Below are 72,089 nucleotides of genomic sequence, written 5' to 3'. Positions count from 1 at the left end.
GAACAATTATAAGCCAGTATGGCTGGAACACAGCAAGCAAGGGGCTCTCTCGAGACAAAAACACCCTGTGGGGTCTTGGGAAAGGCAGATTCTATACAATCTCAAAGGCAAGGAAGGGAAATTTTTTTTTTTTTTTAAGTTAGATGGAAAGCCAAAGGGAGATATGACGGATGAGTGACATGATCTGGGCTGTATCTCTAAGGGGTACTCCTGCCTGGGGCAGGGACGACCCTCCTGGCACTATTTAATTAGTCTGGGTCAGGGAAAGTGAGCCTCTCGCTGCTTCAGTGATAGGGATGCAGATGGTGATGAGCACTTGGATTGGGAAGAACATTTTTTAAAGGAAATAAAGTTTCTGAAAACCAAAAGTCAGAGCTCAATTAGGATTCTTGCTGCTCTGCTCTTCCCTGAAATGATTGTAGTATACAGACGCCTGGTGCCTGGTGCCTGTTGCCTAGGGTAGGACATTTTTGCACAGTCATGTGTTGTCCTGTTTGTTGACTGAAGGACAACTTTTTATTAATAAAAAAATTACTTTTTATGAATTTAAAAATAATCTCCCAGTGTATAAATATTTTCCGCCTATATGCTTTTATAACCTAGTCCAGCATTACGTAAAATCTTAGTGTAACTGAGATAAATTGATTTCATCTTTCAGGAGAGGGAAGTTGGATTAGTGCTTTGACGAGTCCTCTTTGAGGCACCTCTGAGAAGAGTCTAGAAAGTAAGGAATAGAGGGAGGAGGTGGTTGGAAATAGACAGTATGGTTCCTCTGATGTGTTGTGGCAGCTGTGGGGTGAGGGATGATAATTTGCAGTAAAATTGACTCAGCGAAGGACGTGGAGGAGATGGGAATCAGCACGCTGAGAGGTTTCTGGAAGTGTTGAGAGTAGGGACAGGTGTCAGGGACTGCATTCAGTCCTACGTAGTACAGAAATGTAATGCTTGATAGTGGTTCTCATCCTAGGATACCTGACTTGGTAGACTTGTGGTCAGGTTCCAGCATTTATGGTTTTAACCAGGTATTGGGTCCTTTTGGTGTGTTGGTCTCACTTGAGAACATTCTGCTGTATCAGTTTCATCATTATATGGTCATTGTGATTCTTGTAATTGGTCTAATGTACAAGTACTATTTTGCTTGGACACATTACCAGTAGTTCTGGAAGAATTTTGACAACATTCCATGAGATTGTTTACTCCTAAATTTGCTACTAAAATGTACTGGGTATTGTCAGTAAATGGCAACCTTATTATTTTAATCGTGATTACTATTTCTGTGTCCTACTGAACTTCAGACCTCAAAGATATACAAGGAAAGGGTACAGCAGTGTCAACTCACAAACACAAATTCTCTTGAAAACCTAATAAAAAAGTAATTGGACTTGAGATACAAAAAGAAGACATGCAAGATGATAAAAGTTCACAAAGGTCATAGTTCAAGTCTTCCTGACTTTCCCAATCTAGTTTGTAGATGAGCCCTGCAACCACAGTGACCTTGTTCCTCTGACCACAGGTCAGAGCAGAGCATGCAGAATGACCCTGGGTATTTCAACCCACCCTTTGGAGGCAGTCAGCAGCCCTGGTTAAACCCGATCCCTTCCTGGTGGCTGCAGGGACCTCCCAGCCTATTTCCCTTCCCTTTGTAGGGTTCGAGGTCTGGGATTTGTGTCTGAGAGCCCCTCACAGGTCTTCATCTGTCTTCTCCTTTCCCTGTGGACCCAGAACCTCTCAATGGAGAGAAAAGGCCCAGGTGGAGGAGGCGTGTCTACAGGAGGGCACAGGAAGGAAGCGGAGGGATCATCTCTCAGCTGCCCAAAAGCAGAGGAACACAGATGTCTGGTTCCTGGAAACTTTCCTGCCTCACCAGGAACAGCAATGAAAGCCATAGACCTGTGAAGGTACGAGAACCCCTGTGGGCAGTTGGCGGCCCTGGAGCTGAGTCTCCTGCTACTGGTTGGCTTTGGGGTATTCTCAATGCTGGCTGCGCATTTGAATATTCTGAGATGCTTTGAGCATACCTGTGAGGGCAATACCTTGCTTTCCAGTGCCACAGTCTTGGATTTAGTTGATCTGGGTGGGAGAAACATGGACATTTAACAAAAAAAGATAAAAACAAATTACTCCAGTGTGCAGTGGGGAACTATAGCTGGTCCCAGAAGCCTGGACCAGCAGCATCAGCCTCATGTGAGAAGTTGGTAGAAATGCAATTCTGGTCCTCACACCAGACATGCCGAGCCAAGAACTCTGGGGGCAGCAGCCAGGCAGCTGTGGTTTCAAGCTTCCCAGGTGATTCAGATGGAGAGTGGGCACAGCTGAAGACCATGGTGCTGACGTGGAGGATGCAAGGCTTCACGGAAGGAGAACATCCTGCTGCCCAAGGAGGCATTGGAACAGTAAATAGAGCCTTTGAGCAGAAACAATGATACTCTGGCACTAACCTTTCCCACTTGCCTCAAATAGTGTCTCCGTGCTTAACTCTTATTGTCAGTAGAGACAATCACGTGAAACCTAGTGGGGTTAAATAACTGGTCCAAAGTGAGGCAACTGGCCAGTCTCGGAGCTGTGATTCAAGTCCAGTCTTGTGTGATGTGTGAATCGTGTCCTTAACTTCTGCTGTGTTTCTGTTGTGCACCACCCCAACAAGATTGCAGCTCCTGGGAGAGGGGTCCCTGTCTGCTCCCTGCCACCCTGGCTTCTAGAACTTCCCTGTCCAGGAGGATGGCCACTGGGTCCTGGGGGGCTCCCAAGCATTGGGAATGTGACCAGGACAAATTGAGATGAGTCGTAGGGTAAAATATACACTGGACTTAGACTTAATATGAAATAAAGAGCATATGCTGCTGCTGCTGCTAAGTCGCTTCAGTTGTGTCTGACTCTTTGCGACCCCATGGACTGTAGTCTGCCAGGCTCCTCTGTCCTTGGGATTCTTCAGGCAAGAATGTTGGAGTGGGTTGCCATTTTCTCCTCCAGGGGATTTTCTGGACCCATGGATCAAACATGCATCTCTTAAGTCTCCTGCATTTGTTGGGGTACCACCAGTGCCAACTGGGGACTCCCAAAGAACATATATATATATATATATATATATATATATATGAAATTATAACACTTTGGACATGTTTGGCTAAAAATGTTATTAATTTTTAAATAAAAAATTTAAAATAATATTTAATTTTATTGAATAGTATAAAATTACAATATTTATAACCTGTTTCTCTTCACATTTTTAATGTGATTCTTGGAATGTCAGATATGTGATTCACTTTCCATTGGGTGGCACTTTTCCAAATAAGACTTGCTCAAAATAGGATGATTGGATAACTGCTGGGATATGACAGTCCGCTTGTACAAGGTGAGTTCTTGAGAGTCTGAGTTATGAGACTGCAAATGGGTGCAGCTGAGGGGAGCATCAGGTGGGTGAGAGGGAGGAAGAGGAGCAAGGAGACAGTGTGAGTGATAGGGCCATAGGAAGGGAGGTGCAGCTCAGACCCTGATTAGTGACCCTGAGCGGTGACCCGGCAAGTCTCAGGGAGCCAGGCAAAGTGGTAGGCAGTAATGGCGCCATGGAGACACTCTGCACATGTGCCTCTCATGGGGATGGATGCGGAGTTCCTGCCAGGTCCTGGGCACTCAAGGGCTTGCTTCCAACCCTCCTTCTCCCAGCTCACAGCTGTGCGAGTCCCCAAGGCACCGCGTTGCATCGCTGTGGTTCCAGCTTATCCTGCTGCAAGTGGCGAGGTCCAGATTTAGAAAGCCAGCTCCCTGGCAGTATTAGAAAATTGGGAACTGCACATGAATCCAATTTAGCCAGTTCTCCTGGGATAACAGTCTTGCCCACCCCACAGCCAGCTGTAGTTCTGGGAGGTTGGTGTTAGCTGATGCCCTTATGAGCAGGAGTTTACAGAAACTTCCCAGACAACTCTGAGTTCTCATAAAACCCAAGGAACCTTGAAGCTTTTTATCACAGAAATATAAAAAAATAATATTTCCACATGGCCAGGCAGCTTAGAAAAATGTTTACCAGCCCTTCAACATGTCATCTGCCTACCCTATGCTTCCCAGTGTCTAAGCAACAATATGTCAGAGGCTTTCTGCCTCAGAGCTGGAGATGGGAAGCATTCTGGGCTGAATTTTTGACTTTTGTGTATTCTGTTAGTTCAAACTCATTTTTTTTTAAATGTTGAGAATACAAGCTTGCATCAAGTTGCCTGACTAACAGTTCTCTTTAGGCACGGAGGTGTTGGTGGGGTCTGAGAAGAGACCCCAAGATGCTGAAGGCCCAGTTTGAAACATTTGGACAGTTGCTTGGGATGCTGGTGAGGGAAGGGAACCAGGGTGGTGGGCTGTTCCCCTTGTCATGCCAGCTTTGGGACAGGGCCCTGTATGCTGAGCATCATCGAGAATCTCAGAGATCCGTGGAGGGTGAAGGCTATCACCTCTGTCCTCCAAACAGGAAACCACAGTTCCCATCCTTACGTGACTCTTTGGTGGTGGTCTAGTCACTAAGTTGTGTCCGACTCTGCGACCCCATGGACTATAGCCCACCAGACTCCTCTGTCCATGGGATTCTCCAGGCAAGAATACTGGAGTGGGTTGCCATGCCCTTCCCCAGACTCTTTAGGGCCACACGTTTGCAGGGAAGTCTGCTGAGCCCAGAGATGAGGTCTTTGCAGGATGTGTGCTGGGCCCTGGGAAACAGGTGGAGAAGGTGAGGCCCATCCCAAATGCCAACCCACATACCCAGCAGGTGGCCCACCTATGGGAGGGCACCGTTAGCAGATGCTACAGGACAGTAGGACCAACATGAACCAGACAGGGCAGCACAGGGCACAGAGCAAATGCATATTTTAGACCCCCTACTCCACAAACCAACACTCCTGATGCCCAGGATGGCCCTCAGAGCTCCAACTGAGAAGCAGCTGAGAACTGAGTAACTGCACATTTAACTTGGGATCTAAAAGCATGATCTGTTCTCCAAAATGGATTAGAATTCTGCAGGTACTTCCTGTACTCTGGGCAGCTGTCAGTGAGGCTGACTAGGGTAACACTGACAATGCCTGCTTTAGAAAGATGCCACACTGGGCCATTTCAGGGTGCTTTTCCTGCTCAGTTCTCCCAGAAGTCTTTCCGGGACAGAGCAGGAAGGCAGGGCATTGGTATCAGAGGACAATGACCCTGCAGTTACTACATTCCCAGGCCTCAGTCCAACACTGCCCTGGTCCTGACCCTCACCCTGACCTGACCCTGAACTGTGTGGTGGAGGTCACTCAGTCATGTCCAGCTCTCTGTGACCCCATGGACTGGAGCCCAACAGACTCCTCTTGTCCATGGGATCCTCCAAGCAAGAATACTGGAGTGGGTAGCCATTCCCTCTTACAGGGGATTTTCCTGATCCAGAGATCGAACCCGGGTCTCCTACATTGCAGGCAGATTCTTTACCATCTGAGCCACCAGGGGAGCCCCTGACCTGACCCTAACCCCAATCCTAGCCCTGACCCTGACCTGACCCTTACCCTAATTCTAACGCTGAGCCCTGCTCTGACCCACAGACACGGGCGCGGACTCCAGGGCTACAGGAACCCTCATAGGAGGCTGTGATCTTTCGTCCCCCACACAGCCTTCCAGGAGGAGAAATGGAGACACCGCCTCAGGGAACCTGTGCTTCTGTCTGTGTCCTGACTCTGCACTGCATGAAGGGAAGAGGCTATGCAGGGGCCCCCATGAGGCGCTTGTTCACAGGGGTCCCCAGACCCTGCAGAAGCCTTGATGACAGGCCCCAAGGGGCTAGACGTGGCTGCCCATGCCTGAGCGAGATGCAGAGGTGGACAGAGACATCGGCCTTCGTGCAGACTTGGGAGTGAGCGGCCTTCCCTGGAGCTGGGATCTCTGATCGTTCTGAGTGTCAGAGAGGCCCACCAAACAGTGATGGTCGAGTTTCCCCCAGCCCTCTGCTGTAGCTCTAGAGGAAGAAGGGGGCCGAGTTACCCCCATCCCGCCCCTCCGTCCCATGCTGCAGCTCTAGAGGAAGAAGGGGGTCGAGTTTCCCCAAGCCCGTCCCTCCGTCCCATGCTGCAGCTCTAGAGGAAGAGCGGGGCCTCCCAGGCTTCACCAAGGCAGTCAGGCTGCCCGAGAGGACCCTTCTGTTGGGGGCTTTCCAGAGCCATATGATGCCCCAGAACTGCTGCGCCCAAGGAAGAGCAGCCCGGTAGAGAATGGAAAGCACATCTGCAGAGGGACTGGCTGCCTGGTCCTCGTGGCATCCACACTGGGGGCACCAGGCAGCTTTTCAGCGACTAAAACCAAAAGTATCTAAGGAACGTTGTCAAGTAACGAACGGAGTGTGAGCAGGTAGGTGAGTGCAGCCTGCGCTCTCTGATGTCAGTCACGTAAAAGTGCAAACACACACTCATCTCCATGGGCTCCTAGTGCCTCCGGCTGCCCCTGGGGAGGGGCTGGCCATGGAGCTTAGGGCGGGAAGTGAGAGCCACATTTCACGCCACATTTCAGGGCTGCACTGCCTTTTACACGATGCGCAGGTAGCGCCGATGGAAAGGCTGATCTCCCTGCTCTGCCCTCACTTTCCTCCAGCTTTCTGTCCAAGGGTGATGCTTCCTGGGAAAGCTGGGGCTGCAGGGATCGGGTAGGTGTGCATCGCTCTTGGGTGCTCAGCACGCAGCTTGCGTTACAAGGAGGAAACACACATCTTTACTCTCCTACCAATCAAAGGACAGAATTTAGAGTCATAATAAGCAGACTTGCTTGACCACATTTGAGAACGTTAAAATGCCACCATTAAAGCAGCAAGCTCTGTATTCCCAACTTTATAGGATCCCAGATTCTCTGTATCATGTGGAAGAGAATTTTCCAGGTCAGTCAGATCATTGGACAGCCCACTGCACGTATTCTCCTAGAGTGTTGGGTCATTCTTGGGTGGAACTTATTTAAATATGGGCTTATAGAGAAAAGACAGATGGAACTGAGATGCAGAATGAGTTAAGTCTAGTGAGAGCTGATTGTTCAGAGTAAAAGTGACTGAAAATGGAATGGCAGCATTTTTTCCTTTGCTAAATAAAGTTAATAAATATTTTTTTTACTTGCTCTGTGGTTAACAGAGCAAATTACATTTTCTATAACCTTTGCTCTGACTATTCCAATATCCACCTACCACTTAAAATTTTTCTTAATGTGTTAACGCATTAAAATACATCTCTACCAAACCCAGCAGGCAGACTGCAGCAGAGCTGTTTTCCAGAAGTGGCCATGGCAATATTTCTGGTCCCACATGCTCTTTTAGAGTCTTTCCCTCCCCCATCGAGACATCAGGGAAGGCTGTTCTGCTCTTCAATCAGGTGCCCTCTGCAGGGTCCACACAGGCCTCGCATGCCCCTGCCTTGATCCAGCCCATAGAGCAAGCTCAAAAGAGCATGAATCCGGTCTGGCTGCTGTAACAAAACAGGCTGGGCAGCTCACAGAGCAGAGAGTCACTGCCTCAGTCCTGGAAGCCAGAAGTCTGAGACCGCAGTGTGTGCAGGCGCTGGGGAAGGATCAGCTGCAAGGCACTCTCTCAGCTTCTGACAGTTCCCTGGCTTATGATAGCATCCAACCAGGCTTCACATGACCATCTCCCTGTGTGTGCATGTCTAAACGTCCACTTTCGAATAAGGACACCTGTCCTATTGTATTAGGACCTTCCTGGCTTTCTATGGCTCATCTTTACACTGGCATAGTCCTGTCTCCAAATACAGTCAGGGGGTTAAGGCTCTAATATGTGAATGTGGGAGGACAAAATTCAGCTCATAACAGGAGTGCCCCCCTTTCCTGTTAGGAGCTGTGGCCCCCAGTTCTGGAAACTCATCCCCATGTGGCCTCCCCCCCACCCAGTTCTCTGTACAAATGTGGAAGTGCTTAATCCTAGCAGCTTGGCCTGGTGTCTTGGTCTCTACACCTCTGCTCCATCCCCCTTTCCTCTGTATTCTTCAGATTCCCAAAAAGCTGAGTACACCTGCCTGGGTCTGAAATCTGCTCAAGATTTCTCCTCAACTCTTCCTGCTGTTTTCCCTGCCCATCATGGCCTCTGAGCTGCACCCACTGTTGAGCTCCCTGCTCCCTGATTCTGGACCACTACTGAAGGCCAAGCGCTGCTCCCGGCTGTCTGCACAGGGACCCCAGTCTCAGGCCATCCAGACTGCCAAAGCCAGGACCAACCCTGCCCAGCTCGGTCTGCCCCTGGCTGGGCCTGAAGCAGCCGGAGCTCCTGTAGATTCCAGACCGGATGATAGATTTCAGCATCTCAGAGTTGAAGGGAGCTAGGTGGCTGTGGTGGCTGTGTTCATTTTGTTGCTCTGAAACCTTTTGCATCTGTCTGCGACATAAGCCTCCCTGCATGCATACCCCTACCCCCGTCAACTGTAGGCCTTCCAGCCACTTGAAGAGCATGAAGGCATGGGTAATTTGGGTTGGAAGACCCCCGGAGGAGGACATGGCATGGCAACCCACTCCAGTATTCTTGCCTGGAGAATCCCATGGACAAAAGAGTCTGGCGGGCACAGAGTTGGACATGACTAATGCGACATAGTGCAGCACATGGTTTGCCAAGTGCTGGGTGTTCCTCCTGCCTGACCCCAACCTCCAGGGGGCACTGAGGTCGTCCGCATTCCCCTCAGTTCAGTTCAGTTCAGTCGCTCAGTCATGTCTGACTCTTTGCAACCCCATGGACTGCAGCACGCCAGGCTTCCCTATCAGTCACCAGCTTCCGGAACTTACTCAAACTCATGTCCATCGAGTCGGTGATGCCATCCAACCATCTCATCCTCTGTCGTCCCCTTCTCCTCCTGCCTTCAGTCTTTCCCAGCATCAGGGTCTTTTCCAGTGAGTCAGTTCTTCGCATCAGGTGGCCAAAGTGTTGGAGTATTCCCCTAGGAGGGAAATCAGAAGAGAGGATCATGGAGTCAGGCTCAGCTCCAGTGGGTGCAGAGCTAGGATTGTGTGGTCCCGACTCTGGTGCACTTTGGCCCTCCCTCAGCACGAGCATCTCTCTGGGCCCTGCTTCCAGCAAAGAGGCCCAGATGAGACTCTCCAAATGCTTCAGCCCTGCTCCCCTCACGCCTGCTGACAGCACCTCCCTTCTGGTGGCCCTGTTTAGCCCGAGTGGCGGGCGGTGGTGCACACAGGGCACTGCTCACCAGGCAGGGATCTGCTCTACTCCTGGGTCAGGCTGCCCATCCACAGTGTTGCCACAGTGCTCTGCCTCCCTGCCTGGACCACAGAGCAGAAGCAAATCTCCTTCCCTCACTTCCTGAAGGCTTTTCCACTGGCACGGAGACAGGACCAACTCTGAGCTCTCAGGAGCGGATGTCTGTCAGCCTGCAGCAGAAACTCATCTTCAGTTTGGGCGCCGAGCACAGCTTGAAACTCTGCAGTGGGAAGAGGGATAGTGAGAATTTGCCTTATCCTGATGCGGAAGAGGCGGATGTCAGGAGGGAAGGGAGAAAGGGGGCCCAGTGGCTGCAGTAGGGCCGTGGCTCCTGGCTCACTCGCTCTTGGGGGCAAGTGGAGGGAACTGCATCAGCCCCGCTGGCAGAGCAGGGCCACCAGGGGTCTGCCAGAAAAGGCTGTCTCGGGCTCAGGCATTATCTCATTCCATCTTCATCACGGCTCCGTGAAGTAGGCCTGTCACTACTCCAGTCCTAAGGATGAGGATACTGAATCCCAGAGATGTTCGACAGGAAACAGGAAGATGGTAAGTACAGAGAGCAACAAACACCATCCTTTGCAAGGCTGTGATGACCAAGCTTGGGTAAAGCCTGAGAGGCTCTGGACCCCTGAGGCCCAGCTCTCTGGAGACCCAGACCCCCTGCCCACAGGAGTTTCTTTCTTCCCTGGGATGCTCCCTCCCACCCCACACAGCTTTCAAGGAGTTTGAGAACATGCCCTGCCATCAACATGCCGTCAACCACCCTCAATCAGGAAACGATATTCCCATGAGGGGTTTGCAGACCAAATTGTTATCTCGTTAGACACGGCAGTGGGGAAGTAGGCTGACCTTGACTTCTATGATGAGGATGGTCTCCTGAGGATTGGGTAGGAGAGGACCAAAGGCTAAGGATAACAGAGAATCCAATGTATCTGAAATTCTGTACAAAGGTAACGACAGGTTTTCCTAGAAAATTCCTGTTTAGTTAGCGTGTGATTGGGGCATCAGGTGACTGCTGTGAACACACAGAACCCTGCTGCTGCCCCAAAGCACAGGCTTGACCGTGTCTGAAATTGCCAGCGATCAATCAGGAAGACGTCCTTTCATTCGGCCATCAGGGATGTGAACAGAAACAAAATGCATTCACTCCTTCAAATCACGTAAGGGAAGAGGGAATATTCTGGGAACCCGACCGCCAGTGGGTTTTGCTACGGAGAACCAGGAGTTAGCTTACCAGCTCTGTGCCGCTGAAGGGTCTAGTGGTCAGAGCACAAAAACCAGATGGCTTCCCTGCACACAGTGGGCACAGGGTAGTCCCAATGGGGTGTGTGGGTGGCGGGGCCCATGAGGTTGCAGCCACCAGGTCTGGCTCCAACATCTCTGAATCTCTGCGAGTGTCTGGAGGCGGCCTCCCCAAGTCCCTCTGTGCAGACATCAGCTCCCACTGTCCTGCTCTGATAAATGGGTTCTGTCACCTCCCTCCCCCTCCCTCCTCCTCCTCATTCAAGGCTGCTGAGAGCCCTAGTCCTTTTCTTTATGTTTCTGGTTATTTTCCTCAGCATCCTTGGTTGCTGGCAGTTTATTTTCCTTTGTGAGAACCTTTTGATTTTTCCGAGCCAAATGCCTGGAGATGCTGTGAGCAGTGTTTGCACTGGAAGGGCTCTGCTCTGAGCCCGTTAGCTACAGTTGCTAGGCTGGCTTCTGCTGCCTGTCACACACACACACACACACAGACTCACACACACACACAGAGACCCTGTGAAAGCTTGGGTAAACACTGTTAGCCCTAAATGGACAATGAGTGAAACCAGCCCTAAGCTGCAGGCTAATGGAATGAAACACTCATTGTGCTGGATAAGAACAAAGGAAAAACAATGGAGCCTGTGCCACATTTCATAAGCCAGTGGAGTTATGCAGAAATGACGCAATGTACCAAATGGCTTTTTGTTTTTAGAAGCTGTCTGCTTTGGCAGGGAAGGGCTCGGGTGGCGCTGTTGCTCTTCTGAGAGCTGGTACCTGCGGATGCAGGGCTGTGGGACAACTTGCCTGGGTTCCTCCTTCTGGCAGCTTCCCACACGTGCATCTGGTATTTGGAGGCTGTCAGAATGCTCATGGGAAGCTGAGGAAATTCATTTGGAAGTGAGCAAACTAGAGCCAGCACTGAGTGTCAGCAATGTCTACTTCTTCCAGTGGGGATGGCATTCCCATAAGCATCACCCCAGCTCAAGGACATCACCTGCCCTGCTGCCACCTCTGTGGTGTGGGAGGCATGGGCTGAACTTAAGATCTATTGATATTCTGATGCTTAAAAAAATAGAGAGGCATTTCAGCTGGGCACAAAAGTGAAAACTTGCCTTATCTTTCCTGAATGAGCCTGGAGAGCGTTTTAGAAAATGTTGGGGATACAGGCTGAAGAGTTATCCAAATGCACAGCCCCTCCAGGCAGACAGCAAATCAAGGTAATTGTACCTCATTCATTATAGAGAGATCTATCATTGTTCTATCATCTTTTCCATTGACAACGGAAAACCTGCTTTGTTCGATGGCCTCCATAACCCTTTATTCTGACACCCTGTTGCTCCATGCTATTCAGGAGTTGTAAACTGGTGATAAATATGAGAATAACATTGGAAACTGCAATGAAATCTTCTCAGTGGGACACAGATTCTGGAGGGCTGAACTGACACATTTCAATCTCCTTCTGGGCCACATTTCCTAGACCGTGTAATCTGGGGAGTCAGTGTCCTCCTAGCCCAGCACTGACGCCTTTCTGTGTGTGGTTCCCAGGGATGCGCACTGTAGGTAAGATTCCACACACACTGTAGCCTGAGGGGTGTGGTGCGGGGAACGCCACTGGACCTGACCCGCACAGCCGTCTGCCACAGGGCATTCTGAGGTCCTTCTTTGCTACTTGCTTTGAAGTACTCCCTTTGAGGTCCCTTCCTCAGAATTATGTGAACTCTCGGACTAATAGGCAAATCTTGTTTGCCCAGCAGGGCCACCTGAGGCCACGCACTGCCCTGGACCAGATGTCTGCTGCAGGGGTACATTGCTTTGCTTGCAGGCATCCACTGGTGAGCTTACTTCCTACTCAGATCACTCAGCCTGTGGGTCCTTCTGTGTCTTTGGCTCCTTTTTCCCAACAAGTATAACTATGTTCTGTGTCTTGTAGTCAGGATTCCTAGTTCCAGTCCTTGAGATAATAGGAATCAAACTAAGATTGTTCTTTCTTCTACATAAGAGATTTTACCCCTCAGTCCTGTGTCATATGGAGGCAAAAAAAAAGTAAGATAGAATTTGAACCATCACTGATCTTTACAGTCGGGTAGTGGTGTAGCTTCCTTTAAGTCACAGGTTATAATAATGTCAAGTCCATGGATTGACAGGGAATGGCTGAGGTCAGCTGCCTTCCTTCAGCTCTGGATCTGGTTCTGGGAGCCCCTGGATTTCAGCTGTGCTTCTCACGGGCCTGCTCCTAAGCCAGTGGCTTCTGAAACCACTGTGTGAATCAGTAATATGCTCTTACAGAACATAGACACCATGTCCTAATGGAAAATCTCTGAATATTGAATATTGGAAAATTCATCCCAGGTCATGGTCTTTGAAGGCAATGGTCATCCCTCTTGGCCCCTCAGCAGAATCCCTGTAAATGTCTCCCTTGAAGCAAACTGTGAATCTTCCTCTTCCTTTTTCTTTCCCCTAAGCTTGTTCTAGCCCTTCTAGGTATCTCCAATGTATGGAACTGAACATGAACAGAATGATAGTCCACCTGGAGGCTTCTGAGTCTGGAAGTGAGGCTCAAGCCTTCTTTCACTGGAGTATTATGGCTAAGAGACATATTAAATTTTGATACTGTCACCTTGCAAGGTCCTGAGCCTCTGAAGCTGAGATATGAAGCTAGAGACTTTACACTGGGGAACTCCAATGTGGGGCATGGTAATTAGGAGACACTCCTGAAAGTGAGCCCAACACAGGGCACCAAGGGAGGGATGGACATCCATGTCTGTGAGTCCCCAGACAGGTGCCAGCACGAGGCTGGTGCTTGATGACCCGAATGGGTTTGTGTCCACAACCGTTGGTGTGAGTGCACCTTTATCTCCATTCTACAAAGGAGGAAATGAAGTTCAGAGAGGACACTAACTGTCCCAAAGTCACAGCCCGGATTCAAACCCTACTGATTGTTGCTCTGAAAGCTTGCATGAAGATCTAAGTACTTTGAATTATTTTTGGTCCCTGGCTCATCCTGTTTATAGAATAGGGTACCATCCTTAATATTGGCCTTCTGGAGACCTCAGAAATTCCTAAGTGACTTTGTGCCCCCAAGTCCTAAACATTTCTGGAGCCATCTTCCTGTAAATGTTTCCTAGAATGAGATGTGTCTCTCCTAAAGTAAGGAGCCCAGGCTCTTTCCCCAAATCATTAAGGATCATTGGGAGGCTCGCATTTTCCCAGTCAGTTTGAGTTTTCTATGGAATTTTCCAAGGAGATTAAACTTGAAATCCTAAAAGAAATCAGCCTTAAATATTCATTGGAAGGAATACTTTGGCCACCTGATGGGAATAGTCAACTCATTGGAAAAAACCCTGATGCTGGGAAAGATTGAGGACAGGAGGAGAAGGGGGTGACAGAGGATGAGATGGTTGGATGGCATCAGTGACTCAGTGGACATGTTTGTTCAGTCTGAGCAAACTCTGGGAGATGGTGAAGGACAGGGAAGCCTGGCATGCTGCCGTACGTGGAGTCACAAAGAGTCGGATACAACTTAGCGAATAAACAACAACAGTGGAATTTTCCTCCTCTACTTTGCAACTTTGCTTCTGTGAGTGTGGAATTAATTCTACCCACTTGAACTCAACTGAAGAGTTGATTATAGTGCCTCTTTCTCTTCCCTTCCAGCCAAAATGTGACTGAGAGAAGGCATTTGCAGAGAGATTTTGCTGACGTTAGGGTGAAAATGGAACTGGTTTGGGGATGTTGCAACAGAGTCAACACCACACAACTTAGCATTGGCTCCATCACTACTAGAGGTCAGCCAGATATTCCTGTTGCCAAGAATGTCTCCCTTGCTGTATTTCTTCTCAAGCCCAATCACCAGAGATGAAGCCTGTTTTTCCTCATTATTTTTTGAACGTATACACACAGACACACACATACAAACACACACACACACACACACACACACACTTCAGAAATAAAAAAACATAAGGAAAAAAATAATAAAGTACCACTGTTACCTATCAGAGTAGTACAAATGTGGATTTCTGTCATTCTTTGAGCATCTCTGTGCTTTATAATTCTTCTGTAATGAATATTTATTGCTTTCATTGCAAGAAAAAGAGAAAAGGGAAGCATTATTTTTAGTTTAAAAAGAAGTCATGTAAAAGAGTTCTTGTTCCAAGGGACGTGAGCCAGGAAGAATCTTTCTTACCTCGCTATTCATCACGGCCTCTTCTGACCTCAAAGCATTTCGTGTTTCAATCTTCTTTCTTTTAAGGCTTGAGGAGAGTAATCTAGCAGGGGGTCTGATAAAAGAATTTGAAAAACGAGCTTTTCTATGTGAAGCCTTACATCCTCCTAGAACGAATCGTGCTCGTTCAGCTAGTAATTGCTCCAGACTCCAGGAAAGACAAGACTTTCTCGTTCAGGAAGATAAAGGGCTATGCGACTGTAGAACCCAGTTCAATTACCCATTAGTGTTTGTAACTGCTAGCTCTTTCCTCCTTTGCTTCAACCCACTCCTGGGAGGATTCAAGTCCCCTGGATGCATGCTCAGTAGCACACGACTCTGAGGACTCAAAAGTTTTTGATTTTAAGATCTGATGTACAAATTGCACATTTTTGGCCATCCAATGTGGATTCTGAGTGAGGCCCAAAGACTTCCTGGGCTGGGGCCCGAGGCTTAGAATGACATGAAGCAGGTAGCACAGACTCCTTGGCAACAGACAGCCTGAGCCTTTCTTAGCTATTTCCTCTGAACATCTATGTCCTGTGAACATCCGCGGCTTAGTCCTGTCTCTCTCTGCAAACCTGCTCTTCCCCTTCCTGTTTGGAGTTTGTGTTTGGCCTCTTCACCTCTGGATGAGAGAAGTGACATTTGCAAACTAGAAAGATCCCCAGAGTGGCCGAGAGGCTGAGATTGTTCAACCGTGGCTCAATTATCATACAACTAGTGGGTTCCAACCACTCAGAGACTCAATGTCCACATATTAAGATAATTTTATGGTTATTATGAAGACAGTACACTGCATTGGTTATACACATGATAAAAAGCAGATGGTACTTATTATCACTCCATCAAGCTTCCCTCAAGGACTTTGATACAAAATTGAACTGCCAGTTGCTCCTACTTTGGACTAACTTTGATATATTGCTCTGCTCTGGGTGTTATTGGAGACACATCCTGTGTTCTGGCTTCTGCCTCCACCAGCCTATGCAGCCTTATAAAGGGGAGATGGATAAACAACCAGTTGTTATTCCTCACGAGTGGGATGCTGAGAACATGCAAGGAAATTTCTAAGCATAATGCACTTGAGTCTGGAAATAAAAGGGCTTTTCCTTTTCTCAAGATTAAATTTAAGAAGAAATGTCATTGATTTTCTTGTGTGGAAGTCAGAAAAGTAATTTTAATTATTATAAAATGAAAAATACAACTGCCTACAGCATCCAGCCAGTGAATTATCTCCCCCATGGGTAAAACCCCACGGAAAGTCGTATCCTGGTCAGAAAGTATCATGGTAAGAATGTCATTATTTTTTAATGCATTGGCCTGGGCATTAGTTAATTTTGTCAGAAAATCATTACGAGAAAATATCTTCTTTATGAAATGAGGCTGGATTTTATACAATGTGCTTTCCTGCTTGCTTCTCTTTAATCACAGTAATAAGGTCTTCCAACATTTTTGATATGAGTTGTGATATGTGGATTATATGCAGCATTTATTTTTCATTTTAATACCTTTTCTTTGGTAGCAGCAACATTTTTAAAGTTTATTCAATCAAAGTGGTTTCAGATCTCTTCTAGGAAAGCATATGCAAAATTGAGTGAAAAAAGAATGAAAAAATTGCCTGCAGTGATTGTAGACTGCATGTATTCCCTGAGAAAATCATGTGACAAACACTGGATCAAGGTATCTGTACTTGGACAACTGGGGAGATTTTTGTAGTGTCCTTAATTATTGTTTCCTTTGCCTCTGGTATTATTTTCTTTTTTTCTGGGGTGCAGGATAAAATAAGGATAAAAGTATATAATATAAATCAAAACCACAAGAAGACTTGTCAGAATGGCCATCAGCAAAAAGACAAGAGATAAGTGTTGGCAATGATGTGGAGAAAAAGGAACTGTCCTGCACTATCAGTGAATGTAAACCGGTGCAATCAAAAAGGAAAACACTATGGTGGTTCCTCAAAAAATTAACAACAGATGTATCATCATTTCAGTTCAGTTGCTCAGTCATGTCTGACTTTGTGTAACCCCAAGAACTGCAGCACGCCAGGCTTCCCTGTGCATCACTAACTGCCGGAGCTTGCTCAAACTCATGTCCATTGACTCATTGATGCCATCCAACCATCTCATCCTCTGTCACCCCCTTCTCCTCCTGCCCTCAATCTTTCCCAGCATCAGGGTCTTTTCAAATGAGTCAGCTCTTTGTATCAGGTGGCCAAAATATTGGAGCTTCAGCTTCAGCATTAGTCCTTCCAATAAATAGTCAGGATGGATTTCCTTTAGGGTTGACTGGTTTGATATCCTTGCCATCCAAGGACTCTTAAGAGTCTTCTCCAACACAGTTCAGAAGCCTCAATTCTTTGGCGCTTAGCTTGCCTTATGGTCCAAGTCTCACATCCACACATGGCTACTGAAAAAACCATAGCTTTGACTAGACAGAACTTTGTCGGCAAAGTAATGTCTCTGCTTTTTAATAGAAGCATCATAGGATCCAGCAATCTTACTTCTGGATGTTTACCCAAATAAAATTAAAACGTTAATTTAATAAGATATATATACCCCACTGTTCATTAGCAACAGTATTGACAACAAAGATATGGAAACAACCTAAATGCCCTTTAGTAGATGAACGAGTAAAAAAGATGACTACTACTCACTCATAAAAAAGAATTAAATCTTACTATTCGTGATGAAACAAATGGACTTGGAGGACATTATACCAAGTGAAATATCAGATAGAGAAAAGCAAATACTGTGTGATTTTGCTTCTATGGGAAATGTAAATAAACAGGTGGACAAAACAAAACAGAAACAGACTCATAAATAGGGAAAACAAATTGATGGTTGCCAGAAGCAGTGGGTATGGAGTGGGAGTAATGGGTGAATGGGGTGAAAATGCACAAACTTCCAGTTATAAAATAAATAAATCATAGGGAAGTAATGTACAGCATGGTGACTATAGTTTATAGCACTACATTGCGTATTTAACAATGGTTAAGATGATAGATCTTAAAAGGACTCATCACAAGAAAAAAATTTTTTCTGATTATGTAAGGTGATAGATGTTAACTTAACTTCACAGAAAGTGTAACAACTTGTTGAATAGCGGACAAGTAAAAGACTCTTAAGCGCTTCCCCAGTGGCTCAATGGTAAAGAATTGACCCACAATGCAGGAAACAGGGGTTCGATCTCTGGGTTAAGAAGATCCCCTGGAGAAGGAAATGGCAACCTGCTCCAGTACTCTTGTCAGAATGATCCCATGGGCAGAAAAGCCTGCTGGGCTGCAGTCCATGGGGTCTCAAGGAGTCCGACACGACCGAGTGAATGAGCGCAGCACAACCACACAGAATAAAGACTCTCAGATGTGGTTTAGAATCATCTCTGCAGTCTTTATCCTAAATAAACGCACGCCATATTTACGGATATGGGCCCGAGGGATACAGACACCTTCCAGAGTCATCTAACCCTCAGCCTGCCCCACTGCTGACCCAGATGTGCCACCGCTGCTGCTACACGTCTCTAGCGCTCCACCTGACTTGGACTGGGGGAGTGGTTCCCCGTTCATTTCATAGGGTTTTCATTTAAACGTGATATACTTTTCCGCTGATATTTGTAACAGAGGATCAGTGTGAGGGTCACAGGGTTCATGGATAATTTGTTTGCCAAAAATGTAATTTCCCAGACAAGATAGGAAAATAAAAATGAAGGTGTTATGGATGCTTTCTAGGTGCTCAGAGCCACCGATGCCTCTTGGATCCTGTTGCCTCAGAGATGGTCTCCTGCCACTGATGCTGTTGCGGTTCCGCATGGTTCAGGAGATATTTTTCAGAGCGATGAACCTGTTCTAAGCTGCTGTTAGAGCATTGGGTGGTGGGAGTACCATCTCTGAAGAATGAAGAACTCTGGAGAATGGCAGGAAACCGTGCCATTATTCAAAGTCACAGCCAGAGGTTGTGAAACTTGAATCTTTTGCTTATTTAGCCTCTTTTTCATTCAATAGTGCTTGACTGATTCCGAACCACATGTCAGCTACCAACTGGTGGCACTATTGGTAAAGAACCCATCTGCTAATGCAGGAGATTTGTGAGAGACATGGGTTTGATCCCTGGGTCAGGAAGATTCTCCAAGAAGGGCATGGCAACCCATTTCAGTATTCTTGCCGGGAGAATTTCATGGACAGTGGACCAGGCAGGCTTCAGTCTACAGGGTCACACAGAGTCAGACATGAGTGAAGCGACTTAGCTGGCACTCACCTAGTCAGTCAACAGAGAAACACAACCTATTTTTTTTTTCCGTATTGAGCATAAGCAGAGCTGTCCAGGCTGGTGGGTATAAGACCAATGATGTCATCATGGTAATCAATGATGTCATAAGTAGGATCAATGGGAAATTCAGCGTCCAGTGGGAATATTAGACATTAGATACTAGGGTACATAGTGAGGGTAGGATGCAGTCACACTAAAATCTGACGTATGAATGGTGAATAGGAAGGGAAAGCTGGGGAGCAGAAAGCTCAGGAGCAGGGACTGAAATGGCCCTGCAACAGCAAGGTGAATTCAAGGAATCCCAAGATCCCGGTGTGGAGAGCTGAAGGAATGTGACACATGGTAGGTTCAGGGTTGACAGGGATCACCATCCTGGCCTCTTAAGATACAAGTTAGTGCTCACCACAGGCTTCGCTGGTGGCTCAGATGGTAAAGAATCTTCCTGCAACGCGGGAGACCTGGATTTGATCCCTGGGCTGGGAGGTTCTCCTGGAGGAGAGCACTTGACTTCAGTATTGCTGCCTGGAGAATCCCCATGGACAGAGGAACCTGGTGGGCTACAGTCCATGGGGTCGCAGAGAGTCGGACGCAGCTGAGCGACTAAGCACACACAGTGCTTTCCACGTGGCTGGTGCTCTGTGAGCACTTCCAAAGTCACTCAGACTCTTACCGGAAAGGCACGATGGCTACCCATTAAACAGACCAGCACGAGGAAAATGATATAAAATGAAGGAACAATTTTTACCAGGAACAAAATAAAGTCTAATAAGTCAGCAGGAACTTCCCTGGTAGTCCAATGGTTGAGAATCTGCTTTCCAATGCAGGGGGCATGGGTTCAATCCCTGATCTGGGAACTAAGATCCCATGTGCCGTGGGGCAACTTAGCCCACGCACCACAACTAGAGAGAGGGGTACATGCCACAACAAAGAGCCCGCTCTGCTGAGGCAACCAAAAATGAATAAATAACGAGTAATAAACATTTAAAGATAAAAAGAAGCCTGTGTAGAGAGAGTGAAACAGAGTGGCCCCTTGTAATCAGGGGGCAGTCTTGTGGATTATGCTTGGCTGCAAATGGCAGGAAAACACCACAGAATGTGGCTTGCATTTCCCCATTGAACGTGAATTCTGGAGAGAAAGGAGTTAGTGCTGATACTGGTCCCGGCTCTGGGGTGATCTATGACCTTGTTATTCCCTACCATTTCATTAGATCTTTGCTCAGAAGCAGCAGGTACACATTTTTTCTTTTCTTTTTTAAAAATTAATTTAATTTTTAATTGAAGGATAGTTGCTTTACCGAATTTTTTTATTTTCTGTCAAGCCTCAGCATGAATCAGCCATGGGGCTCTTTTGACAGCACAGCCTGAAGGACAGTGAATCCCATGGGTCTCCACTGGAGAATTACTTGGTATACTTGTTAAAAATGCCAACACCCATGCCCTGTGAAAACCCTACTAAATTAAAGGTAACAAAACTCTGGAATCCATATGTTCTAAAAGTCCCCTAATACTTCTTAGGTCCACACAGTTTGGGGAAATATTGGTAGGGGTTTTAGTGTACAGGTGCCTATATATTTACAGGATGAGGATAAAATGTTCTGTCGTAGGTCCTTGGGGGTGACCAAGGAGCATTTCAGAAGTCATGTCATGAGACACAATCCTGTCTGAGACATTAGCACTCAACACATGTTCTGAAGACGGGCTGCCTGCCAGGATCCGCTTGTTACCAGTGTGCAGTGTGAAAGAAATGTGTACCAAAATATAAATCAGTTATCCACCAGAAACCTGCTTAATGCAACTGGCTTTAAAAAAAAATTATGGCAAAACTTTGTCAATGAAGGGAGCAATATGCTTTTTGTCTTTAACTGAAGTAACATTGGCTTATAACATTAGATAAGTTATATATTATATAATAAATTATATACACATCTTATATTACATTATATATACACATTATATTATATATATATTATGCATTATATAACATACTATGTTTATAATATTATGTTCTGACTTCTGAATATACTCTAGTGTTCTCAGTACCAAAAGTTAAATTTCCATCTATTACCATTCAATTGATCACCTTAACTCATTTCACCCTTACCCCTTGCCCCTTCTCTTCAGTTGACCACTTTGTTTTGTTTGGTTTGTTCACTTATTTTGAAGTTTAAAAAAAAATTCCCATATAAGTGAAATTATACAGGTTTTTTTGTCCACCTGACATATTTCGCTTGAAATATGCATAACATACTCAAAGTCCATCCATTTTTTTTTCAAATAGCAAGATTTCATTCTTTCTGAGGCTGTGCGGTATTCCATCATATATATATATATATATATATGCACATATATGTCTATTATCTCCATATCACATCTTTCTCCACTCACCCATTGTTGGGCACACTGGTTGTTTCCATGACTTGACTTAGGTAAACAACGTTGCAGTAAATATTGGGGTGCATACATCTTTCTGAATAAGTGTTTTCATTTTCTTCAGACATATACCCAGAGTGAAATTGCTGGATCATATGGAAGTTCTAGTTTTAATTTTTTTAGGAAATTCCATACTGTTTTTCAAAATTCCTGCCCAATTTACATTCCTACCAACAGTGTGCAAGTGTTCCCTTTTCTCCACAGTCCTGCCAACATTTGCCATTTTTTGCTTTTTCAATAACAGCCGTTGAAAAAGATATGAGGTGATATCTCATTGTGATTTTTGCTTGCATTGCCCGGATGATTAGCGATGTTGAACATTTTTTCATCCTGCTGTTGGCCACCTGTATGTATTGTTTGGAAAAATGCCTATTCAGCTCCTCTCCCGATTTTCAATCAAGAAGCTTGTTTTTTCTTGGTGAGTTGTCTAAGCCTTTAATATATTTTGGGTGTGAACCCCTTATCCGATATATGAATATCTGAAAAGATCTTCTCCCATTTGGTAGGTTGTGTTTCTGTTTTGTTGATGGTTTTCTTTGCTGTGCAGAAGACTTTTAGTTTGATGTAGTTTCATCTGTTTAGTTTTGCTTTTGTTTCCCTTGCTCGAGGAGACAGATCCAGAAAGATGTTGCTAAGCTCGAGGTCAAGGTGCAAGTTGTTTATGGCAATGCAAATGGCCCAACAGACACAGTAAAAATGCACAAATGTAACAGTGGCTTACCTGCCTATAAAATGTAACAGTGGCTCAGCTTGTTAACTGTAACTCACCTCACCTCACTCTATTATCACTTATGGTTTAATATGCTTTCTACATGTTAGGTGAAGGGACTGGAGTCAGAATGCTTCCAAGGAGCTTATGATGGCCTTGTCCACACTTCCCTTCTTCTCCAGTAGTTGAAGCCTCAGATTAGGCAGCTGCTTTGTTCTGATGGGGCACCTGGCAGAAGCCTTTGTTTTGCAATAAATACTGTATTAAAAAGTAAACTTTTATGCTTAGGCTTGTGCCCATGCTTCTCAGGGAAGCAGACATTTTTAAGAGTGAAAACTTTCTGATCTGGAACAGCTGGGGTCATCACAGTGGCGAAGAGGCTCTTTGGAAAGGATCTGAGTAGCTACTGTTGGAATGGATGTGTAAACCTCTGAGACCAAAGGGAAGCGGCTGGGAAAAGTGAAACTTGTGTCATTACAGACCACAGTCCTGGGACTTGGTAGGTCCATTGCTAGGGGACTCATGGGACACAGGTGAGTCTAGGCATAGCTACTGCATATTGAGATTTTTCTTAACTTTCAGTTATTTTGCAGGCAATACCTTGTTTAATCCTTGCAACCAACAAATGCTTGTGACCAAGTATTTGTTCTTCCTATTAGCTCTTTTATTGATGAGGAGGCTGTGACTCAGAAATTAAGAAACTTGCCCAAGTTCATAGGGGAGTAAGTGATAGAGAAGAAATTAGAACCTAGACCTGTCTCCCAGGGGGAGACTTATTTTTACCAGATTTCAGTTCTAAAGAGCAGTTAAGCATTGACCTGATGGTACCATCAACACTTGTGAATATTTGCCTGCAGGTGAAGGAAGTATTTTACCAGGATGGTCTGTCCCTTCCCTTGAATACTGGACATTGGAGGGACTCCCTGGCAGTGCAGTAAATAGGACTCTGCTTTCAAATGCATGATGTGTGAGTTTGATCCTCAGGCTGGGAAGTAAAATCTCACATGCTGTGTGATCATGACAGATAAACAAAAAAATAAAATAAAGAGAACTAAAAAAAAAGATAATTTTAAATAAAGTCAGACACTGAGAGCTCCTAAGTGTCATATTTATAGATGTTTTATGCCATACTGTTCAACATTTTACCTATGTTTACAGTTTCATGGACTTCACATGTGAAATTTTTCAAGCAGAAAAGTTAAAAGAATAATTTTTAAATATTAAGATTCTGATTGAACTTGTATCTCCTTCATTGGATTTTTTTAAAGGAAGGAATAGAGAATTTCAAATGTCACCCAGAGGCAGCCGTCTCTAGATTCAGGTGAAGAAAGGCACAGAAGTGTAGGAAGACATTTACCAGTTATTGTCTCCAGGCAATGTGCTTCCTTAGAAAGCTGTTTTACAATTTGACAGATGTTCCTGACTTCTAAAACATTAATAATTGGTATCAATCTCTAGAGTTGCAAACAATTGTGTAGAAATTTAAGTTCATATCCTAATGTTCAGTTGCTAAGTTGTGTCCGACTCTGTGATCCAAGGGATTACAGCGTGCCAGGCTTCAGTATCTCCCAGAGTCCACATCCTGATAACATGAGGTTTGAAATTTAGGTTGGAAAATGCACATTTTTTTTTAAATTTTGGCAAGAATTTTCCCTCCCAGGAAGCTAAAACATATAAAATGATAAGATTTCAGCTTATGAATGCTAGCAGTGACTACCAGTGAGTTTCAAAGGTAGCAGGACATTCCACATCAATACTATTTAAAAGTTAAATTCAGAAACATGACTAAATGTAGCATTTCTCTTAGATGTTGGATAGATTTCCATTCATTTGCAGCCATTCCTCTTAAATCATGAAATGATGATATCCAAAATGTAAAATGGTCTGTCTGGTGTACACAGATGGGCCTCCCCTGCTCCACCCACCCCCCCACACAAATGTCCCTTGGGTGTGTAGACTGTGTGTAACTTTCCATCTGCATGATACATAGAAATATATTTTGTATTTGTGTGATATGTTAAAGATACTTTTACACATTTCACATACATTGTCTCATAAATGCCAAAGCTTAGTCCCGAATGAGGGGAAAAAAAAAATCTGTTCAAGCACCTCCACCTGGTGATGAATGACTTTGGGTTTGAGCCTGAAGTAGGAATAATAACGCCCATGGGCGTGCTCTCCCCCGCCCCTGCCCACACTAGTTCAGCCCCGAGTCTTCATGCTCTGGGTCTGTTGCGAGGCATTGCTGCCTTCCTGGTGAGTAAGCTTACTCACAGGCATCAAGAACAAAGGAAGGGTTACCAAAAGGGAAGGGTCGGGGGAAGGACAGATCGGGAGTTTGGGAGTAACACACACATACTACTATATGTAAAACAGATAACCAACAAGTACCTACTACACAGCACAGCAGGGAACTAGACTCAGTATTTTGTAATAATCTATAAGGGGAAAGAATCTAGAAAAGTACATATATATATATAGGCATATATCTGAATCACTTTGCTGTATACCTGGAATTAAATAACATTGTAAATCAACTATACTTCAATAAAAAGTAATTAAAAAAATAAAAATGCTTTGCTGAATAAAAAATTGGCAAGCTTAGTCAAGGAGAAAGTATCTCCTATGTGGTATTGATGTTATAAGAGCTTGAATATTAGAATAAAAATGGATCAAAAACTTTGAACAAATATAAGCAATTGCCAGTCCGAGGATTAAGACGGGAGTGAAAGTGAAAGTGAAAGTGAAGTCACTCAGTTGTGTCCGACTCTTTGCGACCCCATGGACTGTAGCCTATGAGGCTCCTCCGTCCATGGGATTTTCCAGGCAAGAGTGCCGGAGTGGATTGCCATTTCCTTCTCCAAGGGATCTTCCCGACTCTGGAATCGAACCCAGGTCTCCCACGTTGCAGGCAGACGCTTTACCTTCTGAGCCACCAGGACCGGAGAGAAAAGAACAAAAGGCTCTGTGACAATGCCCTGGGGGCAAGGGAAAGGCTTTACACCTGCTTATGTCTTAAAGCGGGGTTTCCCTGATAGCTTGGCCCTAAAGAATCCACCTACAGTGCAGGAGATGTAAGGGATGCGGGTTCGATCCCTAGGTCAGGAAGATCCCCTGGAGGAGGGCATGGCAACCCACTTCAGTATCCTTGCCTGGAGAATCCCATGGACAGAGGAGTCTGGCAGGCTACAGTCCATGGGGTCGCAAAGAGTTGGACACAACTGAAGAGGCTTAGCATGCACCCACGCAAGGACTAGGGAAGGCATTAAAAAAGAGAGAAATCCTGTTTTTGTTATAGTAAGGGATTGAAACTACGTAAATGACAGCAGTGTATTTACTTACAGAGAATGCTTTCTGAGCAAGAATGGAATATTATGGTGCAGAGAGAAGGACCCAGAACAGGGGTAGGCAGCTCCTGCCGCGGGGACAGGAGGCCTGAAAAAACAGCATAGAGAACAGGCTTCCACTAATGCAGACACAGGCTGCCTGTTCCAACTGATGTGGCCAGAAAAATGCCGTCTACTCTTATGGACCACTGTTCTTTTACAAAAAGACCTCCTCTTTGGAGGTCAGAGAGAGCTGAGCAAAGGGTGCAAATTTTGGTGCTGCTGAAGTTACTGTTGACTTGGAAGACCCAATAATATCTGGTATTACTACAATCCCTCTGATGACAAGCTTAAATATATTCTATGAAGAAAAATGGTTTCTGAATGTGCCGTGATGAAAGACTACAGACATTCGAAGCAATTTTGATTCATGACCTCTTTTAACGTTTCACTTAAGAGGAGACTTTATGCCTTCACAGTTTATGTTCCTGTTTGAGGGAAACATGTTTCACACACACAAAAAAATGTAACTGAAGAGTATCAGTAGGAAAATTCTACACTGACATTGAAATTCTTTCACAGAGGGGATTTACCAAAAAAAAAAAAAATGAGTTATATCATGAGAAAGGAGTTCTTGAACCACTTCCAGGACCAAAAGAATTAGGAATGGGACCAAAGCCCCATTTTCTTCCCACAGTTATTCAAACGTGCACCCACATTTCTGTTTGGATTTAAATGTGTTCCCCAGAACAAGGCCACGGCTTACACTGGTTTTCTTAGGACCGGACTGCTCATTACTGCTTGAAAATCAGACTTTAGAATCAGATTACATGGCTGGACCCCACCCAAGACTCCTACAAGGACCTGCAGCATGCTGCTCTCGTCTGCCCTGACCTGTGAACTCTTGGGGAAAGACAGAAATGGATTTCCTAATGGCAAAGAAATACAACAGGAAGGCTGGCAGGAGATTGAACTCTAGCTGCTGGCGATTTATGAAAGAAGCATGGTCATTTCTTCTCTATACATTTCAGTAATGGAACACACCTTAAGGTCATTTAAGAAGCAGGTAGAAAACAGTTGTCCAAGAGCAGCCCAGGCATCAGGCCTGATAGAGGCCAGGCTAGGGAGGCAGTAGAGGCCAGAGGCCAGGGTATTTACAGGGTCTGAGTTCCACTATCTCTGGGAAAATAGTCGCCAGTACAGTCAAGTGAAGCAAAGATTGGGTTTCTAGTTAAAGAAAGGCTTAGTTTGAATGGAATCAAAGACATCTCAGGCTGTGGGGCGGGTACTGAGTTCAGGGCACACAGTAGGGTCTTTCTCAGGGTTAGGACACCACAGAGTCCCTCCCGGGAGGGCACAGTCTCCTGGTAGGGGCTCCAGAGATATGGGGGCTGCTAACAGCCTGAGCAGTCCTGCAGGCCCTGGCTCCAGGCAAAGCACACAATTTAATTCTCAGAAGAAGGGTATGATGTGGGCACCGACCTGACCTCATTTTTCACACGAGGAAACTGACGCACAGAGGAGCTGACGTGTCAGTGGAGCTGGTGTGGAGGCGTTCCTGGATGCCAGTCTGTGCCCTTAATCCCTGCACTTCCCCTTCCCCCCACCCCATGGCTCCCCAGCATCCCAAGAGAGCGAGAGGAAGTCCCCAGTGTCCCAGGGGAGTACTTGGGTGGAGGGGCAGCCCCTGAGCTGGGGCCTGACTACCCTGACTCTGCGACTCTGCACACCTGTCCTTCCCCTCTCCAGGCTTTTAGTGGCACTTGCTCAAACTACCCACCTGAAGCCCTTGCGGCTGTAACTGCTACTGTTGACCCAAAACTGCTTACGGTTCACACGACGAGCAGCCTCGGGTCCCTATTCCGTTCCATGCCTTGCAGAAGAGTCTTTATTCCCAGGGTCCCATGGGGATGGGGAAATGGCCCTTAATTATTTTCCTCTTCTCCATTCATTTCCATGTACTTGAACTATTTTCTTGGGTGCCTTCTGTTATCAGAGAGTGATGCTAGGAGTGGGCATACGGATGTCAGCGAGATGGTTTAACTCACACGGGGAGGGAAAAAGAACAGTGGGCCAGTGGTTCCAAAGACCTCCCCTGGGTCTCTGGACTCACTCATCTTACTGATCTTCAGTTCCTCACATATCAAATGAGTGTGGATGTAGACTCGTAGACTTATCTTAAGAACTAGTTTTTTTCATATAATTGAAGTCTCTCAGGGAGGGATAACTTAGGAGTTTGGGATTAACATACACAGTATTGTATATAAAATAGATAACCAACAAGGACCTACTGTATGGCATGGGGAACTATATTCAATACCTTGTACGGAAAAGAATCTGGAAAAGATTTTATATATATATAATTGAACCACTTTGCTGTGCAACTTTAACACAACATTATAAACCAACTATATGTTAATAAAGTCTCTGGCATGATACTGGTGTGTAACAATTTTCTAAAGTGACAAACAGCTGGCACTTTTTGAACCTCAGAAATAATAAATGAGGGTTGAAATTGCTGTGACAGAGTAACGAGCAAGAAATACTGGAGACACAAAGTCAGAGTTTCTTCCCTACACAGAACTTGCTCTTTGAATGCAATCTGGTCCCGCCAGCTTGTCCTGGGCTGTGGGATTACATCTTTATACTCCACTGTTATTGCCGGTATCATTCTGCCCCCGGCTCCTTCCTGACGAAGCAGCAGTGGGCTTTGTGAGAATGATGATCACATAGAAAAGACAAGTGTGGCTTACACACAAGCTCTGAGAAGGAAAGAGTGAAGAGAAGAGACAGAAGGAGCCCATCTGGGCAGAGACGTCTCAGAGTACACAGACCAGGGAAGCTTTGCTCTTATTTTCCCTCTGATTCTCATGGAGCACAGCACCCCTAAGGAGATTTTTGTCAGTTTTACCTGTTTCAGGCTTTTGGACTGGATCTCAGTTAGGGTGACTGGGTTGGGTTGCAAGAGCTGCTGTAAGAAAGCACCACCCGCTGGGTGGCTTAAGCAATGAAATGTATCCTCTCACAGTTTGGAGACCAGAAGTTCAAGATCAAGGTAGGAGCAGGGTGGGTTTCTTCTCTGGCTATGAGAAAGGATCTGGTCCAGGCCCCTCTTCTTGCCTCTAGTTATCCTTCTGCTCAGGGCAGTTTCATCCCAGTCATCACCTGGAGGTCTCCCTGCGCATGACTGTCTCCCAAGTATCCCTTGCCATAAGGATACCTGTTACATTGAGTTAGGGGCCATGATGACCTCATCTTAGCTACTTATATCTGCACAAACCATCTTTAGATGAGTTCACAGTCTCGGGGACTGGGAGATGAGGCTTCGTTCATGTGAATTTACAGGGACACAACTCACCCATCACTGTGACCCATGTATCCCATTTGGCCCGAGACTCTCCTGGATTTGCACCACAAGTCTTGCCTCCTGGCAGCTCCTCAGGGTGCAGGAAGAGTCGTGTGGTTGTGTGTGCTGAAGGCAGAGAGTCCTCATGTCCCAGAGCGATTCCTCGAGGAATTGGGGGAACGAGAAGCTGCATGTGCACTTGAACAATCTATCGGGCAATGTTGCCTGATGATGTCCCTAAGGCCCCTGAGGTGACCTGGGGTTGGGAGTATAAGGGTATCCTCAGGTGCCTGGACTGTTCCTGTGTGGTAACATTCAGACTCTGTGTTGTGGACACATACTAACACTCATGCTTGTTGATTCTAGCCTAGAAATAACTTGGTAGAGAGCTGACTTCTTACGCAGCTGTGGTCATCTCTTCTGATTTTGCCCCAGAGAAGTTCGGCTTGCAGAGGAATCACACACACTCATACTGTGTGCAGAGTTCATCTGACCAGCTCTAAATACATGCTTCCTCCAAGCCCACAGCAATCCAGGACAAGGAAACCCATGGTCCCTATTTTTATTAACTTTTAAATTTTGTATTGGAGTATAGCCTATTAACAATGTTGTGACAGTTTCAAGTGGACAGCACAGGGACTCAGCCATATATATACATGTATCCATTCTCCCCCAAACTGCCCTTCCATCCAGGCTGCCACATAACATTGAACAGAATTCCCTATGCTATACAGTAGGGACTTGTTGGTTATGCGTTTTAAATGTAGCAGTGTGTGCATGTCCATCCCAGTCTCCCTAACTATCCCTTCCCCACATCCTCCCTGCCGGCAACCGTAAATTTGTTCTCTAAGTCTGTGAGTCTGTTTCTATTTTGCAGATACGTTCCTTTGTTTGATGTCTCTTTAGATTCTGCATGTAAGGAGTGTCATATGACGTTTCTGCTTCTCTCTCTTGCTTCACTTAGTATGACAATCTCTATGACCATCCATTTTGCTGCAAATGGCATTATCTCACTCTTTTTGATGGCTGAGTAATATTCCATTGCATGTATGTACCACATCTTCTTTATCCAGACCTTTGCTGATGGGCGTTTCAGTTGCTTCCATGTCTTGGCTCTTGTAAACACTTCTGCAGAGAACACTGTGGTGCATGTACCCCTTCCTAGGTCCCCGTTTTTAAGACAGGAAGTCATGGCACAGAGCAGCCGTGTCTTGCTCAGTGTTCTGACTCAGTGCTCTCTACTGTTGGATTAGTTTCCTAGGGCAGCTGTAACAAAATATGACCAGGTGGGTGGCTTCAGACCAGAGGTCTATGCTCTCACAGTTTCAGAGGCTGGAAGCCCGAGATCAAGGTGTCAGCAGGGTTTGTTCCTTCTGAGCCTCTGAGAAGCTGCCCCAGGCCTCTCTCCCAGCTGCTGGTGGTCCTCCAGCAGTCTGTGGCATCCTTCGGCTTGTAGAAGCTTCATCCTGATCTCTGTCTTCATCATTATATGGTGAGCTCCCTGTGTTTGTGACTGTCCAATTTTTCCCCTCTTCTAAGGACACTGGTCATATTAGTTCAGGGGCCCACCCTACCTCAGGATGACCTCAATTTAACTAATACCATCTGCAGCTACCAATCCTATATCTAAATAAGTTGACATTCTTAGGTACTAGGGGTTAGGACCTCATCATATGAAGTTTTGAGGATCACACATAACAACGGTTTCTACTGGGGTTAAATTGCATTAAGATTTAATTATATCAAGATTTCCACCAGATTCTCACAGAGGGATGGCAACCTCTCCCACAATGTGCTGATCTAAACCAAACTCTGAGATGCCCAAGAATTGACTGGGGTGTTCTTAAAATGTAGATCCTGACACAGTGATTCTGGGGTGGGACTGAGAGTCTGTATTTTTTTTTTAAATTTTTATTTTATTGAAATATTGTTGGTTTATAGTGTGCGAATTTCTGCTCTACACTGAAGTGATTTGGATAAATATATATTTACGTGTATATATGGGCTTCCCTGGTGGCTCAGATGGTAAAGAATCTGCCTGCAATGCAGGAGACCCAGGTTTAATCCCTGGGTAGGGAAGATCTCCTGGAGAAGGGAATGGCTACAACTCCAACATTCATGCCTGGAGAACTCCTTGGACAGGGGAGCCTGGTGGACTACAGTCCATGGGGTCACAAAGGGTCAGACACCACTGAGTGACTAACACACACACACACGTATATATATACTTCTTTTTATATTCTTTTCATTATGATTTATTATAGGATATAGAATGTAGTTCTTTGTGTTATACAGTAGGACCTTGTTGTATATCCATTCTAAATATACTAGCTTGCATCTGCCAATTCGAAACTCCCACTCCTTCCCTCCTCCACCCTCTTCCCTGTTACAACCACATTTGTTTTTTATGTCTTAATTTATATCATATTTTAGATTCCACACAGAAGTGATATCATATGAAACTTCTCATTCTCACTTCCTTCACTTAGTATGATAATCTCTTGGTCTATCCATGTTGCTGAAAATGGCATTATTTCATTCTCTTTTATTGCTAAGTAATATTTCATTGTATATCTTCCACAGCTTCCTTATCTACTCATCTGTCAATGAACATTTAAGTTGTTTCCATGCCCTGGCTGTTGTAAATAGTGCTGCTATGAAAGTTGGGGTACATGTGTCTTTTCGAAGTGGGATTGCTGGACCAAACGGTAGCTCTGTTTTTAGTTTTTAGGGAACCTTCATCCTGTCCTCAATAATGGCTGTACCAGCTTGCATTCCTGCCAGCAGCGTAGGTGAGAGCTCTTTCTTGCGCACCCTCTCCAGTATTTGTTCTTGTGTGAGGTGGTACATCATTGTAGTTCTGATTTGCATTTTTCTAATAAACAGCAATGACGAGCATCTTTTCAGGTGTCTGTTGGCCACCTGGCTTCTTTGGAGAAATGTAGGTCTTCTGTCCATCTTTTGAGCTGGATTGCTTATTTTTTGTTATTAAGCTGCATGAACTGTTCGTATGTTTGGAAATGCAGCCCTTATTGACTGCATCATTTGCAAATATTTTCCTCCATTCCATAGGTTGTCTTTTCTCTTTGTGTGAGATTCTGCTTTCTTAACAAGCTCTAGGGCAATGCTCGTGTTGCTGGTCCAGGGACTCATTGTGAGTAGCTAGGGCCTATAGTCTCTGAAGAACACCGATAGGATGAGGAGAAAGATTTGCAAAAGATGCTCAGATCAAAGGGAAATGTCATAACTGAATCCACGACACAATCTAAATGCCAGCGTGGACCCATGCAACCCTTAATGCTCAGGTAACAGAGAGAAACGCAAGCTGGTCTGTGTGCAGCCAAACCAGGTATACAGCTGCAGGTGCATATGCTAATGATCATCAGGAAGCCGGTTTCCTGACCTGATCTCTCGGTCCGTCTCTCACAGCATCATTAGTCAGGCAGATTGCGCTGGGCTTGCTTCCTCTAATTAGCACAGCCCGATGAGCTGTAGATGGAATTTTGGAGCTCGAGAGCACTTTGACTTGATGGAACCCAACCTCCTCACTTCCCGGCAAGTAACTGTGTTCTGGGGAACATTCTCTGAGGCTGCCTAAGGCTCTGATGCTCAGTAACTGGTGCTGCCCAGGGGACTGAGGTGCAAGGCCTCATCCTGTCCTAATGGGACAACCCTCACTTTGATCTTGAGCTGATAGAAAAAGAGACTGAAGGTTAATAAGGGGACTTCCGGCTGGTGAGCAGGGCTGAGGGACAGAGCGGCTGGGGTTCTGGCAACGGGCTCCATGGGGCCTCTGTCCCCCATTTCTCCTTGGTCTTCTCTTGTTGATGGCACCTGCCAGTCACATGGGGAAAGGCCCTTACATTAAAGTGGAACATCACAGTACAAGGAAGAGCAGAAAGTTAGGGTGGGGACCAGGCGCAGCAGTTATTAAGTACTTGGCATAAAGGATGAGAAAATCTTTCTCTCCATCAGGAAAATACCTGGCTGCACAGCTGAGCCAAGAGTGTCCCCTGTCTTCCAGGAGAGGAAGGGGTGCATTCGCCTAGGAGAAGAGGCCAAATAAAGGTCAAGGTCTCTTCACCTCCCACTGGTGCAGTCGGGGTTTAGACTTCAATGGCAGTGTTTTTCCGATGCTGTCTTTCCTGAGATAAAATATGGGGGAAATCATAGGGCACAGACTCCAGGGGGGTGGTGGGTTCTTCATTTGGAGGCACCCAGAGTGGTGGGTGGAGTTGCTTAGGGGATGAGGTCCCGCCTCTGACACTCACTCCTCGGCTTCCATCAGCATCTTCTCCACTTAAGTTTAAGACATGTGTCAGTGACTTTAATCCCAGTTTAGCAACTACAGGTTAGCAGGTATCACACGATGAAAATGATGGAACACAAAACTTGGAACCAGATGGTACAGAACCCTAAAACACCTAGTATCACCCTCTCGCTGTGCATCCTGGGACAAATCCCTTACTTCTCCAAGGCTTTTTGCCCATTTGCAAACAAGGACTGACATTATTTCCTGTGCAGGCTTTGTGAAAGAATGAAAGAGAATAAACTAAGTAAACAGCATAGAGAAGCATGTTCAGTTGCTGTGTGATGACCATTGAGCATTCCAGGGCAATTTAGCAAAAGTCTTAATTATTGGCTCTTAAAACTCTGGCTACTTTTGGGTGCAGTTGCTGTTCTAGATGATGTCTGCCTGAAGGGCACTGAGGCTTTCTTTACTGACTAATCAGAACGGGCTGACATGAATGGGTCAGTGGCACCCACACTTACAAAGATGCTGAGTCCAGCATTCTGTGTATTTCAGCCCTGTTATCATTGACTTGCCTTGTAGCTCAGCTGGTAAAGAAACCTCCTGCAATGCAGGAGACTCAGGCTCGATTCCTGGGTTGGAAAGATCCCGTGGAGAAAGAAATGACAACCCTCTCCACTATTCTCGCCTGGAAATCCCACAGACAGGGGAGCCTGGCAGCCTGCAGTCCATGGGGTCGCAAGACATGACTTAGTGACTAAACCACCACCATTATTCGTTTAGCTTTCTTTCTACAATACAGCAAGAAAGTGGTGGTTCTCAACTGGGTTGATTTTGCTCCCTCCCACCAGGAGACAGTTAACAATGTCTGAAGACATTTGTGAAGTCAGGGGTAGTGCTTCTGGCATCAGGTAGGTATGGACCAGATGTTGCTGCCTGTCCCACAATGGAGATGACAGACCCCATAACTAAGAATTATTGGGTTTGAACTGTGAATGGTGCCATGGTTGAGAAATTCTTCATTAAAGTGAATCAGCCAGATTCAATCAGAGTTATCCTAATTATCTTTAATTTGTAGGCTATATATTAATAAGTCATATGGAGTTTTTCCTATAAGCCTTATCAATTTTAAAGTGTACAGCAGTAAAAATTGCCACTCTGTGTTAATTTGAGCTACATGCAAAATGACAACTGCGTGTGTATTATGTCTCATACTCTTCAAAAGTAAGAAAATAACCAAAAATGCCTCTATTGTAGATTGAATAGGGCGGCAGACAATCACACACTGAAGAATGTGGTTTTTGCATCTGTTTATGTTGGAGGCAAACAGAACTAGAACCTTGACATTTTCAGACCTTCAAGAGCAAACTTGCAAATAACACTTAGTCTGCATTCTCCTTATCTGCTGTGATGATTGGATGGGGACCTGTATCAAGTACAAACAAAACCACAGTGAGACAGGAATGTTGGGCTAGCCACTAGGTTTGCTCACTGTTTCCCAGACACTGAGATTAAACCTATGCCTTAACATTATTTTCTCATTGCAAATACCATGGGTGATTAGGGTTACATCAAAATAGAATTTATAACACCAGAAACTACTGTATTGGAACAATCCTTTTAGCAAAAATAATGCAGAATCTAATGGGAAATATTCTTCTCATTAAATAGCCAATCAAAATCACTTTCTCAGCACCCAATATTATACTGCACTAATTTGGAAAAAATAAAATAAAATTATATAAGCATAACTTAGCATTGTAACCTCAAGGAAGTTGCAATCTAATCATAGGATAAAAATCAACTTGACCTTCTTCTTTATACATCTAATCAGCATTTTTTTTTTTTTCCACTTTCTTGCCTCCTGCCTGGTGCATTCCGTGGATCACACAGCAACCTGGATATTCACTGTCCTTTTCTTATCATGTTCCCACTCTGTGGGGCAGATGGATGTTGTACATGGAATTAGATTGTGTGAGTGGGGATGTACATTGTTGTTGGTCAGTCGCTCAGTCGTGTCCAACTCTTTGCGACCCCGTGGACTGCAGCACACCAGGCTTCCCTGTCCTTCACTATCTCCTGGAGTTTTCTCAAACTGCAGAGTTGTCTCATGTCCATTGAGTCAGTGATGTTATTTAACCTTCTCACCCTCTGCCACCCTCTTCTCCTTTTGACTTCAATCTTTCCCAGCATCAGGGTCTTTTCCAATGAGTCGGCTCTTTGCATCAGGTGGCCAAAGGATTGGCATTTCAGTGTCAGTCCTTCTCATGAATATTCATGGTTGACTTCCTTTAGGATTGACTGCTTTGATCTCCTTGCAGTCCAAGGAACCCTCAAGAGTCATAGGCCTGTGGGCAGTAGCACTAGTCATCACTGAGTCCTTCCAAACAAGAGGCAGAGGGAGTCCAGTGAGTGGAGACAGCCAGGCATTCTCATGGGCCAAGGGCAACAGGACATGATCAAGGAAATATGTGTCCTTGATGGCACTTGTTTGTAAAGCAGATGTAAAAATGAATAAGCAGGGAGGAACGATTATTTTGTTCTGAATCTATGTGCATATCTCCTACAGGAGAGGCCAGATTAGTTGGTGGGAATCCAGTAAGCAAAGATGAAAATGTGTCAGTCTGAGATTCACGCCCACCTTTCCCCAGGGTGATACCGACTTGCCTGGTGCCACTGGAGCTCAGATGGCCAGATCTGGTGAGCTTGGCTTCCTGTAGTGGAGAGCACAACATCTCTGGAGAAAAGCTGCTCTTGATCTGTGTATTATCGTAATTCCAGGATGTGTGAGGGCACAGGGACTCTGCCTTTCCCTGGGAATACTAGCTGTTCATACAGAGGTTAGGCGATAAGCTAAATTTATTTTCTAAATTTGGGGGCATGTCTTATTTTGCCCAAGACGCAATCAGAATTTTAAAAGAGTGTCTTTGTTCAAGGACCAGATGAAAGCAGCCGTTTGTCAGAATTTGAATTTTCCTTCACAGCAGCCAGCAGCAAGCATGTGCCATGGCCTTTTGTGAATGCAAAGTATCTTTAAAATAGAACTGGAGTATTTTCTAGGCAGCATTAAAGAAGAAAGAAGATGAAGCTAAAAGTGACCCGAACATCAAGTGACTAATTCTTCCCATTCATCATGTCCCATGATTGGCATTTGCCACCATTCATATTCCCAAAAAATAATGACCCAGTTGGAGAATTGGACACACACTGAATCTAAGCACCATCTCTGAGAGCTCCTAACAATGGATTAAAAAAAAATGATGTCTTCATGTTTTTCAGGGGCTGAGAGAGAAGAAGGCAGAGAAAAGACAGAACCTGAGGCTTCCTCCCTGCCTGCAGGTAAACAGTGGGGCCAAATGGGCTCAAACCTAGAAGCCATTTGATTCATTTTTCATTTGGATCCTTATTGTGAACTCAATGAATGGCCTGCTAAATCTGAAACCACTCGATTACATTCCCAGGCCCATTGCTAAAAACTTGAGTGGCTTTAATTAGTTTTTACTTATAAACATAAATAACATAATATTGACTCTCTTGGATTTAAATTTCAGTTATTGAAAATACTACTGCATTCAGGCACTTTCATTACTGCCTGTAAGAGTCTGGTGAAGTGCCGTGGGATGGCTTTTTAAAGATATCCTATAAAAGTTCCCTGGGCTGTTAGGCCAGGTGCCGCTCAAACCCTGCCACCCTGGTCATTGTGAGCTTAACAGTTTTAATCTGCTTCGACATAGGCCTCAGGGGGGAAAAGAAAATCGAAATTTCTATTCTCTCTTACTCTTTGACCTTGAACAACACCGTGTCTCTTGTCTCAAAATCTCTGATTCCTATGGATTCCTGTGGCTATTTTGCAGGCTGGCTGAAGGCGGAGAGCTGTCAAGGTGTCAGCTACATCGGTCCTGTGAGGGGCATTCCAGATTCCTGGCCCTCCCACTGCTCTCCTTATCAATCTGTGCTCCAGCGGGCCCTTCAGCAGGCCGCCAGCACATCCTTGGTACCAAATGTCTGGTTAGAATGTTAGAAGGAAGCTTTCTAATTCCAAATTGGAATGGGCTCCTGAGATTTCAGCCCTTATCTTTCAAAGCTGATGAATAACCATCCAAAGGCATTTTGGCATTTTATACTGCCCATCCACCAAGTACATCTGCCTTGCTGGTTTTTTCTGCATAAGACACTTAAGTAAACTCCAGAGGCATGCCCGTGGTCCATCAATATCTCCTGATGGGGGATTCCTTTCCAAATATCTTGCGCATTCCTCCTGGAAATAAATATATGATCAATTTGCAAGAATAATTTCAGCATAAAAAAAACATCTTTAGGCAATAAGTCTGTCTCTGCCATTTCAGCAGTCCAGGAATTTCAGCTAAGCTGCAAAGGGAGGCAGTGTGTGGAACTGCTTCGATAAACTAGCCCAGGCTTTCCCACATCAGTCTCTCTTTCAAAGTTGCATACACATTGCTTCTCTGAAGATGGAGACAGAGATATTTCACAAAGACAGCCGAGCTTATGAGAAAGGAGGGAGAGATTATTACTATCTTTTCTCTAAAAGAACCAATAAGTCAGGTTTTTCTTGCATTCTCGAGCTGGACATCTATAACTCAATAGTTATCCATAACTGTCATTCAAACCAACTAACTGAAAGAATTAAAGTACATCTTAAGGATACAAATAAGTTTACTTTCTCTCTTATTTTCTTTTAAACTGGCATCCTATTGGGCTGCATTCAACTACAAAGTTGCAACTCATTGTTCAAAATTTTTCTATTAATTGCATCACCATATTCTTTATTTCCCAAGATACCATCTAGTATGTTATTAGGGCTGAAAGAATGCAGCCTCTTTTTACTGAAAGCGTCTCTCTCTCTCTCTTTCCTTCCCTCTTTCACCCTTCTGCACTTTCCTAGTTTTTTTCTCAGCCTGCCTCCCCTAATTCTTTTATTCTTTATCTCTTGATATGGGATATATTGCCATCTTTGGTCATAATCAGATATTATAGCAGAAAGCAATAAAATATTTATATTTTAATTTATAAATTGAATCTTCTCCCAGAAGACTCTCCTTTGCCCAGCCAGTCTTTCAGAGAGAAAGGAATTTACAACCTATCTGGTTTTTCTAGTTTTCTTATATTGCTTTTTATTTGAAATTGATCAAATATCTGGCACTTTTGTAGTAGATTTCTTCAGTGCTTTCACTATCAACTGAATATTAGAATCATTTAGTTCATTGTATAGAGGAAAATCAATAGACCCGTTGTCTGTGAAAGAATTAAATTGCAGTGCAGTAAAATCAGATTTTCCCATTTTTACCTTTTTTAGAAATATCATCTATTAAACTCTTGCTAATGTCAAAAAGGTTGGCTTATCTTGGAAATGGAAATAGTTATGGAAATTTGAGAATTTTTTAAAGAAATGTACCATGCATGTTTATATGCACACATATACTCAGTTCAGTTCAGTCGCTCAGTCGTGTCCGACTCTTTGCGACCCCATGAATCGCAGCATGCCAGGCCTTCCTGTCCATCACCAACTTCCGGAGTTCACTCAGACTCACGCCCATCGAGTCAGTGATGCCATCCAGCCATCTCATCCTCGGTCGTCCCCTTCTCCTCCTGCCCACAATTCCTCCCAGCATCAGACTCTTTTCCAACGAGTCAACTCTTCACATGAGGTGGCCAAAGTACTGGAGTTTCAGCTTTAGCATCATTCCTTCCAAGGAAATCCCAGGGCTGATCTCCTTGAGAATGGACTGGTTGGATCTCCTTGCAGTCCAAGGGACTCTCAAGAGTCTTCTCCAACACCACAGTTCAAAAGCATCAATTCTTCAGTGCTCAGCCTTCTTCACAGTCCAACTCTCACATCCATACATGACCACTGGAAAAACCATAGCCTTGACAAGACAGACCTTAGTCGGCAAAGTAATGTCTCTGCTTGTGAATATGCTCTCTAGGTTGGTCATAACTTTTCTTCCAAGGAGTAAGCGTCTTTTAATTTCATGGCTGCAGTCACCATCTGCAGTGATTTTGGAGCCCCCAAAATAAAGTCTGACACTGTTTCCACTGTTTCCCCATCTATTTCCCATGAAGCGATGGGACAAGATGCCATGATCTTCATTTTCTGAATGTTGAGCTTTAAGCCAGCTTTTTCACTCTCCACTTTCAATTTCATCAAGATGCTTTTTATATTACATAACATACTATTCGATATATGTATTAATACTACACATGTATACTGTTTATCTCCATGACTTTAAAAAGTTAACTCCTTCATACTCAAACCCTCCAAGTAGGCACACACCTTATCTTTAGCTTTGGCCTCTGGGCCCTGAGTTTGCTGTGGAACCTGAAGGCAGATCTGGGAACTTCAGAGCTTTTGCACATGGAGCAGAGATTTCCCGTGTCTGTCTCCCCATCTGGGCCAGATCAGAGAGCAGAGGCCTGCAGGTGGTTTGAAACTTGTCTTGCAGCTCTAGGGACACAAAGACACGTTCTGAGGAGGGAAGCAGCCTGCCTTATCCCTGTGTTCTAACAGCAGGGCTCCCTGTGAATCCAGTATGCAAAACTCACCCTGGTTCAGCCTTACTCTGTGTAAGAGTCTGCAGCCCTGTGTCCTGGTCCTGATAGCTTACTTGTTGAAGTCCTGCCGGCCTGGAGTCCCCTACTCTGCTTTTTGATGTACCAAAGTGCATGGCTCTGAGGAAAAAATAAACAAGAAACATTTGATATGGTATAAAAGAGACCTGAGACCTCCAAAATATTTCACAAGAGGGGTAGAAAAATAAAGCACCTGACACAGGCATTAAGGATGCTGAGAAACAGCAGGACCGGTGAGGGAGCCAAAGTGAAGCAACAAACTTGTGGCTGAGATACTTCTTCAAGTGGCTCAAGTCGGTTTACAGAGACAGTTCTGAGCATATGTGTGTGTGTGTGTGTGTGTGTAAAGAAGACATTGGAGGGAGTAACTGATGCCTACTTTGCGGTTTGGAGAGGAGAAGATCCGTAGTACTGCTGTGTCTTTGAAATGACTGGCCCCTGGACCAGGTTGGTGAGTCTGTCTTTTTGGATTTCGGGGGATACGTGTTGAAATGGAAAATGCATGCCCTTTGGGATCAAATCTGAATTCAAAATCCAGCTCTGTGGTTTACAAGCTGGGTGACGTGGTCAGGTCACACAGCTTCCCTGGCTTCCAGCTTCCCCGTGGTGGGTGAGACGATGACACCTACCAGGTGATGGGCGTAAAGTCCCCCCCACCTGGGAGCAGGGCACTCCCCTAGGCTGCTCTGCCTCTGCAGGAGCCACCGCCACGCCTGATGCTAAGCCTGTGAAAAGTGGCTCATGTCACATATTGAAATGCTGCTTTGAATATGCTGAGTTAAACAGAATATAGGATTAAAACCAGTTCCTCCTTTTTCTTTTTCTTTAATAGGGCTAATAGGAATTGAAAATTACATGTGTGACTCTCACTGTATGTTTATTAAACAGAGCTGTTCTAGGGAGTCTCTTTCTTGAAAGGGGCTGATAACCTGGCAAACTGTGAGGATGAGAATGATGCTCAGAACTTCCAACAAAATATGAAACAGGGTGAGAAAATAGTCTGGAGCAAGCAAATGCATGAAGAGGCTGGGCAGAGGAGAGCGGCTAGATGTTTGTTGCAGTGATGGGGAAGATGCTAAGAAATAACTGCGCGGACTTCGCTGTGGGGAGAGCAGTTGGTTTTTCTCTCTCACTGAATCAGACTGAGTGACAGCATCGGTCGTGTCTGGTGGAATCAGAAGGCCACATGGGACACTCTGAGTTGGCTGGATCTAGTTTTCCTTGAAAATGGGCGAGTCAGCAATAGACCGACTGAAGAGGTACACGGAGTGGGGGCAATGCAGGGCGCAGCTCCCCTCACCTGGACACTCCCTGGGCTCCGCATCCAAAATCATAGCATTGTGTTTCCACGGAGGGTCTCTGCTCCCCAACGCTAAGCCTACCACTGGGTGCATTGCTCTAGGATCTCTGTCAGCAAGTGGGAGGGGTGGTATGCCATTTTCTCTTTAAACTGCATAGTGAGACTTTTTGTTAGGAGCTCTAAACAGCAGTGGAGAAATTAGATTACAGGAAAATGTAGTGTAAAGATATAATTATGGCTAAATTTAAAAAGCCCAACTGGAAGGCCAGAAGGAGAGTGAAATTGAGAAGAGAGAAAAAGATGCCCTTCAGACCTAATGCAGTTTGGCTTATAAGTGCCATTCAAATTTACCTCTAACAATTTTCAACATTTTATTGCCATATTTCTTTCCTCTCCTGGCTTGAGGTCAGCATCACTCTCAAGTGCAGATGGCTGGCTGGGGTTACTTTGCTTTCATTGTTGGCCATGATGAAATCCACCAAGATAATTCCTCTGGAGTCCTCCACCACCCCTACCCTCTCAGCTCTCAGCTGGATTTAACCCAGAGTTCAAATCCTTAGTTGCACATCCATCTTTACCTCTCCGGGATCTTTGATGCAGAAACCTTCGTATATGAAAAGTTTGGCTTCAGTTTTGGTTTCAAGCTTGTGTCTGTGTTAACACCCTGTGGTCTAAAAGCAGCACCACAGGTAGAATTGAGAAATAAATGTAGATATAGCTCTGAAATCTCAGAAGCAATCAAAGAGCACAATGAGAGAGTAGGTGTTGGGCGCCAAGACAGCAGATAGGAAGCAGGAGGGATGGATATGCACCAACTCTTTCTGGGAGAATGGAAATACATTTGTCCACTGGAACTAGTTGGCTCCAGTGTTCTTTCTCTCTGTGTTCTTTCTCTCTCAGTGTTCTTTTCTGCGGGCTCTTGGGGGACCATCTGGGTTATGCGTGGGCATTCAGGGATGGCATTGCCAGCTTCTCCTTGTGGAAAAGAAACTAAAATGGTAGATTAGGATTGGAGCCCTTGTATAGGAGATGGTCCAGCCACCACACCAACAGCGTGGAGCAGCAATCGTCCGCAACCGCTGACAGGTACACACGCTGCCTGATCGGGGCAGTGAAGGTGTGAGCTTTAGCAGCAAAGGACACCAGGTGGAAATCACGCTGGGTCCCCTGACTGGCTGTGTCATCCTGGGCAGCTTCTCAGGCTCTCTAAACAGGATGCCCTCAACTATAAAAGGGAGTTCGTCATACCCCTCTTCCTGGGTTTTTTGAACAGGGAATGAGAATGTTTTGGTGCAGCACAGTGTTGCTCCTTGAAAGACAAAGCTCTGTGTGCTCCCCCTTAGCCCTTTGGTTTATCTGCCATTGCTCACACTCCAGATTTAGCCAGCTGCAGTTAGGGGCTGGTGTGCTCCGCTTATCGGCTGTCTGTGCATGTGACAGAGAGACAGAGAGAGTATAAAATCAACTTTCTGCAGTGAAGAATGAATTTGTGTGGGTGAAGCCACTACAGAGAACAGGATGGAGGTTTCTTAACATTTTAAAAATAATATTACCATATGATCCAACAATCCCAGTCCTGGGTGTTTATCTGGAAAAGAAGAAAAATCTAATTTGAAAAAGATACATGCATCCTAATATTTATAACAGCACTGTTTACAACAGCTGAAACAGAAGCAACCTGAATGTCTATGGTAGATGAATGGATAAAGAAGCTGTGATACATATGCACAATGGACTATGACTCAACCATGAAAGGAATGAAAGAATGCCGTTTGCAGCAACATGGGTGGACCTACAGAATATCATTCTAAGTGTGAAGTAAGTCAGAGAAAGCCCAATATCATGCTATCACTTATATGTGGAATCTTTCAGAGTGATACAAAGGAACTTATTTACAGAACAGAAATAGACTTAGAGACATAGGAAACAAACTTATGGTTACCAAGGGGGAAAGTGGGATAAATGAGAAGCTTGGAATTAACAGATATACAGTGCTATATGTAAAATAATAAACAAGGACCTGCTGTATAGCACAGGGAACTATAGTCAGTATCTTGTAATAATTTTTAATGGAAAAGAGTCTGAAAATCTGCCAGAGGGCTTCCCAGGTGGCACTAGGGGTAAAGACTCTGCCTGCCAATGTGGGAGACGCAAGAGACTTGGGTTCAGTCTCTGGGCGGGGAAGATTCCCTGGAGGAGGAAATGGCGACCCACTCCAGTATTCTTGCCTGGAAAATTCCATGGATGAGGAACTCGGTGGGCATGTGGTCCATGGGATCGCAAAGAGATGAACATGCCTGAGTGACTGAGCACACGAATGTACACACACACACACACACATCACTTTGGGGCACACTTGAAACTCACACAGCATTGTAAATCAACTATACTGCAGTTTAAAAAGGGTGTAGATATTTTCCTTTGTTGTGCAGAAGCTTTTAATTTTAATTAGATCCCATTTGTTTATTTTTGCTTTTATTTCCAGAATTCTGGGGGGTGGATCATAGAGGATCCTGCTGTGATTTATGTCTGAGAGTGTTTTGCCTATGTTCTCCTCTAGGAGTTTTATAGTTTCTGGTCTTACATTTAGATCTTTAATCCATTTTGAGTTTATTTTTGTGTGTGGTGTTAGAAAGTGATCTAGTTTCATTCTTTTACAAGTGGTTGACCAGTTTTCCCAGCACCACTTGTTAAAGAGATTGTCTTTACTCCATTGTATATTCTTGCCTCCTTTGTCAAAGATAAGGTGTCCATATGTGTGTGGATTTATCTCTGGGCTTTCTATTTTGTTCCATTGATCTATATGTCTGTCTTTGTGCCAGTACCATACTGTTTTGATGACTGTGGCTTTGTAGTAGAGCCTGAAGTCAGGCAAGTTGATTCCTCCAGTTCCATTCTTCTTTCTCAAGATTGCTTTGGCAATTCGAGGTTTTTTGTCAGCCTTCTGAATGGGAGAAAATAATAGCAAATGAAGCAACTGACAAACAACTAATCTCAAAAATATACAAGCAACTTATGCAGCTCAATTCCAGAAAAATAAATGACCCAATCAAAAAATGGGCCAAAGAACTAAATAGACACATCTCCAAAGAAGACATACGGATGGCTAACAAACACATGAAAAGATGCTCAACATCACTCATTATCAGAGAAATGCAAATCAAAACCACAATGAGGTACCACTTCACACCAGTCAGAATGGCTGCGATCCAAAAATCTGCAAGCAATAAATGCTGGAGAGGGTGTGGAGAAAAGGGAACCCTCCTACACTGTTGGTGGGAATGCAAACTAGTACAGCCACTATGGAGAACAGTGTGGAGATTCCTTAAAAAATTGCAAATAGAACTCCCTTATGACCCAGCAATCCCACTGCTGGGCATACACACCGAGGAAACCAGAATTGAAAGAGACACATGTACCCCAATGTTCATCGCAGCACTGTTTATAATAGCCAGGACATGGAAACAACCTAGATGTCCATCAGCAGATGAATGGATAAGAAAGCTGTGGTACATATACACAATGGAGTATTACTCAGCCGTTAAAAAGAATTCATTTGAATCAGTTCTGATGAGATGGACGAAACTGGAGCCGATTATACAGAGTGAAGTAAGCCAGAAAGAAAAACACCAATACAGTATACTAACACATATATACGGAATTTAGAAAGATGGCAATGACGACCCTGGATGCAAGACAGGAAAAAGACGCAGCTGTCTATAACGGACTTTTGGACTCAGAGGGAGAGGGAGAGGGTGGGATGATATGGGAGAATGGCATTCTATCATGTATACTATCATGTAAGAATTGAATCGCTAGTCTATGTCTGACGCAGGATACAGCATGCTTGGGGCTGGTGCATGGGGATGACCCACAGAGATGTTGTGGGGAGGGAGGTGGGAGGGGGGTTCATGTTTGGGAACACATGTAAGAATTAAAGATTTTAAAATTAAAAAAAAATAATAATAATAATAATAAAAAAAAAAATAAAAATAAAAAAAAAAAAAAAAGGAAAAAAAAAAAAAAAAATAAAAAGGGTGTAGAGTGTCTCGGGGGAAATGAGACAGGGTGCACCCTGTGACCCTTTGTTGCAGTCCTGCAATGCTTTTAGCTCTCCTCTAGCAACAAAATACAAAGAAACTACAGGGTACTAACCTTAACTGTGCATGGACAGTGGGGCAAATTCTGGACAAAAGATACAAAAAGATCAGAGAAACTCTATTACCACTTCTATTACCAGGAGCAAAAATAGGGTGTTGGGAGCAAAAGAAGGGTCTGTGTGAGCCCTGCACACAAGGCCATCATGAGGATGGGCAAACCACCTAAGCCACCTCTCTGGCCCTGCCCCTGGACACACCCCACCCTCACCCCATTTAAGGAACAAGCTAGACCCCGGCAGGGAGTAAGCAGGCAAGGGAACTGATGTTTGTCTACACTGCCTCCTTGCTGCAGCAGGGCCCCCAATAAAGCCTTGCTTGGACAAAACATAACAACTCTTTACCTTCAACTCACAACACATTTTGGTAACCAACAGAACGAATTGGGTGAAATACCCTATAGTGTATCAGGTTTGGTATAACCTCATAAGGTAGGCATAAAAGTGGCCTTGAATCTTATGACCTTTATGGAGGCCTGCTCCCAACACTCCATGTCTCAGCGTCCCCCCTGCACCCCAATCTTTGGGCCTTGAATGTAGGGGTGGAATGGAAAGCATGGTGGGAGCCAACCAAATCTCCCGGTGCCATTGAATGAGTCATTGTGAGTGACTGCAATCATGCTTGAGTGAGGTTTCCTGCCACTTAGAGGCTGCGGATTTTGGTAAGAAGCTTCTAGTTATGTCTCAATTTTGTCACCTCAAAATGAGATAATACTAACATCTCACAGGGACACTGTGAGAATTTAGTGACAATTCAAGCAAGCCATTTAGGGTGATGCCTGTTACATAGTATTCCCCCAATGGATCAGAGCTACAATTACTACTATTATTGTTTATTATGATGATGATGATGCAATTCCTACTCTCAAGACTCCTGAAGATACCTGGATTTCTGTTGTTTGGTGATCTTGGTTTTCTACCCTTCTTGGTTTTGTTTGTACTAGTCATTCTTCCAAAGATTCCTTTTCTAATTACATTTCCCAGAGTCATTTTTCTCCCAGTTACTCTAACCAGATGTAAAAGTTTGATCAAGGGAGCAAATCCTAATATTAAAATACTTTGGTACTAAGCCTCAGATGCTATGCACTACACTTGACTAATACTTTTGTACTCTTAGGAGGAAAATCTTTAAATCTACTTTAAGAATCTAATGTAAGTCTTCCTGGAATCACTTTGTGATTTTTTTCCCACTTGTTAATACTTTAATCTTCCATTCCTAGACACTCACATGGAAAGGGAAGAAAGCAGAGTCATTACACATTCTAGAGGAACTGGCCCGGGGGATCACTTTCCAATCTAGAAAAAAATTGATTCTGGCAAACCCACTTCTAGGGCATGCGTTATCTACTTTTTCCTGTTTTTTATTCAAGCTCCTATTTCATAAAATAACTCTCCATCCACTAAGCCAGAGCTTACTTGAAAATAAGCTGTGGGTTTAGTAAGAATGATTGCGTTGTCTCCCTCAGATAGATTTCAAGTTCTATGTGCACTCCATTGTATTTTTGCTTGAATTGACTCGGACTTCTTAGCATTGCCATTTTCAGTTATAGATGGAGAAATGCTGTCAATTAAGACCTTAGAGGCTGTCAAGGCTTTTGCGAACACCAAGTATGAAATTGGTTCTTTTTCTCCCTTTATTCTTATGTTTCATTCTCTTCTCTCATTCTTGGAACTTTGATATTTCAAATTACTTAGATCTAAGTAAATCACGAATTCCACATTTTATGTAGCTAAAAAAGATGTTAGCATTTAACATCTTTTATTGGAAATATAAATATCAGAGGTTTTGCTCAAACGTTCCGTTGCGCTTGGACACAACAGCAGTGGAAGCTGTCTCCTTGGAGACGGAGCCTCTCCTGTACCTAATTGCTATGCCTGAACATGACTGCTTGGGAGGTGTTGTCCATGTATAAGCTATTATGTTCTTTGGGGCGTATTCCTGACTGTAGAATAGAAACATCACAGTCCAACCATTATACTGATTTATGAACAGAGTATTTTCATGTTGTATTCAATGACTTAATTATGCAGCCTTTCTTGTGAGATATGACCCAGGCTCAATTGTTATGCTACATCGTCACTGAACACAGCTCTTAAGCACAGAATTTTTTAAGCTAATAATGTACTTTGAATTTGAAAGTCATGGACTTGCATCTCAGCTGTAGAGATACAAGTTGATAAATTACTACAGGAGGAAGAGGCAAAACCCAGACATCTCTAACACTGTAACAGAAACTCTCAGCACATGAGCTAAAAACATTAAACTTCTTTCTGTGCCTCTTGTCCCAGTGTTTTATGTAAAGGAGGGCTTTTACGATGCAGGAGCCTCAGGAGACAAGATTCATTGGATCCCTGATTTGGGAAGATCCCCTGAAGGAGGAAATGGCAACCCACTCCAATATTCTTGCCTGGAAAAGTCCATGGACAGAGCAGTCTGGTGGGCTACAGTCCATAGGGTCACAAACAGCCGGCATGAATGAGGGACCATACATACACAATCATCATGACCATGCTTTCTGTATTTTCAGGCTTTTTACATTTCCTATTAATGTGGCTTTTCCTGTACAGCATAGATTCTACAATAATTTTCTTTAATTTCTAATGAGTGGATTTCTAAATTTATTTTACTATTCCTTTGAATTTTTTCATTTGTGTTTTCTTTTCAGTTTTACACTATGAGATATAATGCTGAAGTGAGAATTATTGTTGTTTAGTTGCTCAGTCCTGTCTGACTCTTTAAGATCCCGTGGCCTGCAGCACACCAAGCTTCCCTGTCCTTTACTATCTCCCTGAGCTTGCGCAAACTCATATCCATTGTGTCAGTGATGCTATCAAACCATCTCATTCTCTGCCACCCTCTTCTTTTGCTTTCAATCTTTCCCAACATCAGGGTCTTTTCCAGTGGGTCGGCTCTTCACATCATGTGGCCAAAGTACTGAAACTTCAGCATCAATCCTTCCAATGAATATTCAGCATTAATTTCCTTTAGGATTGACTGGTTTGATCTCCTTGCCAGTCCAAGGGATTCTTTTAAAAAAAAAAAAATTTATTTATTTTTAATTGGAGGTTAATTACTTTACAATATTGTATTGGTTTTGCCGTACATCAACATGAATCCGCCACAGGTATACATGTGTTCCCCATCCTGAACCCCCCTCCCTCCTCCCTCCCCGTACCATCCCTCTGGCACTGAGATGACCCAAGGGATTCTTGAGAGTCTTCTCCAGCACCACAATTTGAAAGCATCAGTTCACTGGTGCTCAGTTTTCTTTATGGATATTGTACCTCTATTCTCTAATATGAGTTGATTTTGAGAGACAGAATCAATTATTCAAAGGTATGAATAGTTTTATTTTTCTAGATATATCAATAATCATAATAAATAAATAAGTAAATAAAGAGTAATAAAGCAATTTTAAAGAGAACTTACTTTCTATCTTATTGCTAAAACAGGTGGCTTCTCATATAGAGACAAATAAAGCATACAAAAAAAATGCAAAGTCAATTTCTTTGTGAGCAGGTAAATGAATTAAAGGAAGAAAAACTCACATAGCCCTCTATATGTCATGAAATTCACTGAACGTGAATTAGATAATATTTCTGTCTTTCAATTTATTACCCTAACTAAATCTTTGTACTTGTGTTCACTTGGTTTTCTTCCTAACCAAGATCGTGTGGTCTGTTCTCACAGGATCAGGTTTGCTGGCTTCTGTTTGTGTCCTTATCTCTGAATGTTGAGATACCTGGGGCTCGCTGCTTGGACTCTTCTCCTGATAATTCTCTATTTACCTCCCCAGAGATCTCATAGAACCTCGTGGCATTAGGAACCATCTCCAAGTACTATGTACACATGGCATTTCAAGTTTATATTAGAATCTAGATTCAACAGCAAACTCACATCTCCACTTGGATGAGGGATACATATCTCAAACTGTTCACAACCAGGCTTAAGACCCTTTTCCCTAAAGTGTTCCCTTCTTCACAACTTAGAAATAACTCTGTTTTCTCAGGTCAAGCATCTTGAGGTTATTCTTTAAAGAAAAAATTTGTTGAAGTATAGTTGACATACGATGCTGTGCCAATCTCTGCTGTACAGCAAAGCGACTCTTTTATACCTATATATACATTATTTTTAAAATATTCTTTTCCCTTGATATCTCTAATTTTCTTGAAAAGATCTCTAGTCTTTCCCATTCTATTGTTTTCCTCTATTTCTTTACACTGAACACTGAGGAAGGCTTTCTTATCTCTCCTTACTATTCTTTGGAACTCTGCATTCAAATGGGTATATCTTTCATTTTCTCCTTTGCCTTTCGCTTCTCTTCTTTTTGCAGCTATTTGTAAGGCCTCCCCAGACAGCCATTGTGCCTTTTTGCATTTCTTCTTCTTGACGATGGTCTTGATCCCTTTCTCCTGTACAATGTCACGAACCTCCATCCATAGTTCTTCAGGCACTCTGTCTATCAGATTTAATCCTTGAATCTGTTTATCGCTTTCTTGGTATAATCATGTGGGATTTGATTTAGGTCATACCTGAATGGTCTAGTGGTTTCCCCTACTTTCCTCAATTTAAGTCTGAATTTAGCAATAAATAATTCATGATCTGAGCCACAGTCAGCTCCTGGTCTTGTTTTTGTTGACTGTATTAGCTTCTCCATCTTTGGCTGCAAAGACTATAATCAATCTGATTTCGGTGTTGACCCTCTGGTGATGTCCATGTGTAGAGTTTTCTCTTGTGTTGTTGGAAGAGGGTGTTTGCTATGACCAGTGTGTTCTCTTGGCAAAACTCTATTAGCCTTTGCCTTGCTTCATTCTGTACTCCAAGGCCAAATTTGCCTGTTACTCCAGGTGTTTCTTTTTTTTAGTTTAATTTTTATTTTTACTTTATTTTACTTTACAATACTGTATTGGTTTTGCCATACATTGACATGAATCCACCATGGATTGTTACCCTGCTTATTTAACTTTTATGCAGAGTACATCATGAGAAATGCTGGGCTGGATGAAGCACAGCTCATGTAGCTCAATACCAGAAAACTAAATGACCCAATCAAAAAATGGGTCAAAGAACTAAACAAACATTTCTCCAAAGAAGACATCCAGATGGCTAACAAACACATGAAAAGATGCTCAGCATCACTCATTATCAGAGAAATGCAAATCAAAACCACAGTGAGGTACCATCTCACGCAGGTCAGAATGGCTGCGATCCAAAAGTCTATAAGCGATAAATGCTGGAGAGGGTGCGGGGAAAAGGGAACCCTCTTACACTGTTGGTGGGAGTGTGAACTAGTACAGCCACGATGGAGGACAGTGTGGAGATTCCTTAAAACACTGGAAATAGAACTGCCTTATGACCCAGCAATCCCACTCCTGGCGTACAATACCAAGGAAACCAGGACTGAAAGAGACACATGTACCCCAATGTTCATCATAGCACTGTTTACAATAGCCAGGACATGGAAGCAACCTAGATGTCCATCAGCAGATGAATAGATAGGAAAGCTGTGGTACATATATGCAATGGAGTATTACTCAGCTACTAACAAGAATACATTTGAATCAGTTCTGATGAGGTGGATGAAACTGGAGCATATTATACAGAGTGAAGTAAGCCAGAAAGCAAAACACCAATACAGTATATTAATACATATATAAGAAAGATGATGATGATCCTATATGCCAGACAGCAAAAGAGACACAGATGTAAAGAACAGACTTTTGGACTCTGTGGGAGAGGGAGAGGGTGGGATGATTTGAGAGAATAGCATTGAAACATGTATATTATCATATGTGAAATAGATGGCCAGCCCAGGTTTGATTCATGAGACAGGTGCTCAGGGCTGGTGCACTGGGATGACCCTGAGAGATGGGATGGGGAGGGAGCGGGGAGGGGGGTTCAGGATGGGGAACACATGTACACCTATGGCTGATTCATGTGAATATATGGCAAAAACCACTACCATATTGTAAAGTAATCAGCCTCCAATGAAAATAAATCAACTTAAAAATTAATAAAGATATTCTTTTCCATTATGACCTATCACAAGATATTGAATACAGTTCCCTGTGGACCTTGTTGTTTATCCATTCTGAAGTAGTCATTCTTGCCTCCTCATTGTCACTCCTCCAAAGCAGGGCCAATTGAGCCTGACCCCTGTGCCCACGTGACCTCACCTCCTGATGCTCTTCTGCTGCCCCTGTGTGTGGCCAATCTTCTTCTGCCCTACTTCCTGCCACAGCTTGTACACACGTGACTCTGCCTGAACGCTACCTCCTCTGACCTCCTCAGCATGTCCTTTCTTAGCATATGTTTTTGTGTATTTGGGAGTATATTTTAGTATCCCGCAAATGCTGGAAACAAAATCTCTTAAAAATGAGTAAGAAAAATATGAGTATTTCAGAAGAAAGCTAAACAGAGAAAATAAATGCACACCTAGAGTCAAATGGCCAATTTATCCAACTATTCTATTACTCTTTTATTGTGTATTGATACTTTATGTCTGTAAATGCATTTTGTCTTAAATTCTTTTGTCTGTTATTGCTAAAGTTGTATACTTTGGATTGCAACTCAATATTTCTCCGTTAGTCTCACTATTTGTATTATTATAAAACTCTACCTGGCAACATTGTAAAGCCCCTTCCACTTTCTTTGCATATTTTCTCATCAATATGTGAGCATATCTTTAGGAATTATGTGCAGCAGTGAACATTCTATAGATTATAAGCATTTTTGACTTGACTCAGTGCCGCTGAACTGATTTCAAGACGGTCTTTAGGAATCTAACTTTTCCCAGTAGTGCATCCTGGTTTCCTTCCATATATGTAACTCCATTCCTGTGGGCCTAAGTTTTCCAGATCTACTTTGTGTGTAGCAATACATTATTTTTTGCTGTAATTTGTGTTTATTTGGTTACTATTCAATTTTGAGGGTTTTCCAGGTGGTGCAAAGGTACTAATGCAAGAGATGTGAAATCAATCCCTGGGTCAGGAAGATCCCCTGGAGGAGGGAATGGCAATCCATTCCAGTATTCTTGCCTTGGAAATTCCATGGACAGAGGAACCTGGTGGGCTATAACTCATGAGGTCACAAACAGTTGGATGAGATTGAGTGCACACACACATACTCACACCCACATATTCAATTTTGAATGTCTTTTCACATTTTATAGACTTTTAAGATTACAGAGCCAATTGTGATTATCTTCATAGTTTTTGCTAAAAATTAGAGTAATTGTTTTATTATTTGCAATATTTTATTGCTTATTCAAGAGATTAATTTCTTTCATTTGGGCATATCTTCCTCCAATTGGATGTTTTAAGGAAATATGTTGAATGGGAACAAAGTTTCAAGTAATCTAGACAAGTAAATCTGCTGTGTTAACTACAGTGTTGGTGGTTAACAGAACATTGTTGTGCACTTCAAAATGTGTTTAGAAGGCGGATTTTATGTCGTGTTATTATCACAAAACACAAAGGGACATCAGGGAAATCTGGGAGGTGCTGTGTGTCTCTCCCCTTGATGGTCATGATGATATCATGGGCAATTGCATGTGTTCAAACTCATAGATTGCACACACTAAAAAAAGATGCACGTGTGCAAAGTTGCTTCAGTTGTGTCGGACTCTGTGTGACCCTATGGAATGCAGCCTGCCTTGGACTCTGCAGGCAAGAATACTAGAGTGGGTTACCCACACGCTCCTCCAAGGGATCTTCCAGACCCTGTGTCTCTTAGGTTTACCCGCATTGGCAGACAGGTTCTTTATCACTAGTACCACATTTATCGTTCAGTCGCTCAGTCGTGTCCTACTCTTCGTGACCGCAAGGACTGCAGCAAGCCAGGCCTCTGTGTCTGTCACCAGCTCCCAGAGTTTACTCAAACTCATGTCCATTGAGTCGGTGATGCCATCCAATCATCTGTTTGCATCAGGTGGCCAAAGTATTGGAGCTTCAGCTTCAGCATCAGTTCTTCCAGTGAATATTCAGGACTGTTCTCCTTTAGGATGGACTGGTTGGATCTCCTTGCAGTCCAAGGGACTCTCAAGAGTCTTCTCCAACACCACAGTTCAAAAGCATCAATTCTTCAGCACTCAGCTTTCTTTATGATACGACTCTCACATCCATACTTGACTACTGGAAAAATCATAGCTTTGGCTAGATGAACCTTTGTTGGCAAAGTAATGTCTCTGCTTTTTAATATGCTATCTAGGTTGGTCATAACTTTTCTTGCAAGGAGCAAGCCTCTTTTAATTTCATAGCTGCAGCCACCATCTGCAGGGATTCTGGAGCCCCTCCCCCAAATAAAGTCTCTCACTGTTTCCACTGTTTCCCCATCTATTTGCCATGAAACGATGGGACCAGATGCCGTGATCTTAGTTTTTTGAATGTTGAGCTTTAAGCCAACCTTTTCACTCTCCACTTTTACTTTCATCAAGAGGCTTTTTAGTTCCCCTTCACTTTCTGCCATAAGGGTGGTGCCATCTGCGTATCTGAAGTTATTAATATTTCTTCCAGCAATCTCGATTCCAGCTTGTGCTTCAGCCCAGGATTTCTCATGATGTCCTCTGCATATAAGTTAAATAAGCAGGGTGACAATATACAGCCTTGACGTACTCCTTTTCCTATTTGGCACCAGTCTATTGTTATCTGTCTGGTTTTAACTATTGCTTGACCTGCACACAGGCTTCTCAGTAGGCAGATAAGGTGTTCTGGTATTCTCATCTCTTTCAGAACTTTCCAGTTTGGTGTGATCCACACAGTCAAAGGCTTTAGTGTAGTCAATGAAGCAGAAACAGATGTTTTTCCAGAATTATCTTGCTTTTCCTATGATCCAGTGGATGTTGGCAATTTGATTTCTGATTCCTCAGCCTTTTCTAAATCCAGCCTGAACATCTGGAATTTCTCAGTTTATGTGCTGCTGAAGACTAGCTTGGAGAATTTTGAATACTACTTTGCTAGCAGGTGAGATGAGTGCAATTGTGAGGCAGTTTGAACATTCTTTGGCATTGCCTTTCTTTGAGAGTGAAATGAAAACTGATCTTTTCCAGTTCTGTGGCCCTAAAAAGGATAATACTTTGTCCATCAATTACTCCTCAATAAAGCTGCTGAAATCTAAGAGAATTAATTAAACTTTAAAATGAAATTCACCATGCTGTTTGATAAGGTTTGCAGTTTTCCTTAATGTCTTGCTCCCTTCTCATTCAGAAAAATATTCTCCTACAATATTTCCTATTAACTTTGAAAATTTACTTTTACCTTGAAGTCTTTAATATAGCCAGAATACACTTGCATATTTGGCTTTAGTTAGGTAAACATCTTTATTTCTCTTCATTTAATGAACCAATTTTCTTAAACCACCCATACTCTATCTGTTTAATTCTGGTGGCATCTTTATCAAGTGTTAAACTTTCATATTCAAATCAATCCATCTTTGATGTCTCTACCTGATTCATCGTCCTGCAGACTGTTCTTGAGGGCTAGTATATACAAGTATTTTACCAAGACTTCAAGTGTATCTTAACATTTGGCAGGGCAAGTCCTTCCACTCTTCTCTTCTTTTGCAAAGTTGACTTATTCTCCAATAACATAATGTCATATTTGATTTCAGCCCTTTTTCTTGAACATATTTTATATGTAAAGTTAGCATTAAATTTGCACATATTTTAACCAAATTTAGGTCACACTGTACATTATTTCGAGTCTAGGCCTCTCACTGTCATTTCCCCATTTCATTTGGTATTCTTGTACATGGCTGCTAATCATTCTCTTGAATTTCATCATAGTTTATATGTTCCATATTTTAAAATCCAATTTCTTATTGGCAGCCATTTAGATTGTTTCCAATTTTTCACTGTTATAAGTTATGCTGTGGAGAACAGCATTGCTCATGCATCTTTTTAAACATCTGTGATTGATTTCTTAGGACAATTTGCTTGAAATAAAACTCCTTTATCAAAGTGTGTGCTGCTTTTTTGAGGCTTTCTCTTCATGCTGCCTAATTGCCCTCCAGGCAGTTTGTCCTAAATTATACTTTTATAAGAAGAATATGGTAGTGCCCATTGCCCTATACTCCCCAGTACTAAGAATAATGATTATTGCAATTGTTATAAAAGTTTTCACTTACTGAGGAAAAATAGTATGGGGACCTAGTATATTACTAGTAGATGCTGAATATTTTAAGAATATTTATTGGCCATTTGAGTTTATGTGTGCATTTATTTCCTCTGTTTTAACTTTCTTCGGAGATACACATATTTTTCTTATTCATTTTTAAGAGGCTTTGTTTCCAGTGTTTAAGGGATACTATGGTATACTCCCAAACACACACACACACAAACATATGCTCCTACTGTTTTTTCTAGTTTATGAGTTGCCATTTATTCCTGTAAAGTATACATTCACATCAGGTCCTAAAATTTTGTCTAATTGGGTTTGTCATTTTTTTTCTTTTCCCCTTTTCTGTTTGTGTTGATATTTAGAATGCCATTTTTTTCCCTGAGATCTGTTGATATTAACTGTATTTTCTTCTGATGTGTGTAATGCTTTTAATATTTAAATGATTTCAATCTCAGTTTCATTTTTATCTCATATGTAGATTGTTTCCCCAAAATTTTCTCTACTTTATCATTCAAGTGTTACTTTTTACATTTGCATTTAAGTTTCATTACCTGTTCACAATGTTCAGACACACAGCTCTATACTTAACTTTATCATTTCTCTGGGACAATCTTCTGGGTCAGCACCTCCCAATCTTGAATTATTCACCTTATATCTTGTTTAACCAGAATACATCTTTGAAAAATTACCCTTTTGGAATGTTAAAGCATTTCATCCCTACCAACATGGCCACACATGGCACCACTTCACCAGGAGTGAAACACATCTCTCCTGGTCATTTCCCACAAAGTATGTAGACATCTATGGGTTGTTTTTGGCAACTGTGTTAGAAAGAAATCTGAGACTCATTTTGATTTTTTAAATTTGTCTGTTTATTCACTGGCAACTTTTTCCCTACCTCAATGCCTATAATTATTTTAAAATTTATAATTTAAAAGTTCTAGGATGTCTATGGAGACATACTTGTTTTCCCTCCATTAAATTAATAATTTGTTATCCTTTTCTGATCTCTTTTTTGATCTTGATAGACCATATTCAGCTCAGCAAAATTAGCTTCAATTCACTCTTCCACATATCCATCCATCCATCCATCCACCTACCCATCCATTCAACATTCCATCCATTCATTAGTTCAACCATATTTACCGTGTGCCTGTTACATTCTAGGGGCTGGAGATACCCTAGGGCAGGGTTTGTCAACCTCAGTACTGTGAACACTTAGGACTGGACAATTCTTTGTGAGTAGGAGCTGTCGTGTGGATTTTAGGCTTGTTTGGCAGCTTTTCTGTCCTCCACCAAGTGGATGCCAGTAACATCCCTTCTCTCCCCAAGTGGTGTTCATCAAAAATATTTCCAGAAGTTGCCTGAGGTCCATTTGGGTGCAGAACTGTGTCTGATTAGGAAAAGTGCACAGGTGAATAAAACAGAAGACCTGCCTGCCCTCCTGGGTGATTGAGAAGAGACAGGAGATAAGCAATCACACTAATCCATTGTAAGTTCTCTGAGAGCAGTGCTATGCGGAGACTCAGAGCCGAGCCTGGCAGCAAGACGTCTGTGAGCAAGGGCTAAGGCTCTGAGGGAGCCAGGAGGAAGGGAGGTCATTGGTCAGGGCACAGATGTGCTGAGCCCCGGAAGGTAGGGAGTGAGCCCCAAGAGGGGAAGTGCCACCGCAGATGTGGGGAGGGAGGGAGGTGGTCCCCGAGGAACCAGAAATCTCCTAAGGGTGGCCTGTGGGCTGGGCCAGGGCTGTGGATTTCCTTTAGAAAAGAAAGGAAGCCCCTAAAGGCTTTGGGTCAGGAGAGTGGCACTGAGTTCCTTGATTATTGTTTTATTGTTTCTTTTTTTACCTTTTCCTTTATATTGGGGATGGATTTTCTGCCTCTGTTTCTCCTGTTTATGTATGCATTAATACTTTTAGATCCTTATCCCAAGGTTTAGGATAATTTCGTACATTCATGTTATACTTGCTTATTCAGCTTCTGAATATCTAATTGAACAGTCCTTGCCCTTGTTTCATTTTAAATTTCAGCAACCATGTCTTCTCATTTCTGCTGGCCTTTTCTGACCTGGGATAGCTTCATCTCCATGACTGTCTGTATGGTTTCCTATACATCACAGGGCCTTAAAGGATGTGGATTATAGGATTCAGAATTTATGACATTTCCTTGTGTTTCTCTTAAAGAAACTTTACAGAGATCCCTGTATCAATTTCTCCATTTTGGCCCTTATTTCAAAGATTTTTAAAAACACTTTTTTCTTTATTTTTGTTCTAATTTTATTTTTTTTATTTAACCATGCCACAAGGCATGTGGGATCTTAGTTATCCAACCAGGGATCAAGATTGTGCCCCCTGCATTTGAAGCACAGTGTCTTAACCACTGGATCACCAGGGAAGTCTCTCATAGCTGTTTTTTAAGGATAAGTCTAGATTATACTTTTAAAGAAAAAAGTCTATGCCCTTCAAACAAGGACTCAGTTTTTATCCAGCTTCCTTATTGATAGGAAAATGTTTAAATTTATGGTATATTTAACTTTCAGTTCAGAATCTTCATTTCTGTGTGGCATCTTTATGGCTCTGGTGTGGCATAGCAGTGTGGTAGGGACATAGCCATTTCTAGATACATCTGTCAGAATGTCTTGTGGGCAACTCCCCTGCAGCCCAGGTCAATCACTCTCGGAGGTGTTCTTGGGTCCAGGTACACTGTCCAGACCCTCCCTTCTGGCTCTGGCTGCTCTTTCTTCCTTCCTGAAGGGCTGTTTTCTCCTTTCTTTGACTCTGCCCCATCTGCACAGTACGCATCAAAATTTATTTATACACTTATTTTAAAAAAACTTTATTGGAATATAGCTGATTTATAATATTGTGTTAGTTCCAGGTATATAGCATATGAATCATACACATACATTTATTCATTCTTTTTTAGGTTCTTTTCTCATATAGGTTATTACAAAATACTGAATAGAGAGTTCCTTATGAAATACAGTAAGTCCTTGTTTATCTGTTTTATATATAGTAGTGTATGTATTGGAGAAGGCAATGGCACCCCACTCCAGTACTTTTGCCTGGAAGATCCCATGGATGGAGGAGCCTGGTAGGCTGCAGTCCATGGGGTCGTGAAGTTGGACACGACTGAGTGACTTCACTTTCACTTTTAACTTTCATGCTTTGGAGAAGGAAATGGCAACCCACTCCAGGGTTCTTGCCTGGAGAACCCCAGGGACGGCAGAGCCTGGTGGGCTGCTGTCTATGGGGTCACACAGAGTCGGACACGACTGAAGTGAGTTAGCAGCAGCAGTGTATGTATGTAAGTCTCAAGCTCCTAATTTATCACTCCTTCCAAGGTTTCCCCTTTGGTAACCATAAATTTGTTTCTAAAATCTGTGAGACTGTTTCTGTTTTATAAATAAGTTCATTTATATCATTTAAAATATGAGATTTTACATGTGAGTGATCATGTTTGTCTTTGTCAGTCTTACTTACTTCACTTGGTATCATAACATCTAGGTTCCTCCATGTTGTTGCAAATGGCATCACTTTGTTCTTTTCATGACTGAGTGTTAATAATATTCCACTGTATGTGTGCACCACATCTTCTTTATCCACTCCTCTGTCAATGACATTTAGGCTGTTCCCATGTCCTGGCTATTGTGAATAGTGCTGCCATGGGCTCCTGTCTCGCCTTTTTGACTTCTAGCATCTAGAAGTGTTTTCTCTTTTTTATGCTATTATTTCAATGGTTATCTGAGCGGGTGAGAATTAGGCTTGTGCCTACTCTGCTGCTTTACCTAGAAGTGTCTTTGTCATTACACATATGTTCATTTCAGTGGGCAAACCATTTTCCAGAAGTAGTGAAGCCACACATCCTGCAGTGTGAAGTCAAGTGGGCCTTAGGTAACACAGGAGTAAAGCTAGTGGAGGTGATGGAATTGCAGCTGAGCTATTTAAAATCCTGAAAGATGATGCTGTTAAAGTGCTTCACTCAATATGCCAGCAAATTTGGAAAACTCAGCAGTGGCCACAGAACAGGAAAAGGTCAGTTTTCATTCCAATCCCAAAGAAGGGCAATGCCAAAGATTATTCAAACTACTGTACAATTGTGCTCACTTCACATGCTAGCAAGGGGATGCTTCAAATCCTTCAAGCTAGGCTTCAACAGTACATGAACTGAGAACTTCCAGATGTACAAGCTGGTTGTAGAAAAGGCAGAGAAACCAGAGATCAAATTGCTAACATCTGTTGTGTCATAAAACAAGCAAGCAAGGCAATTCTAGAAAAATACCTACTTCTTCTTCATTGGCTACAAGAAAGCCTCCAACTATGTGGATCACAACAAACTGGAAAATTCTGAAAGAGATAGGAATACCAGACCACCTTACCTGTCTCCTGAGAAACCTGTTTGTGGATAAAGAAGTAACAGTTAGAACTGAACATAGAACAATGGACTGGTTCAAAATTGGGAAAAGAGTATGTCAGAAGAGTATGTATATTGTCACCCTGCTTATTTAACTTCTGTGTAGAGTACGTCATGTGAAATATCAGACTGGATGAATTACAACCTGGAATCAAGATTGCCAGGAGAAATATGAACCACCTCAGATATGCAGATGATACCACTCTAATGGCAGAAAGAAAAGAGGAACTAAAGAGCCTCTTGATGAGGCTGAAAGAGGGGAGTGAAAAAGATGGCTTTAAACTCAATATAAAAAACTAAGATCATGGCATCTGGTTCCATGACTTGATGGCAAGTAGATAGGGAAAAAGTGTAAACTGTGACAGATTTCATTTTTTGGGGCTCTAAAATCACTGAGGACTGTGACTTCAGCCACGAATTAAAAGACCATTGCTCCTTGTAAGAATAGCTATGACAAATGTAAATGTTGTACTAAAAAGCAGAGACATCACTCTGACAACAATGTCCATATAGTCAAAGCTATGATTTTTCCAGCAGTCACATACATCCATGTATGGATATGAAAGTTGGACCTGACAGCTGAAGAATTGATGCTTTTGAATTGTGGTGCTGGAAGACTCTTGAGAGTCCCTTGGACAACAAGGAGATCAAACTAGTGACTCCTAAAGGAAATCAACCTTGAATGTTCATTGGAAGGACTCATGTTGAAATAAAGCTTCAGTACTTTCGCCAACTGATGCAAAGAGCTGACTCATTGGAAAAGACTCTGATGATGGGAAAGACTGAAGACAGGAGGAGAAGGGGACGACAGAAGATGAGATGGCTGGATGGCATCACTGACTCAGTGGACATGAGTTTGAGTAAGCTCCAGGAGATAGTGAAGGACAGGGAAGCCTGGAGTACTACAGTGCAAGAGGTCACAGAGTCAGACAGGATTTAGCAACTGAACAAGTGGAACTCTGCCCAGGTAGTTGAATGTCTCATTTAGCACAGTTGGAATGACATTGCTTACATGTGGACTCTAAAAAAGAAAAATGACACAAAGGATCTTATTCACAAAATAGAAAGAGACTCACAGACATAGAAAACAAATTCATGGTTACCAGAAGAAAAGGGAGGGAGGAGATATAAATTAAGACTTTGGGATTAACACATACACACTATTATATATAAAACAGATAAATAACAAGGACCTACTGTATAGCACAGATAACTATACTAAATATTTGTAATAACCTATAATGGAAAATAATTTAAGCCTATATATATATATATATATGTATATGTGCGTGTTATCTATATTATATATATCTGAATCACTTTCCTGTATACCTGAAACTAACAATATTGTAATGATGTAATCAACTATACATTAACTAAGAAAAAGAAATTGGAATTGAGCTGCATAAGTTGCTTGTATATTTTTGAGATTAGTTATTTGTCAGTTGCTTCATTTGCTATTATTTTCTCCCATTCCGAAGGCTGTCTTTTCACCTTGCTTATTGTTTCCTTTGTTGTGCAGAAGCTTTTAATTTTAATTAGATCCCATTTGTTTATTTTAGCTTTTATTTCCAGTATTCTGGGAGGTGGGTCATAGAGGCTCCTGCTGTGATTTATGTCGGAGAGTGTTTTGCCTATGTTCTCCTCTAGGAGTTTTATAGTTTCTGGTCTTACGTTTAGATCTTTAATCCATTTTGAGTTTATTTTTGTGAATGGTGTTAGAAAATGTTCTAGTTTCATTCTTTTACAAGTAGTTGATCAGTTTTTCCAGCACCACTTGTTAAAGAGATTGTCTTTAATCCATTGTATATTCTTGCCTTGTTTGTCATCACCAGACGAATGGATAAGAAAGCTGTGGTACATATACACAATGGAGTATTACTCAGCCATTAAAAAGAATACATTTGAATCAGTTCTAATGAGGTGGATGAAACTGGAGCCTATTATACAGAGTGAAGTAAGCCAGAAAGAAAACACCAATACAGTATACTAACACATATATATGGAATTTAGAAAGATGGTACTGATAACCCTGTATGCGAGACAGCAAAAGAGACAGATGTAAAGAACAGACTTTTGGACTCTGTGGGAGAGGGCGAGGGTGGGATGATTTGGGAGAATGGCATTGAAACATGTATACTATCATGTAAGAAACGAATCACTAGTCTAGGTGCAATGCAGGATACAGGATGCTTGGGGCTGGTGCACTGGGATGACCCAGAGAGAGATGATATGGGGAGAGTGGTGGGAGGGGGGTTCAGCGTTGAGAACTCATGTACACCTGTGGTGGATTCATGTCAATGTATGGCAAAACCAACACAGTATTGTAAAGTAAAAAAATAAAATTAAAAAAAAAAAGAAATGCAAAGGAACAATTCATTGAGCAGATTGGTTGCAAAGCTGCAAATCTCAAAAAATAAATAAATAAATAAAAGACAGCCACACGCTGGGAACAAGCTCACCTTTTCAGTACAGAGGATGAAACAAAGGATGGTGGTCATTCCTGTTTGCCCAGGACTGAAGAGCCTTTGCTCACTGTGGGCTGTTAGACTGGAAGAGTCCCGTGTGGTCAACATTTTAAGTCATTCATTTCCCTATTCTCCATTATTTTGCTGTTGTGAGCTCTGTATATTTCTTACAGGTTTTCCTCCTTATAATGAAAATAGATTTTACTTATGGTTATAAATAATATTTTAAAAAATTAGATAGTAGAAGAAAGGTAAAACAATCTTTATCCAGAGATAGACATTTTCTAAAGTTCTTTTCAGATATTTACCGAAAAATGTTCTCCCAAAGCTATCTTAACATGCTTCTGCACAGCAACTGAGCCCCAAGTCATTAAGATGAAGGCGTCAAACCTCATGAACCTTTAACCAGCTCCCATGTCTGAGACCTCATAAGCAACATAATCGGATATTGAGAAAGGAATTAGGCCTGGATGGTTTTGGGGGACAGGTTGCTGGATCCCTAATGAGTTTTTAGCTTCTTCAAATGTTTTAGATATGGAAACTATCTCTGCATTACTTTTCTCTGGAAAACCTTTCCCAGTGCTGTTCACTTGTGATGCTGTCTTTGAGTTTAGTCATACCAGAGAGAAATATTTGTCAAATACACAAAATTCATTTGCTCTTGTGCAGAATCTTGCTAGGGGAAAAACTGCTGTTAATGAATGTGAGAATTAGAAGGATAAAAAAATTGGGTACTTATGTCTTCAATCACATAAGAGGGAGAAATTAGGATTGTGACGAGTGTTAGTTTTATAACATATTAAGCCATTAATTTTAAAATATCATGTTCTGGGAGAAATGTATATAAACAATAAGACATGCATAGCATACACGTTTTAATTTCCTAAGAAACAGACAGCTTTGTCTAATAATCAAAGACTGTGGTGGCTGAAGCTGAGCTCTGTGGTTTCCCACTTCTGTCAGGAACAGACCTTGGCTTCCCGTGGTGAATTCTCAAAGGCATATCAAGAAACTGTCCCAGCAGAAGACTATGAAATACAGGAAGTCAGAATAGCAGAAGAGGAATCCTTGGACACTGCTTTTCCTTCTAAAATCATGGGCTTTTTTCCCTAATTAATTTAGGGCTTTCTTGTTACCAACAAAATATACAAAGCCCTCCTCCCCTATCAGGACAGAGGGCATCCGGTAGGTGAGCAAATGTAAAGGATGTGAAATCAATTAGCACTAATTAACATCATCTTTCCATTTTAAGCCACCTGCCAGTTGAGCTGTTTAAAGGTCTGAGAACAGTGCATAAGCACCTTTGGCATGGTTCTGGGAGGTAAATGGTCCAATTAGTGAGCCAGCATTTGACTGCCATGGTTAAGGATGCGCTGACCTTTCTGGCATGACGATTTCCCACCTCCTTCTGACTTTGCAAAAACACCTTCCGTCCTAGTGCCCTGAGTCCTATGCTGAATGTCTGTTATATTTGATTCTCTTTGCAGGCTTACCCTTTGCTAAGTGAAGAGAGTCAAGAGATGTTGACTCCTTTTCACCCCAGAGGGTAAAGGTGAAAGAAGAGGGAGTGTGAGAGATTGTGGGAGCAAGAAAGCAGGGAGGAGTCAGCCTCCGTGAAATGTTACTGGAAATGCCAGGGGTCTGGCATCTTCAGAAGAGCCTCTGTGTTAATTATGGTGAAAATGAAAATACTACAGATCTTGGATTTTTTTCTCTCTATTATTTCTGTGATGCAGCTGTTTAATGACAATGATTGCTCATTAGTTGATGATAGCTTAATGAATTCAATAGATACTTTGCATCAAAATAGAAATGGAAGGATTGATTATCTGCTACATAAATGAATACGAATGATATACTATCTCAAACAGACTTAAATCTAAAAACCTTTGTCTGCTAACTGTCAGGTCTGTTCTGCTTCATCCCTAAGAATCAGGCTGGGGAAATGAAGAGGTGAGGCTGCATGGTGCTCGACATAAGATGTGTGCAGGTCAGTCTGTCTGTCTCTCTTTTCTCAGAATATATATTCTCTGCTATCTGATATCTACTCACCTGAAGAAGAGAAACTTCTGAAGGTGGGGACTAGTTCTTGGGGCATCCCCTTGCTTCTTTTACTATTCTGTTTCTCCACATTACATAATCATGTCAGCAGCTAATGAAAGCCATGATACTTCTTCCATAAAAATTCATACATCCAAAATATTTGCACAAAATATCTGGGGGTTCAAGGGCTCCTCAAGCCCATCCATAGACTCCAGCGTAGAACACCCGGTTGCAGAGTAAGTCAGATTTCTGAAAGTGGATAGCAGATGCAGTGTCTGCTTGTTTCAGCTCAATTTTGACTGATGGGCATATGTTAGCTTTGGAATTGAAAAATTCATTCTTTCTTTTCTCCCATTATTGATAAAGCTAACAATACCCTCTGTATTCTACTAAAATCTGCATAGATCTCTGGGATATCCAGTCATTCTGAATAATGGCAATTTTCTGTGTCAATTCACTTATTCCTAAATGTCCCCTTCCAAATGAAGTTACTGCAGAAACACATGTGCTGACAGCCTTTCTGCAATTTCTAGAATTCTAAGGCTCTGTCATTAGGCTAAACTTCAGATGCTTCTAATTAGATATACAAATTCCCCTATTTATTTTTTCATTTATGTAACTCTTTAATTGCTTTGAGCAGATGTTCTGTGCCATTCTAATACTAAGTCCAGGGCATAGAGGAGCGACCGTGGTCCTCACTATCCAGGAACTTAGCATCTGTAATGAACACTGACTTGAGATTTGTTGAATCAAGAAATCAGCATTTTATTATGGGTGTATTGACCAATGTCTCACTCCAGCATTAGGAGAGATTCTTTACTTCATCATGATAGATTGTTGACATCATTCTAATCTTAGAATGCCTTGCCCCTAATAGCACTCTGATAATATGTGATGACCTGATCAGAAACAAACCATTTACTCCACTGGTATATCTCAAAATAATGGTCGGTTTCTAGGATTTAATGCTATATTCTCACCAGAGTTGGTGTGTGAATAAAAGACAAAGACCTGGGTTTGAGGCTGATGCAGAACTCTTCCTTCAGAACAGAGTTGATTTATTGAAAAGACAATCAGAAATGCCAACTTGCCAAAATACGCCCAGGTGTTATGAGGCATAGCTCTAGATATTGATTGAAAGTAGAGAACTTCTGGGTTCCACGCAGACATGGAAGATGCTTGGAAGGAAGGCATCACTCCCAACCTCACAACAAAAAGAAGGGCTGAACAAACTGAAAATCAACAACTCATTTCATATCCATCAGAAAATTGATGTCACAGGTAAAACTGATGCCCCCCAAAGTGGAAAGATACGAAGATATGGAAAATCAAATAGAGAAGTCCAGGAGCAGAGCCCTAAGGGAAAGCCAGAAGCTTCAACTTGTGATCCACATAGCACTGGAGGATCAGTGTGGTTGAGTTAGAAACTCCAGGAGACTCAGTGTTGTAGGGTCCCCACTCTTATGAGTTTACCTCCAGAATTCCTTGCAGGTTCTCACAGTGAAGATCGGAAGAAAATACCCCAGAGTTTCAGGCAGGGGGAAAGAAAAGCAATCATTGTGAAATATACCCTGACTTTCTATTCTCTTAATAAGGCCTATTTTCATGGGAAACTATTTTACTAGGGCCCAATTTACTTGGTTTTTAGTCAAACCTAATCTATTTTGGGGGTGGTAAATACTTAATTCCAGCCTCATCTAGCCTTTATATGGGGGAAGGAAAATGCCCAATTCAGACTTATTATAAAGACTGAGACCTCATATAGGACCGCATAATGTTTTCCTTCTCTCCACACCTTACTGTCACAATAGGGATCTTGTACAATAATATAAGATTTTGGCTAAGAGGGTTTTTGATAAAAATCATATGATCACATTAACAGATGAAGGGAAAAATTACAAAGATCTAACACATATTCACAAAACCACTTCCTAGTAAACTAGGAATAGAGGAAACTTTCTGAATATAATAAAGAATATTTACAAAAAAATACCTGTAAGCTGATATTTTACCTTAGAGTGAAAAGCTAGATGCTTTCTCCCTAAGATCAGGAACAAGGTAGGGATGTCTCCTCTTACCACTCCTATTCAACATCACAGTGGAAATCTTAGTTAATGCAGTGAGACATGAAAAAAATTTAAAAGGGTACATATTGGAAAGGAAGAAATAAAACTCTCTTTGTTAACAGATAGTTAAGATATAAAATATTAACAACTAAAAAAAAATTACAAAACTATCCCATTATGCAATAAAATGACTAATTACACTTAAAAATTAACAAAATACATTAAAATTTGAGGACCTAAAAATGTTAATTTTCAAACTCATTCTTTGTCTATCTATTTCAACCAAGTGTATTATTTCCTAAAAATCTGCAAAAGAGACATTATTTCTTTGAAGATAATTGGAATGCTACATACAGGCTGAAGGGAGTGTGTGGCCATATATGTGGGCTTAATTTCTTTTCAGTAAAGAGAGCCTGCTGTTAGATTCAAGAAAGACCTTTTCTGAAACTCCCAATAAGCAGAAAGTAAAAGATGGACACATGTAATAGTGTAAAAAAAACTAATAGTCAAATAATTTTGGCATTCTTTAAGTTGCTTTTGATTGATTACAACAAAAACTTTATTGAATGTGTTTAAGGAAGAGAAGGGAACTTACAGTGAAGTAACACACCCTCAGGAAAGCAGTTGAGACTTAGGAATGGAACTGAATACATCACTGGAAACTTGAGATCCCCGTGATACTCTATCCTAGCTCATTTCTGCTTTATTTCTCTTATTCTGCAGACCTCCCTTGGGTTAGTCTCAGTTCATGTGAGGAAATACTGATTATCCCACGTTTACCTCCTGAATTTGCATGTTATTGCTTTGGTCACATGCAGAAACCAACTAGCCATTGTCTGAATCTCAGTTGAATGGACTACCTGAAGAAATATACATATATATGCATGAATAGTGCTTGACAAAAGTATGCAGGAAGGGAGTGCAGTGAGATATCGTTTCAGACCCACTAGAATGTTCAGTTGTGAGGACTGACAGTAAGTAGTGTTGGTGTGGGTGTCTGGCAGTGGCAGCTCCAACAGGGTGCTGATGGGAAGGTAGACATCCATCTGAAAACTGGCGCTGCTGCTCTGGTCAGTAGATACCTTCTTAACTCAGCAATTCCATACCTAAGTATTTGTTCACGAAAAATGATACCATCTGTCTACATAAAACTTTTCAAGGATGTCCATAGCAGCATTCATTTATTATATAGTATCCCCAAATTGTGAATAGTCTAGATTCCCACTGATAGTAGAATAAAGATCTGTAAATTGTCTGTTCCATGGAATATTAACAGAGCAATAGGCAGGAATGTCTACTAACACATACAATAACATCTGTGGACTTCAGAAATGTTTGAATGAAAGAAGCCAGATGTAAAGGGATTTGTGTTGCTTTATTTTTACAAAATCATAAACTAAACTAAACTAAACTGTGTTCATAAAAATCATCATGGCAGTGGTGGAGAACAGGGGATCCACTCAAAGAGAAACAAAGACTTTTTTGAGGTGACGGAATAGTTTTATACACTGACTTGTATCTTAGCTGCACAGATTGTACGTTTGTTAAACCCCATCGAACTGTAGGCTTAAGAGCTGTGCATTTTATTACATGTAAATTATATTTCAATAAATTAAAGTCAGCAACATATTAGGTTGAACAATATGAAATTGTTTCTACAACCATTTTCGGTTACAAAATAGAAATTTGTATATAGTCCAATCTGTTAGTAACTTTGACCTCCTAAAAAGATGTGAAAATCATTTTTGAGAATTTTCTGTGACTATGATAGAGGAGATAGGAGGACAAAGATGTGATCTAGAAAAATAATCAACTTGTATAAGCAGCATATCTCAGGAATTCATTGTGGCAAAGTTGGGAAAGAGTGTATGTTCTACTGTCCCCTTCCTAGTTGTGAGTTCACATATACATATGTGTGTGAGCTTGCATGCATGTGTGTACATAAACATGCCTTTATGTGTACACACTGTGTATGTGTGTGTATTGGCTAAGTTAAGAATGAAATTCTCATACGTGTCAAGACTGCCATACTACATGTGGAAGATTTCAAGCTAGGCTTTCCACAAGTTTCAAGACAGACTGCACAATTAACCTGAGTTAATTTTCTTTTCTTCTTCTTCTTCTTCTTTTTTTTTTTTTGCATTGTACTTTGCTTAAGCAGTTTATGGCACCCTTCTGTGCACCCAGAACTGGTTGCTCCATATAAAAATGAATTTTGTTCTGAAAACTACAGAACTCACTTTTGCTTAGAATATGATTTTCTACTGGCTAAGACCTATTTTAACACTATAAAACTGAAACCGATTTACTGTGAGTTTTCAACAAGTCCTTCTCAGAGTCCCAGGGACCCCACTGTTCAAATGCACATGAGAAAAACATTGAGAGGAAGCTGTTGAAATACTTTGGATTATTGGGAAACTGAAAATAGTAAATAGTTAATTGAGTAGAAAATAGGTTTGCAAGGTTTTATGAGCTGGAGATAAAAGTTGATAGGCTGGACTCTAGAATCATACATATGAGAATTTATACTGTTCAAATTCAACTCAATGGCCTGTGACTGCTGTGGGTCAGTTGTGAGTCTGGCAACAGGCCTTGGGAAGTTCTGCTGAGCACACTCTGTGAGATGACCACTGTGGACACTGTGTGGACAGATGCCTCCTCTTCCTGTGATCACCATCCATTCTTTGGTGAGTGAAAAAAAGCCCACAGTGGCATAAGCATGTAGCACTGTGAAGCTGTGTTACTCTACTGTGGTGTCTGCCGATTGTGAAGAAGCCTTATTCTGGGCAATAAATGAGATTTCTATTCTGGGAAGTGGTTGACTCTATCACTGCTTTAGATAAATTTGGCTTTACAAAACCTGCTGGTGTTTCCTCATGAAAATAAAACAAGAAACCAAATAATTATCTAAATAATAAAGACTTAGTGCTAGTGGTACAGGGCCTGCCTGCCAATTCAGAAGACTTAAGACACTGGGGTTAAGTCCCTGGGTAGGGAAGACCCCCTGGATAACAGAGTGGCTACCCACTCCAGTATTCTTCATGGAGAGTCCCATGGACAGAGGAGCCTGGTGGGCTATAGTACACAAGGTTGCAAGAGTAGGACATGACTGAAGTGACTGGGCACATCTGACACAAGGAGAAAAGAAACAGAAACCAGTTTAAACGAAACACATCAATAATAGCAATGGTGATAACAATAGCTAATGATGATATAGCAGTTCTGGAGGAGGGCATGACAACCCATTCCAATACTCTTGCCTGGAGAATCCCTATGGACAGAGGAGCCTGGCAGGCTACGATCCACAGGGTTGCAAAGAGTCAGACGTAACTGAAGCAAATTAACACACATATAGCAATTACACTGTGCCACATATAACAATTATAAAGTGCTTATATCTAAGTACTTTAGATATGAAAACTCATTTAATCAGGATAGCCTGTGCAATTGGCATCCTCAGTTCACAGACAATAGAACTGAGTCACAGAGAATTTAAACAACTTGGCTGAAATAGGACAGCTAGTAAGTTGCAAAATTAGTAGCTGGACTTCATGACCTTGTAATCATTCTATATTAACTTAGAATACCTATGTAGACCAGTTAGTTAGAGTTTGATTTGTATTCATGTATTAACACATCACCTGAAACATGTACACAGGTGTATATATATATTCACATAAGTCTACACACACATGAGCAGACATACACACATTTACACATAATTTCATAAGATGCAAAATTTTATAAGGAGAAGCAAGAACTCCCTTTGGCATGAGATCTGAGACTGAATCCTTACCCTGTATTTGCCAGTCAGGAGACCTTAGGCATAAGAATTCAACTCTGAACCTGTGTTTCTTATACGGAATTTGGGTTTAATAATGCTTTAACTACTACTGCGAGCAGGAATACCTCAGAAGAAATGGAGTAGCCATCATGGTCAACAAAAGAGTCCGAAATGCAGTACTTGGAGGCAATCTCAAAAATGACAGAATGATCTCTGTTCGTCTCCAAGGCAAACCATTTAATATCACGGTAATCCAAGTTGATGCCCCAACCAGTAATGCTGAAGAAGCTGAAGTTGAACGGTCCTTTGAAGACCTACAAGACCTTTTAGAACTAACACCCAAAAAAGATGTCCTTCTCATTATAGGGGACTGGAATGCAAAACTAGGAAGTCAAGAAACACCTGGAGTAACAGGCAAATTTGGCCTTGGAATGCGGAATGAAGCAGGGCAAAGACTAATAGAGTTTTGCCAAGAAAATGCACTGGTCATAGCAAACACTCTCTCCAACAACACAAGAGAAGACTCTACACATGGACATCACCAGATGGTCAACACCAAAGTCAGATTGATTATATTCTTTGCAGCCAAAGATGGAGAAGCTCTATACAGTCAACAAAAACAAGACCAGGAGCTGACTGTGGCTCAAATCATGAACTCCTTATTACCAATTCATTAAATTGAAGAAAGCAGGGAAAACCGCTAGACCATTCAGGTATGACCTAAATCAAATCCCTTATGATTATACAGTGGAAGTGAGAAAGAGATTTAAGGGCCTAGATCTGATAGATAGAGTGCCTGATGAACTATGGAGTGAGGTTCGTGACATTGTACAGGAGGCAGGGATCAAGACCATCCCCATGGAAAAGAAATGCAAAAAAGCAAAATGGCTATCTGGGGAGGCCTTACAAATATCTGTGAAAAGAAGAGAAATGAAAAGCAAAGGAGAAAAGGAAAGATATAAGCATCTGAATGCAGAGTTCCAAAGAAGAGCAAATAGAGATAAGAAAGCCTTCTTCAGCGATCAATGCAAAGAAATATAGGAAAAGAACAGACGGGAAAGACTAGAGATCTCTTCAAGAAAATTATATATACCAAGGGAATATTTCATGCAAAGATGGGCTCGATAAAGGACAGAAATGATATGGACCTAAGAGAAGCAGAAGATATTAAGAAGAGGTGGCAAGAATACACAGAAGAACTGTACAAAAAAGATCTTCACGACCTGGATAATCACGATGGTGTGATCACTCATCTAGAACCAGACATCCTGGAATGTGAAGTCAAGTGGGCCTTAGAAAGTATCATTATGAATAAAGCTAGCAGAGGTGATGGCATTCCAGTTGAGCTATTTCAAATCCTGAAAGATGATGCTGTGAAAGTGCTGCACTCAATATGCCAGCAAATTTGGAAAACTCAGCAGTGGCCACAGGACTGGAAAAGGTCAGTTTTCATTCCAATCCCAAAGAAAGGCAATGCCAGAGAATGCTCAAAGTACCACAGAATTGCACTCATCTCACATGCTAGTAAAGTAATGCTCAAAATTCTCCAAGCCAGGCTTCAGCAATACGTGAACTGTGAACTTCCTGATGTTCAAGCGGGTTTTAGAAAAGGCAGAGGAACCAGAGATCAAATTGCCAACATCCGATGGATCTTCAAAAAAGCAAGAGAATTCCAGAAAAACATCTATTTCTACTTTCTTGACTATGCCAAAGCCTTTGACAGTGTGGATCACAATAAACTGTGGAAAATTCTGAAAGAGTTGGGAATACCAGGCCACCTGACCTGCCTCTTGAGAAATCTGTATGCAGGTCAGGAAGCAACAGTTAGAACTGGACATGGAACAACAGACTGGTTCCAAATAGGAAAAGGAGTACGTCAAGGCTGTATATTGTCACCCTGCTTACTTAACATCTATGCAGAGTACATCAAGAGAAACACTGGACTGGAAAAAACACAAGCTGGAATCAAGATTGCTGGGAGAAATATCAATAACCTCAGATACGCAGATGACACCACCCTTATGGCAGAAAGTGAAGAGGAACTCAAAAGCCTCTTGATGAAAGTGAAAATGGAGAGTGAAAAAGTTGGCTTAAAGCTCAACATTCAGAAAACGAAGATCATGGCATCCGGTCCCATCACTTCATGGGAAATAGATGGGGAAGCAGTGGAAACAGTGTCAGACTTTATTTTG

Source organism: Budorcas taxicolor, chromosome 4 (assembly GCF_023091745.1).
Source record: "Budorcas taxicolor isolate Tak-1 chromosome 4, Takin1.1, whole genome shotgun sequence".
Classification (NCBI taxonomy): Eukaryota; Metazoa; Chordata; class Mammalia; order Artiodactyla; family Bovidae; genus Budorcas; species Budorcas taxicolor.
This window is presented reverse-complemented; position numbering follows the sequence as displayed.